Source organism: Magnolia sinica, chromosome 17 (assembly GCF_029962835.1).
Source record: "Magnolia sinica isolate HGM2019 chromosome 17, MsV1, whole genome shotgun sequence".
Classification (NCBI taxonomy): domain Eukaryota; kingdom Viridiplantae; phylum Streptophyta; class Magnoliopsida; order Magnoliales; family Magnoliaceae; genus Magnolia; species Magnolia sinica.
This window is the reverse complement of record NC_080589.1, coordinates 19,609,392-19,681,480: the sequence shown is the minus strand read 5'-3', so window position 1 is coordinate 19,681,480 and position 72,089 is coordinate 19,609,392. Positions and strand designations below refer to the sequence as shown.

The 72,089-nt window shown below is 39.3% G+C and overlaps 1 protein-coding gene and 1 long non-coding RNA gene across 2 annotated transcripts; both read right to left on the bottom strand.

Annotated features, from left to right (window-relative positions):
* Positions 1–13,176: 13,176 nt before the first annotated feature.
* On the bottom strand, positions 13,177–13,807 carry LOC131230943 (uncharacterized). The gene is made up of 2 exons (XR_009164141.1): positions 13,753–13,807; positions 13,177–13,707 (listed from the first exon to the last, which is right to left on the bottom strand). It is a non-coding gene; the product is annotated as an uncharacterized LOC131230943 (long non-coding RNA).
* A 37-nt stretch (positions 13,808–13,844) lies between these two features.
* LOC131230942 (acyl carrier protein 1, chloroplastic-like) lies at positions 13,845–32,399 on the bottom strand. The gene is made up of 4 exons (XM_058226967.1): positions 32,239–32,399; positions 17,033–17,143; positions 15,351–15,473; positions 13,845–14,143 (listed from the first exon to the last, which is right to left on the bottom strand). The coding sequence occupies exons 1-4, from the start codon at positions 32,305–32,307 to the stop codon at positions 14,015–14,017; spliced, it is 432 nt and encodes a 143-aa protein (XP_058082950.1). The 5' UTR covers positions 32,308–32,399; the 3' UTR covers positions 13,845–14,014.
* Positions 32,400–72,089: the final 39,690 nt, after the last annotated feature.

Here is a 72,089-nt window from a genome sequence, read left to right as displayed (position 1 = left end):
TTGATAACGGTTAGTAAACTGATCCACACCCTCGTGAGCCGGGCATGGTGGAATGGGACACTATGTCCGTGCTGTTGGCCTACGCTAGGGTGACGAGCCTCCTCATAGTGATCAGCGAGCAATCCCGCTTCCCAGCACTCCTCACGTGCTTACAAATCGGGGGTGAGGAACCCGATGGGATCAAGGATCGTGGGGCCCTGGCCTCGCGCGTTGAGGGGTCATGGCCTCACAAACGGATGAGGGCATTGATATCATCGGGTGTACTAGTTTTTCCAACCTGCGGGATGAACGGACTTAACTAAAAACTCGGCTAACACGTTCATGATCGCATTGCATTAATTAGGTTAACGACTCGGTAGTTGAGGTCGCATTGAGGGAGTGTTGGTCATGTGCGACGTAAGACAAAATCGCTCGAGGGAGTATTGTTGCGAGGACATGCATCATACCATAATTCATGCATTTGCGTTAAGAAGTTTAGTCAGAGCTGTGTGAATGTATGATTTTCATTAAATTCATCATAAACTTGATATTTGAGGTAACTTACAGCTAATGACTCCCACTGAGTTGATCACTCACTCCTACTCTGGGATAATGTTTTAAAACACCAATCAGACTCTTCAGTAGTTACAGGTGATGCTGAGTTCGATGAGTCGTGCGGTGCAAGCATTGATGAGGAGGATGAGCTGTCCTACTTCCAGCTGATGGGAGGTTCACCATAGATTTGGTAGATGGATTTTGGATCGCTATGTAGTGGACTCAGCGCACTATTCTTTTAGACTCATATTATTTGTACTTTGCCGGGCGACGCCTTATGCGACCCGTTGATATATTGTGTAGACTTGTATACGTTAGCAGCTTTCATTTCAGTAGACTTGTTGTGATTGTGATTCATGATTTCAAACAATTCCATACTGCTCATTAAACTGGTTTAAGCACAAAACAGTAAAAATTGTTATAAGTGACACTTGAGAACTTGGGAGTCGAGTGTATGCACGACCCCCAATTTTCAGGGTGTTACAATTTGTGAGATATAACAGGTGATACCTAAATTTGGATTAAGGGATACTGGTGATGAGCCGATATAAGCTGCAATGAGTCATGTGATCCAGATAAAGACTCGTTATATAATGTCGATATCCTAGTTTCACTAATTTGCTATATGAACTGGAATTAATAATTACTCAACCAATCATACACATAATCACATTGCATTAAAATAAGATGTTGCGATTTGGTGTCAGAGTCGGGTCATGAGGGAGTGTTGGCATTTGTGAAATAGGGGTTAAAGTTACTTGTGATGGAGCGTTGGATTGTGAAGCACATGCATCATTTTATAATTTCATTTGTACATTTAACAAGAGTATTTAGAAAATTATTGTTTACCTGTCATATCATTACATGTACTAATTGGGTCGATAACATATGTAACTTAGAACTAATAGAACCATTAAGTTAGCTACTCACTCCCACATGGGACAGTGTTTTAAAACACCAACTAAACGATATTATCGATGCAAGTACTATCGAGATCTTAGACAAGTAGGCTTAGATAGGCTTGCACCACCACTGTTATGTTTTGGAAGATTGGGCCAAAAAATGAAAACTTTACAATTTTAATCGTTTTCGGTATGTATATTGTGGCTTGTATGATCCTCATTTAGGCAGACACCACTTTCAGAATTGTACATTTTGAATATTAACCATATATTTTCGAATTTAGTTACCTTTCTGCAACTTTTAATACTGTTGATTTTAAAGTTACACTGATTATTGATTATGTGTGAATGTTAACCGAACTGTGTGGGCATGTAGGAACTCGCCCACATGCATTTTCGCTAGGTTCACATTTGAGAACTCGGGATCGGAGTCTCCATACTCTAGTGCCGATTTTCGAGGCGTGACAGGTTGCCCCAGAGGCATCCCTTGATTATTGGCTTTAAGAATTATGTTCATATTCACATGTTCATGACACTTAAAAGTTACCAGCGGTGGTGAATTTCGCATGTATTGGACAAAAATATGTTCAAGATGTCTGAGATCTATCGGTATCGGTAAATTTCGTACATCCTAGATTGGATCCAGGATAGGAATAGGTTGTGTATTTTGACATAAATGAAGTATCTATAGCACTGGTTAGATTGGTGGTATAGGTGCCAGATTTTCAACAGAACTTGTATCGACCTGTTGCCGAGGTGCAACAGATATTCTTTCAACAAACAAAGCCACCAACCGATTCATGCTCTCATTGTGGCCGACCATCCACCTTTTAAAGGACTCGTTTTAAACTGGAGACAATTCTATGACAATCTATCTGGATTTAGAAGAACATGAATCGGACTTTGTGGTTGATTTACTTGGTTGGGAACATGTTGAACTTACAACTCCTCCTCTTGAGTTGGAGACTCGTTGGCTACAAAAGCATTAGCAATGGCTATTGAAGTATTACGACCACCTTGTTGGCTCATGATTCCAAGAAATTATTGCACCGGTAAGTGTACTTGTGTCAAAAGTGATTTTTTTTATTTTTTTTTTGCATAGTCAGTACAAAAGAAAAATCGATGATGGTCAAATATTATATCGAGTCTCATCGGGGCGTGCCAAAAATGTTAGACACAGTTTGTTTTATGTCCCGTGTAGTGTGCACGGGCGTACTAGAATTGATAAAGCGGCTCGATCCAAACCAATCAACTTTGACCCTAAGCGCTAAAAAAAGCAAATACGTCCAATATGAATGTATATGACCAGATGCTGAGAAGATCAATCGCTTACTCAACCCCTTGCAGAATTTTATAACGATCAGACGATAATCAGAGAGTAGGGTTCTTCCTTTAAAGATGGGTTGCCTTCCTCAAGAAAAGACTTTTCATAATATCAATGCAATCAAACAAAAGGAAAAACTCACAATCGGTCATTTAGAGCAATTGTAAGAATGCATCTCTGGAAAAAACCATGCGATATTAAATAAAGAACAAATCCAGTGTACTATGAACATAGGTTCGAATTACAATTAAAGATTATAGCTAAAAATCACCACTACTTGTAGGATAAGTTAAGATAAAAGATAAATTGATAAATTGGTTGTTTTTATTGAATTGTAAATATCTTCTTCAGTTGGATTCCTCTACTATTTATAGTCCTGTTGCAGCTTATTCTTCCAGATCCTACTTCCATTATTGCAAGGATTACAGTGGTTGAAAAGTAATTTTTAAATCGTTCTCTTATTGTGTTTCTTTTTTGTCATTATTACTCTTTTGTTGACAAACTTTGTTCCTCTCCACCATCTTTTATAACTTAAATTGCTCGACGACATTTCTCTCTTCGCTCATTGAACTTTTAATTAACTCGACCACATCACTCCATCAACCATTCGCTAACGTATAAAACTGAATTTACGCCAGCTATGACTTTGCAAAAAGGACCCCAAATATCTTGAAGATCTTTTTATTCACCTTATTTCTTATGCAATACCCAATATCACCCTCCTATTGGCTGAACCCAGGATGGCCAAAAGTAAGGTACAACAGAAATGATGCAAAGCTAAAGTAGGAAATGAACTATAATAGATTCTTTAGCCTCGCAAGTTCACACATGCTTATTTCGTGCATGTATAAAATATCTAAGCAACAAACGTCCCTGCATTAGAGATGGTTTCGCTCAAAGAATTAGGCAATTCCTATGACCCCTGCCAAAGAGATATACCTATATGAGGGCTGTGTGGGGCCACAGAGATGTATGTGACAAATCCATTCAGTCCATCTGTTTTGAAAGATCACAATAGAACATGATTCTAAAAATCAGCAAATCAAGACTCAGGTGGGCCACACCAATGAGATAATGGGAACGAAATGTCCATCGTTGAAACCTTCCTGGAGTTGACCATGATGGTTATATGTCATCCAAACAAATATCGTCCCGATACAAAACTAATCGCTCTCAGGATTTCAAAACTCTCACCCAAGAAAGCCCTAGCTTTCTCTCCCTTCCAAACTGCCATGTTGATTGTAGTCTTACAACAGTTGTCATTGGATTAGGCTGCAGTTTTTAGTTGATTCCAGGTCTTATCAATTTTTTAATAGCTGAGATTCTTGTTTGTTTTATATTAGGTTTTTAATTCACCCTTTTGGGGTTGGGCTAGGACTCGGGCCGAGCCCTGTAAATACAGTTTGGGCTAGGTTCGGACTAAACTATTTAGGCCTATCACAAGCTCGAGCCAAATTTGAACTTGCCTTTCAAAATGTAAGCCGGATTCAACCCTAACCTACCCATTGACACCCTTACACACAATGTTCGAAATATCATTATCGTGTTATGTATCGCACCCTTAGAATGCGGATACATATCAGTTATCAAATGAGATATATCAGTTGTATCACATAATGTATCGCTCTTGTTGGAAACATGAGAAAACATTGAAAAATTGGTAAATTTTTTCAATGAAACTTCAATGATCGTTAAAAAAGACATTAATACACACTTATAAATCAAAAGATTACCAAAAAAAAGAAAGTATAGGTATATTCAAAGTTTATTCATATAATTTATAAATATAAAAAGATGTATGGAAACACAAGTAATATATTCAAAAGCAAAAGAAGAATCACAAAATCTGGTTACATACATGTTTGATTTTATGTTTGGATACAACGAATGTAATTGATTTGTGAAATTTTGATTTTGATTTTGATTTTTTAAAATTTTTCATAACTCGGCCAATGTCCTCCAAATCTCAAAATTGAACCTAAATTTGTAATAATTTGACACTAATTTAACATAATTTATAAGCACGGGCCGAACATGTGAAATATACAACATTACATATATGTTTCGTTATCACACAAGTAGGATACAAGATATATCAACCAATATCGTCGACCCTCAAAACACTACTTACACATTACCCCAGAGAGCATAGGCAATGGGCCACGGTTCCAAGCTTGGGCCCCAGACTTGGGTCGACAATGGTCCCGAGCCTAAAATATAGGCCTAGTGTTCTGGCTAAGCCCGGGCGGGACAAGTGATGAACGACTCAGCTAGCCTATTGGCCTAGTCAAATCATCAAGTGTGTCACTGGTGAACGACCCAGCTAGCCTATTGGCCTGGTCAAATCATCAAGTGGGTCACAGCTGTACAATAAGAATGGAGTGAAATTGACACAAACATCACAGTGGGCCCCACATCGCTCTTTAAAAAAAAAATAAAAATTTATGGACCGTCTTTTTCGGTCGTATTAAATGCTAAAAGAACAGGTCATGTATTGCCAGCTGAAGGCGAAGGCGAATCAGTCTAGATGGAGTGGAACGTGTTGCTACTGGAAGGCGAATATCCCCAGCAAATGCAGCATCACTCCTCTCTTTGGGTAGTGATCCAGTAATGGGGCTCTCATCTGAAAGAACAAGTGCTAAAGGCAGCCATCTACACATATTAGAGATCTGGACCACTCATCAGATAGCAAGCGAGGTTAGCATGCCATCTACAAAAATCATGAAAATACACTCATCAACTGTGACCCAAATGTAGAGTAAATTTGGAACATTGGACCCTTTTTTTTTTTTTTCTGACCACCCATTTTGGTCCATGGGACGTCCAAAATGTACCCTACTTGATGTACGATCAAGATCTCTCACACTAGAGAAATTTAGGAATGTGGACCCCACCTTTTATGCAGCAGGTTTTATGAAGCAATACAGACTTCGTTTGGGAACTTGGACCTGCTCGCACGGACAGCGAATTTGGGGACGAAAATACCCTCCTTTCACGGAAACGGATTGGGTACTCCCCCTGCCACCAGCCAATGGCGGATGGTCGGTGGTCCGTGGGCCCCACCATGATGTATGCTTTTCATCCATGCCGTCCATATATTTTTCCACATCATTTTATGGTATGAGACCAAAAATGAGTTATATGCAAATCTCAAGTGTACCACATTACAGGAAACAGTGTTGAATATGCAAATCTCAAGTGTACCACATTACAGGAAACAGTGTTGAATGAGCGTCGACCATTAAAAACTTTTTGGAGGCCATAAAACTTTTTGGGGGCCCACTGTGATGTTTGTGAGAAATCCTCCACATCTAAGTTCATTCATAGGGTCAGAAAGACCTCGATGAGGAGGAAAAACAAATTTCATAATGATCCAAAACTTCTATAATCCCTAAAAGGGTTTCAATGGTAGACGTTCAATTCCCCATTGCCTTTTACAGTGTGGTCCACTTGATAGTTAGATCTATCTTATTCTTCGTCTCAAGCCTTAATATGAGCTCGCGAAATAGATAGACGGTTTGGATATAACACAGACCTCATGATGGGACTCATGAAAGCAACAAAGCAAAAAAAAAAAAAAAAAGACTTTAAAAATACTGCCGCGACTGTTAGGGAGATTTTTTTATTTTTTTATTTTTATTTTTTTAAAACTTTTTATCCCTTACATTTTTCTCTAGTACATAATTATGTAAATATGTATATATAAGTCTATAAAAATATTTTTCTATCTTTTAATTCATTTCTTTGCCTATTTATTTAACAAGCACATCTCCTAAACTAGAATGATTTACTTAACGTACCACATATGACATTGGCTCCACTCCTTGAACTGCCTCATATTTACTCGGCCGCGTTATGCATTAGCCGAACCGAAGTTGAGTTCGAATCATGACAGGATTTTGTTTCAGCAGTTGTTCGATTTCGGTCACACTGAGCTTGGGTTCGTTCGAACCGAATTAATTCTCGGTTGAATCGAATGAACTCTGAAATTCATCGTTCGTCATTGGAGCTTTTTGTGTACTTTTGGTCGGGAAATTGAGCTGGCATTTCTACCGAAATTGAATCTGTAGTAGGCCTGAATCAAGACCGTACATTTCCACCGAAATTGAGAGGGCCAAACTGGAAATTGAGCGGGACAAACTGGAATTTGAACGGTGTAAACTGAAATTTGAGCGGGACAAACTGGAAATTGAGCGGGCCAAATTGAAAATTGAACGGGACAAACTGAAAATACAGTGGGACAAAGTATAAAATTCATTTCATCATCCACTAAAATTGCAAAGTATACTATACATCCACTCATGCACTTCCAACAAATATGCAGAAAATTTTTAAGTATGTGCATTTCAGTCTGAGTTCTTTCTCTAATCACGATAGCCTTGAAAGGGTTGATCCGAGGGATGGGTTGATAACCCAATATAGTTTTAATCGACCCTTTTGCAGTCAACTTAAGGCCATCGTGATTAGAGAGGGAACTCGGACTGAAATGCACAGACATAAAAATTTTCTGCACTCCAAGATTACGTTAAACCTCAACAATGTATATCCAACGTTTGCCTATCCCACTCAATTTCCAGTTTTCCAGTTTGGCCCGCTCAATTTCCAGTTTCTCCCCGCTCAATTTCCGGTTTGGCCCACTCAATTTTCAGTTTGGCCCGCTTAATTTTCAGTTTTCCAGTTTGGCCCGCTCAATTTCCAGTTTGGCCCGCTAAATTTTCAGTTTGTCCCGCTCAATTTCCAGTTTATCCCGCTCGCTCAATTTTCAGTTTGTCCCACTCAATTTTCAATTTGGCCCGCTCAATTTCCAATTTAACCGCGAAGTGATTGAAATTGACTACGAAGTGAATGAAATGGATTTTCCACCATCGACCCGATGGAATCTTGGAAAATAACTAAGTTGGTTGGCTAAATTAGCTTCTCCTACCCTAAAATCATATGTGGTACGTTGGGTAAATCATTCTAGTTTAGGAGATATGCTTGTTAAATAAATAGGCAAAAAAATGAATTAAAAGATGGAAAAATATTTTTATAGACTTATATATACATATTTACATAATTATATATTAGAGAAAAATGCAAGGGATAAAAAGTTCTCCTTGTAAAAAAAAAAAATTTATTTATTTATTTTTTTTTTTTTTTTTTTTTTATAGCTAGGAGAACTTTTATGGGTCCCATCGTGACGGCAAGGGATAGAAAAATGCTGGGTTCTTTTTTTTTTTTTTGGTGTGTTGCTTTTATGGGTCCCATCATGAGGACTGTGTTATATCCAAACCGTCCATCTATTTGGCGAGCTCATATTAAGGCTTGAGACAAAAAATAAGATAGATCTAACTATCAAGAGGACCACACTGTAAAAGGCAGTGGGGAATTGAACGTCTACCATTGAAACCCTTTTAGGGGTTACAGAAGTTTTGGATCATTATGAAATTTGTTTTTCCTCTTCATCTAGGCCTTTGTGACCTTATGAATAGATTGGATGGAAAATAAATGTTATAGTGGGCCCTACAAAATTTTTAACGGTGAAAATCAATTTTCCCGCTGCTCTTTGTGGTGTGGTCCAGTTGATCTTTGGATATGATTTTTTTTTTTTTTTTTTGGATAATTCTCCGAAATGATCTCGAAATATGGATGAAAGTTGTGGATATAACAAATACATAGCTGTGGGGCCATGTAACTTTGATCTCTTTTGAGCCGTTCGTACAACTCTCGGTTGGAGCGTCAGCGCTCGTCTCCGAAAGGAAGGGAGGGGTATTTTCGTCCTCAAATTCGCTGTCCGTACGAGCAGGTCAAAGTTCCAAAACTAAGTTTGTATTGTTTCGTAAAAACAGCTGGATAAAAGGTGGGGTCTACAGTCGTAAATTTCTCCTCACACTAAGTTATGCTCCTCACATGTTGTATGGCGACCCAACTGGTGTAAAGCCTCTGTGTGGCCCACCGTGATGTTTGTGTTTTATCTATACCGTCCATCCATTTTTTCAGTTTATTTTTGGTTATTAGTCCAAAATTGAAGCATATCAAAAGATCAAGTGCACCACACCACAGGAAACAGTGGGGATAATGACGTCCACATTTGAAACCATCCTATGGCCCACAGTGATTTTTATTTGTCATCCAACACGTTCATAAGGTCACACAGACATGGACGAAGGAAAACCACAAATATCAGCTTGATCCAAAACTTCTGTGGCCCAGTATTCAACAGTAGGCATTCAATCCCCACCGTTTCTTATAATGTCGTCCACTTGAGCTTTGGATATGCTTCAAATTTGGGCTCATGCTCTAAAAATAAGCTGGCAAAATGGATGGATGGATGGGATGGATGCCATACACACATCACGGTGGGCCCCACAAAGTCCTCACAACACTTAACTAGCTGTTGTTGGGGTCTACGTACACATGGAATGTAATTAGCTAAACCAAAACCATCCAATCTGTGGGCCCTAATTTTAGAAGAATCCATTAAAATTTCTAACAAATGATTGGTGGACTTTTAGTTTTATACCGAAGAACACATTCAACGTATCAATTGGACTTGGTTTTCCTTTGATTGATGAAACTCCATTCAAATCTACACACGTCGTGTCACCCGAGCTGAGTCAAGTGAACCGACGATGCTGATTGCCCTGAGACCCGGTCTCTGTGGGGCCCACCATCCTCGAGTGGACCACACCACAGGAAACAGTAGGGATACTGACACCAGCCGTTAAAACCGTCCTATGGCCCACCACAAATATCAGCTTGACCATCATATATGCATGTAGGTAGATAAAATTGTTCTTTGATTTTGTAACGAGTAGATATAAAAATAATTTTATTTTGTACCGATAATGGTCATCCTCGTCGGCTAACTATTTTCTTTATATTATTAAAACTATAATTACTTATTGTTAAAAAAAAATCAGCTATTGTAATTATTAAACAGATACATGCTGCTAATCTTAAGACATGGAAGGGAGGAGCAATGAGAAAGAGTGGAAGATCAGAGAGATAACAAGAAGATAAGATAACGGGGGTGTATTTAAAGCCTAGTCCTCAACTCTTTATGAGGTGTTTGATTTTTCAAATTTCTTGTGAATAGAGGGAAACGCATCATTATTAGGCATGTCATGATTTCTGCTATGAAAATCAATGAGAAAAGGACCGACTTAAATTTGTAGGCCCCAATGTGATGTGACTTATCCATGCCAATCATTTATTTTGCAAGAACACTTATAAGGCATGAGTCAAAAAATTAAGGTAGATCTGACTCGCTGACTCGCAAGTGGACCATACCACACCAAGCAGCGATCCAGAAGAGGTATACTCTTAAAAGTTTTTTTTTTTTTTTTCCTTCTTGGGACCCACATTGACGTTTGTTCATCATCTAACCTATTCATAAGGTCACAATATATATATATATATATATATATATATATATATAAAGGCAAATTTTTTGGGCCAAAAAATGGATAAACACAAATATTAGCTCGATCCAAAACTTTTGGGGCCAAAGAATTTTTCAAGGGTAGATGTTCAGATCCCACTATTTCCTTTGGTGTGGTCCACTTGAGCTTCGGATCTACCTCATTTTTCGGCTCATGCCCTAAAATGAGCTTGCAGACTAGATGGATGGCTTGCATTAATCACATACATCACAGTGGGCCTATAAAAAAAATTGTGTGCTCCGCTTTGGGTTTAGTGACAAAAACGGTGCTGTCGCCAGAGTAAATAATCATTTACCGATTTTCAAGTATTTACACAACCAACTAAAAAAATCAAACACCCACTTATTTATAATAGTAAAAACATAAATGGGCCCTATGAGCCTTATTACATGGATTTGGGCCCAATGAGCCTTATTCATCTATCAACCTTTAGCACTCTCCCTCAAGTTGAAACATTTTAATGAAACCAAGCTTATAAACAAAGAGTTAACATAATCAAACTTAAGAAAGAAACAAGAAATCTTATCTAACAATAATTATTATTTTGATATGATGATGATGACGACGATGCTTTGTAAGTGCTCTGTTGTATATCAAACACCGTTAGTTGTCAAATTTCATTGAGACAAACCACTTTAGGATACGACTTGTTCATATGATGAAAAGTTCATTTTCAAGTGAAGAATGATGGAAAGTTCACCTTCATATGAAGATCAACTTCAAGTTCAAGCTCAAATGCTACTACAAGTTCAAGTATAAGTGCACTATATGGTCAATATCAAGTTCAAGCTTCAAGCGTATCAAGTAGAAGATCTACCGAAGCTACAAAGTTCAATGTTTAATATTCATATATAAATGACCCTAGAAAGACCTTAGGATTAGGTCATTCATATTGCACATTTGGTCTGAGTTATTATACTTCTTATAGGCTTTATTTCTACTAGTCCTAGTCTATGTTCGACTAGTCCAGGCTCTGGCTAGACCAGTCCAAGGTTTCTCTCGACCAGTCCAAGTTTTATTGCAAATTTTCGAAAATTTCTGATAAGTCCTCGACCAATCGTGGAGACTGGCTCGACCAATCGAGAAGGGCTCAACTCGAATTCCAGCAAGGTTTTTTGGACCCACTCGACCAATCGAGGGTCGGTTTTATCCGATCGCACTAGAATTTTTAAAATTTCGTTGAACCTTGAACCAATTGAAGGAACTGTTTTTCAGCCCATAAATAAAGGTTTTTTCTCACCTTTTTTCATTCATTCAAAGCTAAATTAAGCTTCCACTTTAAGAGAAAAGCCCCCATCATTGTCAAGCTATAGTTCGGTAATTGTAGATTCATTTTATAGCTTATTTGATTTATAATTACTTGATCTCTCCTTGCTTTCAATCTAATTTTGTAAAAGGGAGTTCTTCTCCACCCCTTTTGAGATCCAAGGAATTCAATCAAGTAGCCCAGGTTTGAATTCAATTAAAATTCATTTAGAACCTAGAACCCTTTTATATGTATGTTGGACATTAAACATTTACATCTACAAGTGAAGTAATTCTACCGGCTACATCAAGCAGAATCTTCAAGAAAAGTATTTTTGACTAATTGTTTTTTATTTTTGAGATTGCCAGAAAATCTCTATATTGGTTTTGACTGAGATAGCTAGAAAATCTCAGCACAGGGTTTTTCATTGTGATAGCCCATTGAAAACGCAACTGTACAGATTCTAAGGTGAACCTTGAAAAACCTTGTTTCATAGTGAACGCCAATATCACTATAATTTATGGTGTGATCATTGGAAGTGAAGTATGGCTATTTGAGAACAGTTGGTGTACACACTATAATTTATGGTGTTTTGTGGTTGATGTATGTGTTGTATGAGTGGTGAATGATTCTATCTATTTCATGTACATGTGATGGATATTGTAATGGCTAGATTTCGTTAGTTTGTCTCTTGTTTTAGTTTGAATTTTTGATCCTCACCGAGTTCAAGATATTAGCTGGTCCTACCATAAACCTTGGTTTTTGATATAAGGTTTTAAACAAAGTTTGAATCAACTTCTCAATTGCAATGTTATTTGTTGCAGCTATCTTTATTTCTATTCCGTATTTATTTTTTATTTGGCATAGTCCTATTCATGCTGAAAGCTTACCCTTTTTCATGCTTCCCCATAATGATTGTTCAACCCAAAACCACATTATTAATATGTAACTCGAAATCAAACCATCCAAATGGTGGACACCACCAGGGATGGATCATAAACTAACAAAAATAGTTAAATGATATTTTAATTGTCATAATCATGGATGCCTAACGGATATTACTTTATCAATGAAATTTCAATTCCAAGATAACACATTATTTTCCAAACAAGGTGCAATTTTTTTTCATATTAACAGAGTGGTTACTAGATTGAGCTAAAAACTTGTATAGAGACTATTATTTTTTATTCCAGTCTTTTTTCCAACCATAACAATTTTTTATCCATACAGCTTCTTAACGTCTTGGTTGCACTAAATATCATGTCTAATGTGGCACAAAATATCATGATATTTCATGAAATAATGGTGCAATCTAACACATTGACTCAGTAACTATTGTTTTGTGGGCTATTGATGGGAAGTTAAAAATCATCCGGCCTTGATGATTTTCAAGGTAGCCACCATCAGCTTTCAAACTGAAAGTCAAGCCCCTTCTCTCCATAGTACTTATGCAGTGTTTGGGAGTGTTGCTATAACAAGTCAGGCAGCATTGTAGGAAACCTCTAGGAAATTCACATTTAAAATGCAGTGTCGTTGGCACCCACTATGTCAGCTGATATACACCCATCATTGCCCAACTTTTCACTATATAGCCATGATAACTCATGCCAGTTCTAATCCTCTTAAACACGAGATGCAACCCATTTCCATAGTTTGAAAAACTCGGCCTAAAAGGTCTGTCAGATGGTTGAGTAACTCAAATGAGATTTTTGTTTTGTTTCTTAGTTTTTCGATAATATCTAATAATGAAAATATAAAAATATGTTAATATTATTGATTCCTAGGGTCCAAAGAAATCATTACACATCTGAGATCACCAAATGATCAGGAGTTCCTCTATTCAATCCTTTTTTCCTTCTTGTTGCTGGATATCTCGTTTGTACACATATTCTCTTTGTTTCCCGAGCCTCTAGTGAGTTACAAATAGAGTTAGAAAAGATCAAATCTTTGCTGATTCCATCACACGTCTGGATAGGTATCCTACATCTGAACTGAACTCTTTCTGGTTAAAGAATCTCTTTCTAGTTGCGCTGGAACAATTAGGAGATTCTGTGGAAGAAATATGGGGTTCTGCTTCTGGCAGCAACATGCTATTGGGTGGTGGTCCCACTTATGGGGTCCACTCAAGTTTTTTGTGAGGTTTCATTGTGCTTTTTCTGGAGTTTTTTTTAGTCTTTACCATCCTTACCAAGTCGTGACCAGATCGAGTTACTTGAGTCTTCATTTAATATGAAGTTAAATCCACTCAGTCGAGTCAAGACGAGTTTTTAGACCACACTCGCTCCTCCTCACACCCTCCATGTTCACTATAGTGAGTATAACTCTGCAGCTTGGGAAAGGTCCTAACTCTAGATCCAATACCAACTTCAAGAAAGACACAACTACAAGAGAAATTAAAAACAAAACTATGTATATATAAAGCATTCTGGATTCTAGAAATGTAAGGAAACCGTGCATGGGAAAACCTAAGCAGTTTGTCCATTGTAGGATGCAGTAGGTTCAGTATAACAACGCAGAGGATACACCAAAGGAATGGAATAAGCACCAAAAGCCCTCGAAACTTTCCCCCACAGATCTACTTCTTTTAACCATCATTCTTTTCAACAAGCTTCTCGATCAGATCTGCGGCGTCCTGCACTGTTGTGATACTCTGGGCGCTATCTTCTTCTACGCTGATCCCAAATGCCTCCTCAAGTCCCATTACAATCTCCACCTTTTCATGCAACACAGTAGAAAATTAAGAATTCAATGCACATATGCCAACAACATCCATTACCATGCATCAAAAGCTAATAGTACGCATACGCAAGGCATGAAAAGAGAGGGAATAGTTCTTCTATTGAACCATTCAAAATTAATATTTTCACAAAGGAAAGTTGTACCCAAAAAATGGAAGGATAGATCAATCCCCTACCAAGATCAACGGTGCTGGAATTTAGAAATTTACTGCAATTTGTCATTTCGAAACAGAAGGACATGTTTGGTTGCTTCACCAGTTCCTGAGGTGGAGAGGATGTGCTCCGCCAGATTGGGGTTAACATAAGAACCGGTCATGTTTCAGGGCAGAAAAGGCAGCAAAACATAAGCCAACTTAATGCAGATTCCATTTTCCATACTGCCCTACCAACCATTACTCAGTGGAAACACCAACAGCACGATCAGGATGGGTTCTTATCCAATATTTCAAGATATTTTGGCTTTTTACTTCATAGATAATTAATCATTTCAGGAGTGAACATAAGAATAATGACACCTGCTGCCTGGAGCTCTTTTGAATGGCAATGATGAATTTATTAAAGGAAAAAAAAAAAAGGAGCTACAAACATTAAAAATGATGGACCATCTACTCAGAAATTAAAAGAGGAATGGTAGTAAGGAGTACAAATCTAAGTTCTCTCGCATTCTGAAGAACAAGTATATATTTGGTCAGTAATGGCTTTCTTTTAAAGTAAATTCCATGTTTATATCTGAGATCCAGATATTGGCCCATTGGTTCAATACTCAGAAGGAGAAGGCCAAGAAGGAATCATACATTAAAGGTCAAGTCAGATGGCAGTAAAAAAATATAGCGGGAGTATCACAACACTAAAAACTATCAGTATTAACAATAAGGACTTCATTATACTTTTTCTTCATATGGATAAGAGATTACATGTAGCAAAGCCCACATGTTGTACAAGGCAGTCACTCAACAGGCCACTATATTTTTGCTGATTTTTGGGCCAAGGCATCCCACGGCAGGTCTCATGTGAAGGAAAACTGGGATCCCTCACCCATGTGAAACATTAGCATAAGTGGTGGCATGTTGTGGGCTACATTATACACACATGGAACAAGAAAACCTCTTGGAAGCAAGGCAAGGAAAGAGGATTCGCAATCCTGGTAAATAAAAATTGATTAGGGTTAAAGGCCATGAGTACCGTATCAAGTGAATCGGCACCAAGGTGAGAAAACTTGGATTCCCCTGTGACAGCAGAGTCAGCTGGTAGTGCCAACTGTTTCCTCACTATTTCACAAACCTTATCCACAGTCTCTGGCTTGGCCTGTTGAGGAAATTACAAATCCTTTGTCACTCTGGCTACAACATAATGGCAATGTTAATGCTAACTAGCAATTATATATGCATGCAATTTCTGAAAGGAAACATTTTTTGGGTGATCTGGCAGCAGTGGATTCAAGTGCTGAACCTCCTATGGTTGCTAAAGGCAGAGCGCCATCATATTTGCCAAAAGGAAAAACTAGCAGATTTGCTTGCTAAGTATACATACACGTAATTCCCAAGCTTGTCATTTTTTCGGCAAAATATGCCAATGTGTGAGAAATTTATTTTTAATGGACAGGGAGGTGTGCCAGGTCTGATAATTAAATGATGTGCTTGGCTGGTTTTATTTTCAAGGGGCAAGGGGTATGCAAAAAGGGTTACGTAATGGTAACAGTGGACACCATTATGTGTTACGTGGCCAGAACGGCCGTTACAGAAAAATGGTCCGTAAGAAAAGGCCGCAACGGCTGTTACAGCTCATATCATAATGGTAATGGCAGTGGCCGTTATGGTCTATTACCATTAATTGAATACCTTGGCCCACATTACAATTGACAAGGTGGATGAATTGCATGCTCACATTACAAGAACTCTTGAAAATGTGTGTGTGTGTGTGCGTGTGTGTGTGTGTGTGTGTGTGTGTGTGTGAGAGAGAGAGAGAGAGAGAGAGAGAGAGAGAACATTGTTGTACAAGGTGTCCATGCATATGCTTACAAATGTCCTCGTAACACTTGGTGAGAATCAAGTGTGAGGGATACAGATCTCAAACCAAACAAAGAATTACATGTGTGTGTATGCGTGCGCATGTTTGTATAGTAAAAGCATCAATATGAGAGAACAGATGTCCAAAGGTATGTGCCGGGGGGGCAGTGTTGTACAAGGTGTCCATATCATATCATATCATATCATCTCTCTCTCTCTCTCTCTCTCTCTCTCTCTCACACACACACACACACACACACACACACACATACTTACAAATGTCCTTGCAACACTTGGTGGCAATCAAGTGTGAGGGATGCAGATCTCAAATCAAACAAAGAATTACACGTGTGTGTACACGCGCGCATGTTTGTATAGTAAAAGCATCAATATGAGAGAATGGATGTCCAAAGGTATGCGCCCGGGGGGGGGCGGGGGGGCGGGGCCGGCTTACAAATGTCCTTGCAACACTTGGTGGCAATCAAGTGTGAGGGACAGATCTCAAATCAAACAAAGAATTACATGTGCGTGCACGCACGTTTGTATAGTAAAAGCATCAATACGAGAGAACGGATGTCCATGGGCACACATGCATGGGACATGATGAATGGCTGAGTAGCTGGATTCAATCATCCATTTGTGCTATTAAAATTATATCCATGTCCACTGCATGAGTTCTGCCATACTACATGTCATACTGTGTCTATGTTTCTGTTTCCTTTGAAAGGAGCTGCCATAAATTGTGCTCAAGCAAAGCTGTCATAGGTTCTGATTCTTCTGACACTGCTGAATGGCTTAGACCATGCATCGCTAAAGAAAAGTTAAAATGGAAATAGATGCAGAATTAGAGAATCATACAGCACAAGAAACCCGATAGCGAAGTGGAACTGGCTGCAAACGGACTGAAGGAAAGCTCCTCCTCTGAGTGGGAAGTGAGACCAATTTCAGAGTAGACATTACAGGTGTCGCCTGCTCAAAAGTCAGAAGTTTCAATAATTATTTTATTCAGAAAAGATAACGAGTAAAAAAGAAACAGCAAATTTTCAAAGAATGAAAGGGCCATGATATGTTGATGTCAAGCGAGAGAAGGGTGAAAAGGAATGATAGTATTTTATTTCTTTGTTGTGAATGACATCAGCCTTTGATTTTGAAAGTAGAAGAAAACCCCACATTCATACAGAAATCCAAAAGAATTCACCAATTTTTTTAATAACCAAAGCACTTAATCATCATCATTTTAGCCTTTCTCCCAGAACTATGGGTTCGGCTTTTAAACAGCAGTTTTTCTCTATAGTTAAGTATGGACTCAGAACCCAAGATCTCAAATTGTAGATTGGCAAAAATTTTAGGATCAGCTACCCAACAGGCATCAACCTTCATCTCTCACCTGCTCAATGGAACAGTCAAGGCTCACGCTTGCCATTAATGGTCATCTTACAAAAATATAGAAGAAGAAGAAGAAGAGACATACTCAAGGTATTTCGTATCAGTAACGGTGGCCGTGACGCTCACCACCATTACCAATACGGGTATCGGCTGTAACGGCCAATATGGGGGCATCACGACTGTTACGACCACCGTAACGGTTGAAAATTTTCTTTTATCTGAAAAATTCTGAAAAAATATTTAGAAAATCAAGAATAATGTAAATATTCCAAATATGTATTCATTTTTAAAAAAAAAACATGTTTATGGTAGTGTAACGGTCCACTCTTTAGTGGGAGTGTTGCATCGGGCTGTCTAGTGAATTTGTGAACATGATTATATGTATCTAATGTTTACACATCACAATCAAGCATTAAAACTAGAAATAAGAAAATTTGCATAAATACTACTTTTTCAATTTTTTGAAAAAAAAGGGCCATCGGAGATTCTATTGACCCAAATCACTTCAATTTACGATTTTAATATTTAAAACTATAGTAAGAGCAGTCAAAATCTATTGTAAAATGATTTAAGAGAGTTTTTGGAATGAGAAAAGTATAAAAAGGGGAGAAAATAGATTTAAATTTTAAAAAAAAAAAGTGGTCGTTTTTCGACCGTTACAGGGGTAACGATCATTATGCCCCGTAACAGCCTTTACGTCCACCGCAACGGCCAATACAGTTCCAAAAAATCAATTGCCCCATTTCACCCCCGTATCGTGTAATGGTCATGACCGTTACCTATATATATCGGCCTTTATGGGCATATTGTAACGGATACGAGACACCTTGGACATACTATATGATGCCAGGTGCAGCAATCATATATGAGGTCGGCCTATGCGAGATCCATAGATCATTTGGGTACATCCAAGATGCAGGCGCTCAACTGGTTGTACCAATTACACATGGGCCATACCATGAAGATTGATAGCCAAACAAAAAGCCTTGTTTTCCTTGGCCAAACCATTGTATATTTCCTTACAAAAAATTCAATCAAAACAATGGTTCTTATAATGGCAATATAAAGCCCAATATATCAGCATTACAATAATTGCGGGGAACCCCCATAACATTATGGGGTTGAAATAACAAATACATTGCCACTCAAAAAATAATAACGATAATAATATGTTGTAACCACCTTTTTTAATGGTGTTATAATTTATAACCACCTTCATGCACTAATGATAGATATTAGACAGAAATATAATGTTACAGTAGCAGTCATTTTCGTATATCACAAACAAGTATTCCATATCAGTAATGGAGGCCATAATGTTCACCACCGTTACCGATATGGGTATTGGTCAGAACGGCCAATACAGGGATGTAACGACTATTACAACTCCTGTAATGGTTTTTTTTTTTTTTTTTTTATTGCTGAAAAATTCTAAAAATATATCTAGAAAATCTAGAATAATGTAAATATTTCAGATCTATATTCATTTTTTGTTTTGAACATGTTTATGGAAACATAACAGTCCACTCTTTGGTGAGTGCTCTATTGGGTTGTTTGGTGAATTTATGAACATGGTTATGTGTCTCTAATGCTTACACATCACAATCAAGCATTAGAATTAAAAATCGAAAAAAAAAATGCATATATACCACTTTTTTTTTAAATGACCCTCGAAGCTTCTATTCACTCAAATTCATGGTATGCCAAATCGGTTACGTATTGGCCGTATCGGCCGATACGTAACGGTAACGGTGCGAATCGTTACCCGTTTCGGGGCCGAAACGGCCGATTCGATTTTTTGTACCCGTATCAGCCGATACGGGACCGATACGGGCGTAACGGCCCGAAACGGGCCGTTACGGGCCCGAAACTGTAACTTTTTTTTTTTTTTTTAAGCTCTGTTTTTGCTGTTTTTTTGAAACCTCTTGCTTCCAAACTGTTTCTAACTCCTTCTACTACTAATTTTAACCAACCTTAGCTAGGTATTTGATAGAAAAACACATTATATTATAGATTTTTTTGAATCAAAGCTCGGTGGGCCATTTTTCAAAAATTCGTCAAAAATAGGTATTTATACTTTTTTTAATATATTTTGCTGTTTTAATCATGTCATATGATGTGTTAATCATAGTAGAACATGTTAATGTGCATTTTACAGATTTGGGGTGCCATTTAATAATTTTTTAATATTTTTTTCTATTTACGCATGAATTTTGGCCCCTTTTTTTAAAATTCGAAAAATCAGTTTTTAATGGTTGTTTTGCTGTTTTAATCATGCCATTTGATGTATTAATCATAGTAGAACATGTTAATGTGCATTTTACAGATTTGGGGTGCCATTTAATATTTTTTTCTATTTACGCATTTATTTTGGCCCTTTTTTTGAAAATTCGAAAAACCATTTTCAAATGATTCTTTTGCTGTTTTAATGATGTCATATGATGTGTTAATCATAGTAGAACATGTTAATGTGCATTTTACAGATTTGGGGTTCCATTTTATATATTTTTTATATTTTTTTCTATTTACGCATTTATTTTGGCCCTTTTTTTGAAAATTCGAAAAATCATTTTTTAATGATTCTTTTGTTGTTTTAATGATGCCATATGATTTGTTAATCATAGTAGAACATGTTAATATGCATTTTACAGATTTGGGGTGCCATTTTATATTTTTTTATATTTTTTTCTATTTACGCATTTATTTCGACCCTTTTTTTGAAAATTTGAAAAATCATTTTTTAATGATTCTTTTGCTGTTTTAATGATGCCATATGATGTGTTAATCATATTAGAACATCTTAATGTGCATTTTACATATTTGGGGTGCCATTTTATATTTTATTTTTTATTTTTTTCTATTTACGCATTTATTTCGGCCCTTTTTTTGAAAATTCGAAAAATCATTTTTTAATGATTCTCTTGCTGTTTTAATGATGCCATATGATGTGTTAATCATAGTAGAACATGTTAATGTGCATTTTACATATTTGGGGTGCCATTTTATATTTTTTTCTATTTATGCATGAATTTTGGCCCTCAAAAATAATTGCAAACACCTAAATGTAAGATATTTTCATATTACATTCATTCTAATATATCTATCATTGATAGTAGATAGTTAGAAAATTAAATATATGAATTTTGTAGTCAAATTCAGGTTATCTGGTTCATAAATTCATCAGACAGTCCGATACAACTTCTCACTAAAGAGTGGACCGTTACACCACCATAAACATGTTCCAATTTATAAATGAATGCATATTTGGAATGCTTAGAATATTCCGGATTTAATCCATATTTTTTTGGCAAAAAAAAAATTTTGCGCCGTTACGGGCCGTTACGCCCCCGTATCACCGTTACGCCCCCGTATCCGTATCGGTTTTGGAGGTTACCGTTACGCCAACCGATACCGATACGGGACACCTTGCTCAAATTGCTTCAATCTACTATCTTAATCTTAAAAACTATAGTACGAGTGGTCAAAATTTGTTGTAGAATGTAATAAAGTTTTTAGAATGAGAAAAGTGAAGAGAGAGAGAGAGAGAGAGAGAGAGAGAGAGAGAAGAAAAAATGGATTTACATAGAAAAAAGAATTGGCCATTTTTTAACCGTTACAAGGGTAATAGTCGTTATAACCCCTAACGGCCGATACGGTCCCAAAAAAGCAACTGCCACATTTCACCCCCATATCATGTAATGATCATGGCCTTTACCTATACGTATCAACCTTTACGGCCGTATCGTAACGAATACGGAACACATTGATCACAATTGATATCTGGCCAAATGATGGAAGTTATGGCATAAGTTTGTAACCAACTGGCAACTTGACGCAAACCCTCATGCATCGGGACCGGCGATAAGAGCACAAAACTCCCACAGACGAAATGTATTAGAATATTTAAGCGTTGTTTAATAGTCGTTTCTACCTAGGTATTAAATTATTTAATAAGAAAATTAAAAAATAATAATTAAGTTTGATGGTAATTAAATATATTTATGGTACATGACAGAATGGCATGAGCTTGGTCAATCACCATTGTTTCCTATGTTAGGGTCCACCTAATAATTTGATTTACTTCATTTTTGGGATAATATGCTAAAATTATCTAGAAAAATGGATGGACAATGTGGATACAAAATACATACATCAAGGTGGGCCCCACGATAGGGGCCACACTATCTTAGGTGAGTTCAAGGTCTCACCTAATCCGCTCCTAGGGATCAAGGCATCAATGGGTGAAGAATCTCGATGTTTTGAGGAGGTCGGAGGATAGTCGGAGAAGGGAGAGTTGCAATGGCAAAACCAATGCGAGGATCCGGGGAAAGGACAAGAGAGTTTGTAGAGGGAAAAGCAATCGGGGGACACGTGGCCCAAATATGGCAGTGGTGATTTTCTCTCAAAGGCAAGTTTGGTGTCAATTGGCATCCTAGATATTGGTCAAATTGAGAATCTCATTAAAGGCGAAGGATACTCATAGGATTATCATTTATCAATTTTCCAATAAAAGCAAGGTGACGTGTCGAGGTCTTGAAAGGTGGGGACATGTGTTATAATCTTATAAATTCTCTAGGCGACAATTAGGATGCATGAAGGTGCTGCCGAGAATATACCCATGAAGAAAGAGATGCTTATCATGAGATTGTCATTCCATCCAGTGAGATTGACTCTCACAGCAATGAGAAGTGCTTCAAGGACCGGGGTTGGGATACGTGTTCTTCTAAGGTTACTGCTAATCCCCAGGTAATTAGAAGTCTAGGTTTTCTCAGGGCATGTGCGATGATCCGGAGAGGCAAGAAGGAATTGATGTGCACCGGAAAAGTGAATGGAGACGGACAAGGGCTATCGGTGTTAAGGGATGGTGGTAAGTGCAGTATCATTAATGGGACATGTTTGGTTGACATCTTGAGTTTGAAGGACGAATCTCCCAAAGTAAAGAAAATAGAAAGAAAAAAAAAAAAAATTTGCAGTATCTGGAGATGGGGGGTGGAGGGGTGTTTCTTAAGGTTTGAAGAGAGCTCGTCATAGCAACCTATGGTAGAGAGGTGAGTGAGTAGCGGCCAGGTTCAACTCTCAGGTTATCCCAAGGACATTAACTATTCCTCATCATTGTAAATAATGTTATCAAATGGAATAAACAATCTTATGTCACCCAACAGGGCAATGCGCTTATGTTATGGCATAATCGCACATCCCCACAAATGAAAATTTGTGTAGGGAATTTATGTAAACATACTACAAGTGTAGGGAATTTTTTTATAGTTTTATTAGATTATTAGACAATAACAAGTCAACTAACAACTACTCAAAGGGACACATATACTAAAAATATGGGAAAACAAAAACAACACAATTTTTATTAATGCCATTTTAAGAGAGAGTTAAAGACGAGAGAGATTAAGAGACGAGGGTATTAGAGTGAGGGAGAGAGTAATAGAGTTGTGAAAATAAAGGGGTGAGAGCATCTATTTATAAGCAAAAAAGTGAGACGAAGTCTTTAAAACAAAAAACAACAGTGAGATGAAGCAAAATAAAAAGTCCTAATGGTCAGATAACCATGGCTTATGTGGTCGCATACTTCTATGTGCAACTGCATAAGCCCCAATGGCATAATAACCACATGTACCACCATGGCATATGCAGTACATTGGTCCAAATGGCATATGCGATGGCATAATCGCTTATCTTATTTGATCACACATGACAAAATTGGTTGTAAAGGTCCTCTTCTTTGTCATTGGGGGAAAAAGGCATTTAGCTATGTTATTCAGGTCAATCATGTGGCCTGATTCCGCTAGGCTCTAGTGTTGTCATAGCGAGTGGGGAGCGTTTGTGGTATTGAAGGGGACCAATGATTTTCAAAAAATTGTTAATGAACATCTGGAATTCTATGGGAATTCTGCCTATTTTATGACCGTTGGAGAGTTGAGCAAGGAATTAGGTTCATCATTTGAGGGAGTTGGTAATGATCCGACAACTATTTTCAAAAAGCTTGAGGAGAGAGATGGAAGGGAGATTGCAAAAGACTTTGTTCATAGGTAGAGAGTGAGAAAAGGGAATTAGTAAATCTTGCTTCTTCGGTTAACTAACAACAATTTGGGATCGGAGAAGAGAGGTAGAGAGAGAAAGAAAATAGGGGAGGGATGCAAGAAGGTGACACGATGAAGATCATTTCTTAGAATGCATGCGGTTTCAGTTGCAAGGACCATAGGTTGGCAGTGAAGGATTTGTTTTGAAGAAAGAAGGTAGATATTGTCCTATTTTGGGAAACAAAGTTGGAGAAAGTTACACCTAGAATCATAGACGAGTTGTTGGGGAGGCGAATAAAGATTTTGCCTTTATTCCGTCTAGGGGTTCTGCCATGGAGATTATCACTACATGGAATCTAGGCACCAATCTATGTAGAAGCCATCTATAGTTGTGCTTATTCTATGTCACTGATTGGTGTTGCAATGAGTGGGTCATTTGTTTAAATGGTTGATGACTACAATCTATTGTCCAAACGATCCCAGATTGACGGATGGTTTTTGGGTAGAGCTTTCAGATATCTTCAGATCATTTAATTTCTAATGGTGCATCATTGGTGAGGTTTCAATACCATCTATTTCAAGTAAGAGAAGCTCGGAGGGAGCTTTCAAATTATTTTTGGGGTGAGCTCTTAGACATCATCAGATCATTTAATTTCTCGTGGTGCATTTGTGGGGAATTCAATACCATCCATTTCGGGTATGAGAAGCTTGGAGGCAACAGCCAACAGGACTACAACTTCTATGTGTAAGTTTGCAAACTTCATCACTTCCAATAACTTGATTGATCTTCAGCTTTACCTTATCAAACAATTAGGAAAATCTAGTTACATACAAACTAGATAGGTTCCTAATATTGCATGACTAGGAATCCCAGTATCTGGATGTTGTGAGTCGGTTCTCTTACATCCCGCCTCAGATCATACCCCTATCTACTTGGAGTCGGCAGGTACGACTTCTAGTCCAAGACCATTTCAATTTATGAGTTGGTTGCCAAAGTCAAAAAGGTTTCATGAGATGATCGAATAATGGTGAAATGAATGAGACATGGAGGGATGGGTTGGCTTTTATATTTTTGAAAAAATTGTGATTTATCAAGAATAATCTAAGGAATGGAGCAAGGCTACTTTCATCTCTAACGAGTTGAAGAAAGAGGAGCTATTAGGAGGATCGATGTTTTTAGCAGGCAAGAGGAATGTCAACAACTAGATAAAGCCCAAAAGTTCGAGAGGGAGCTCCTAAAATTTGATCATTAAGGACTCCCTTCGGAGAGGAGGCGGTTTGACAGCTAAAATCTAGAGCCATTTGGCTGAAGGAAGGCGATAAGAACATTGCTTTCTTTCATAGGATAGCTAATGAGAGGAGAAAGAGGAATCATATTCATAAATTAAGTCCTAGGATATTCTACTAGAAGACCCAGATCATATTACAACCACTTTGATGGAATTATATAAAAATCCATACAAGAAAGAAGTTTATGGCGAGTTGAAACCTGGACAATCTTTCCTTCTGAAGCCTGTGGGAGGATCAAGCCGCTTGGTTGGAAAGACAGTTCCAAGAGGAGATGAAGAGTAGTGCATGGGACATGAACAAGGACAAGGCTTTGGGCCCCAACGGATTCTCTATCACCTTCTTTTAAGAATGTTAGGAGACCATCAAGGGTAATTTCATGAGTTTCACGAGGGGAGTACTATAGTCGAGCAAAGCTAAGGGACTCAATGCAACTTTCATCATGTTAATCCCAAATATTAACGATGTGGAAGATACTATTAAGGACTTTTGCCCCATTAGCTTAGTGGGGGATGTGTACAAGATCCTAGCCAAAACCCTACCTTGCAGGTTGTGGGAGATGATGCGTTCGATTATTTCTCCATTCACAAGGAGCCTTTGTAAAGAAAAGGCAGATCCTAGATAGTGTTCTCGTCGCTAATGAAGCCATAAATTCCAAGTCCACGAGTGGGGAGGCCGGTTTCCTGTGCAAGATCAATATGGAATAGGCATACGATCATATGGATCAAGACGTCATGCTTTAATCATTGCATCAAATGGGGTTTGTAAGGAGATAGATTAGAAGGATGAAAGACTGCTTCTCAACATCTTTTTTTATCATGTTTCATGGCTCCCTAATCAGGATCTTCCCAAGTTCCAGAGGGTTGAGCCAGCACGACCCATTATCCCCTCTTTTATGATTTAGCAAAGCGTTTTGAGTTTATGGATGTCGAGTCAATTGCATAGGTGCTTCTTAAAGGGTTCGAGTTTGGGGTACAGGGGCTTTCGATTTCCCATATCAATTCATCATCACCACACTAATTTTGTGTGAGGCATCCCTTTTTTAGTCTAGATTGTCAAAGGGGGTGCTCCGATGCTTCAAGGCGGTTTCCAATTTGACGGTGAATTTGAGAAGCGATGCAATTGCAGGGGTGGCAATCCAACAGGAGGAGGCGAATGCCCTTAACTTTATTATGGGATGCAAGGTCGCACATCTCCCAATGAAGTAATTAGGGCTTCCAATTGAGGGCAATCCTAGTAATGCTTTATGGGACCCCACTATTGAGAGAATCGTGAAGAGACTAGCCAACTGGAAGAAGTCCTGTTTATTGCTTGGAAGTAGAATCATACTTATTAAGTCAACCCTCTCTAATAGCGCAGTTTACTACCTTTCTATATTTACAATTATTCTCATGCATCATTAAGAGTATATGGAAAATTTAGAGAGATTTCTTATGGGAAGGGAGAGAGGAGGGACATAAATTTCACCTTGTAAATTGGTAGATTATCCAGAGGCCTATAAAGGATGGGTGTTTGGGCCTAGGGAGGTTAAAGGAAAAGAACTAGTCTCCCCTTGGAACTGGTGGTGGAGGTTTGAAGATGGAGGTATGGAAATCTATCGACTTGATTGGCATGGGAGTTGGGCAAGCTAAATCATCCATTCAAAGTGAAGTGGATCAGCTGGTGTTTGGGCCTAGGGAGGTTAAAGGAAAAGAACTAGTCTCCCCTTGGGACTGGTGGTGGAGGTTCGAAGATGAAGGTATGGAAATCTATCAACTTGATTGGCATGGGAGTTAGGCAAGCTAAATCATCCATTCCAAGTGAAGTGGATCAGCTGATTGAGAAAGGGATAAGGTTTGCACCGGGGGGGATGGGGTGTGGAATGTTAGGTTGAGGAGAAATTTATGTGACATGGAGGTGGCGGACTTTACTGCTTTTCTAGAATCTCTAAGCAACTATCAGGCTAGACCAACAAGAAGAGGATCGTAAGGAGTGGAAACAAGGTATTCCAAAATAGTTATGTAACGGCCCATTGCGTAATGAAACATGTTTTTTCCAAGAGAAAGAAAAAAAAAAGAGGTCGTAACGACCGTTACAGCCTGTATTATAATGGTAATGGCAATGGCCACTGGGACCACAATTACCATTATGGAATACCTTCGGTGGAAATGGTCTTCGGGTCTTCCCTTGTCCTCTAAATCATTGATGCACAAGCATTATTATCTAGGAGTTGTTTGTCACTCGTGTGCCTATATTTGAAAGGTCCTCATTCCCAGCAAACAAAATCCTCACCATAGATAATCTTAAGAAGAGAAATATGGCGATGCCAGATATGTGTGCCATGTGCAAGTACAATGAAGAGTTGAGGGGTCATCTTTTCCTCCATTGTTCGATTACTCAGGTAGTTTGGTCTCACTTTTGGCAACTTTTTAGAATCAAGTGGGTTATGCATGAATCCACATTCGATGTTATTGCAGGTTGGGTGGTAGGCCCATTTTAAAATCGTGGCAAAGTTTTATGGAAGCTGGCCCCTTCTACTATCTTTTGGGGGATTTGGAAAGAAAGGAATGCTAGAATCATCAAAGGCAAAGTGACGTGGAGCGGGTCGCGGACACTTTCATATCCAAGATGGACCAAAGAAGGCCTGATCGGAGGCGGAAGTGATCAGGACCATCAGAACCCTAAAACAGGCATATCTCACAAACCAGAATGAGTTATTCGACGTACCATATATGATTTTGGGGTAGGAGAAGCAACTTTAGTCAACCAACCCCACTAGGCCGGGTTGCCCACGCTGAATTTGCGAGATTCCATCAGATTGACGGTCGAAAATCCTTTTTAATTTCGTTTTTACTATTTATAGCAAGTTTTAGTTCGATCACAACTCTTCATCCTTTGAGTTTCAGGAGTTGTGCCCAACATGAAAAGGGCTTAGAAAATTTATGAGAATAACGTGGTTAGGCCAAATAGGACACTTACTATTTTTGGCCAAAAACCATGAAGTCTAGTAGAAATCATGACCATCTATAAATAGTAAGTTTGTTATTTATAGTAAGTCACGAATTTTAGGAAGTTTGAGTTGGAGTTTGATTCTGAAACTTCTTCCTAAGTTTGGTATCACTATTTAAAGGATTGTAAATTCGTTTTTATCATATATCAATTAATTTTTGAATTTCTTAGGATTTATTTCTATTTTCTTATTTTCCCTCGTGGATTCGAGGAATCTCTGTGAGGACTAATGTTGTCGAATCGCATATACGATCATGTGCGATTGCATATGCCTATGCGCAAATGCGATTGCACAATCACATATGCGACCACATATTTTTTTATTTTTTTTATTTTTTGAAAAGTTAAAATATATATATTTTTTCAAAAAAAAGTTTTATATATATATAAAGAAACTAAGGAGAACTTCTCTAAGTTAATAGATTACTAATTTTACATATTTAAAATACATTTGAGAGAGATAAAATCAATTAAACAATCAATTAAACATCAAACCATCGACATTTAATAATATAGTTAACAAGAAGTAACAACAAAATCAACAAGCTATTTATTTATTATTGTAGAAAATCAACAAGCTATCTTCCTTGAAACTTGAAAGTGCTTGAATCTTGATCTTCCAACTTCCAAGAAAGAGGAAATGTAGGAGAGGAAGAGATTAAGATCACTTGGAAGTAGGAAATACGAGAGAGAGAAAGAGAGAGAGAGAGAATAAGACCATTTGTAATTAAGAGATGTAAGAGAAAGAGAGTAAGAGAGTTTTGGAATTAGCATATTGCAAATGGAGGAGATTTGGAAGCCTTTTTTTTTTAGGTAAAACGTTGTTTTTTTAAATAAAAAATTCAATGTGCCATGGCCAATATACGATCGCATATTTTTGCATATGCCACATATATGATCACATATGACAACACGGATGAGAAGTCTAGTAGGAATCATGACCATCTACAAATAGTAAGTTTACTATTTATATTAAGTCACGAATTTTAGGGAGTTTGAGTTGGAGTTTGATTCTGAAACTTCTTCCTAGGTTTGGTATCATTATTTAAAGGATTTTTTTTTTTTTTTGAGAGGCAACGAAAATTTCATTAAAAGAAAAGGAAGGGTACAGACTGCTGAGATAGCGAAACTGAGAACTTTCAAAAGCGGTATCATTATTTAAAGGATTGCAAATTCGTTTTAATCATATATCAATTAATTTTCAAATTTCTTAAAACTTATTTCTATTTTCTTATTTTCCCTCGTGGATTTGAGGAATCTCTATGAGGAGTCCAGAGAAGCTCCGTGGATTCGGAGTAATTATCCCCTTAGAGGAAGACGGTGATTGACCTCATCACATCCATCCCTACGTCACAAAGCACAGCTCATTTAGATTTCATCTCTCGTTTTGTTGCTTTCCTTGTTGTCGTGTGGGTGGGGCGGCCAAAGTTTGCAAGGATCTCTTTCCAGTAGCTTACAAGCACTTAGGAGACTTGTTTTGGGTTGATTTCTCCTAGGGTTTTCTGAGGATTTGCGGACATTGCACTTGCATTTTTTGTTTTGTTTTGTCATGTCGGGCAGGGTGACAAGAGGGTCACCTAATTGCCCCTCTTTTTGTAAAGCCATTTTCGATTTAATGAATTTGTGTGTGTGTGTGATACTATTATAGTGCCATATAAATATATCTAAGGGTCATTTGAATGAATAAAATTAGTGACTTCATAAGTTTGCCAATTCATGAAGTTTTTTTTTTAAGAGCCAATTTATGAAGTTGGAATTGGAAGTTTATGATTAGGATTTTTTTAATTAAATCCTCAAAATATATGATATTTTGAAAAAAAAATTACAAGAATAATTTTTAGCATAAGTAATATGAATGAGAGGGCAAAAGGTTAATTTGCCCTTCCGCTCCAAAAAAAAATTCCTTTCTCCACCCTTCTATAAAGAAACAATTTTTTTCATCTCACTCTTTCAGTATAAAGAGGTTGACAATTTTTCACAACTGTCTAGTACCCAGCAAATTTTCCTTCTTTTTTGTTCCCTTTTGCTACCAAATGGAATAAAAGAATTTCATTACCTCTTGTTACCATAAGGTCGTGAAAATATTACCAACCTTTAGGTACCACGAAGTTGAGACTCAAAAAACGATTATACTTCTGGTGTGCCAAAAGGATTAGTTTTTTAGGTAGAATACGAACAAATTGGCCTTTTGCACTCCCATCCATATGGTACAAGCACATCCGTAGAAAATATTTTTCAAGGTCCTCTATTAAAAAAACATTCCAAGGACTTCTTATCCAAAGGGCTTTGCTAACATCCCCGACGCTTTAAATGGCACATGGATTGACCCATCGTTGATTTGAACCATTCATTCATTCATACAACTAGTAGTAACAACGATGCAAAAAAATCACGACAATCAAACGACCCTAATCATCCGATCAATAGTATGGAAAATGAACAATCAAGATTGAGCGCAAAAGTAAAATTGGCCTAATCATCATCTTGAAACATCTACTGGATAGATCCTACTTTTTATTGCCTATAATTCCAAAGTAGCAGTTTGGTTTGATGATTCTAACCATGCGATTTATAGCTTATAAACAACAGACGGTTGTAACAAATTGGCCCCATTCAAAGGGTTGGGATCATCCGATCAGCATGATTCTTTCACCATGGCTTGCTCCAAATGGTAGTATTGAATGAACTATCCCAAGCGATGATTAGACGTCCCACATGTAATTCAAAAGGTTTATAAGTGTTGCTAATCTCCCCACCTTTTTGGGAACTTCAGCAAAACCCTTATCTAAAAATCCCTTTGTCACTCAAGGATTTGATGTTTGGTTGCTTTCCTGTCAAATTCATGATTTACCAGCTTCGGTTAAACAGATTTGTTGTTTCACCAGCCTTGTGGAATTTGTTTTGACTTTTGAGGGCATATCAATTCCTCACTTCCATTAAGAATCACTTTGATTGGAAGTCAAACCATGCGATTGATGGTCTTCACAACTAACAGACTAAATCAATTAAAATATAAAAGGTCTGATCATGTATATGAACCATCCATCTTGTGACTGATTGCGCATATTTCCTGACAATTACTTTGATTTGATGATCATAACCACAATATCAAATTGCCAAACACAAAATAACAATGATTCATGTTGAAAATAACGAATCAAATGTTTCGTGTCCATCGTGTTTTTCCCACATTGGAAGAATCACTTTAATTGGACAATCCTAACAATCCAATAAAAAAAAACCAGTGAAACAAGTGGCCCATATGATCATAATCAAGTTTATCAAATAGTTCATCACATGTGGGCCCAACCTTGAATTGCCCATATCTATCAATACTCATTTTGATTGGATAATCCTTAAGCATCTGGTCAATTGTCAATAAAATGTATGGCCAAATCTATATATATATATATATATATATAAAAGGTCTGCTAATTGATCCAGACCAGCCTTGGTTTCAAATTGTTCACAAGAATCACTTTGATCGGATTATCCAAATTTCTGATTAATGGACAATAAAAATGTAGACTTCAGATCAACTATAATGAAAATGGTCTAACGACAAATTGGACCGTCCACCTTGGATTGCACATATTTCTCGAGAATAATTTTGATTGGACAAACATAATCATCTAAAGTAAAATGAACGGTCCATTGATTGTCGTAAAAATAAGCCAAATAATCAATCCGAATCCGCCATCAAGTGAACCCCACCACAGATCGCCGATGATCCAAACAATCAAATCAATGAATAATAACATGAAAGGTCCGAATTGATTGTGAAAACAGTTCCAATAATTAATCTGGACCGTCATTGTGCAGGCCACACCTTGAATTGTCTATTTCTCTCAAGAATTACTTTAGTCTGACAATCTTAACCATCCAAGGTATGGAGACAAACGATTCTGACATCAGACCCCCACTTTTTTATGCATATACCCATTCTCCCTTATTGTTTGTGCCTTTTACCTCTGTTATCTTCCCTTAGCAAAACCAGAAAACACAAAGAAGAACAGAGATGTATGCATTAAAAAACACTGGAAATATCATATCTCCGACAGAAAAACACGATCATTATCAAAACATTCAACGCAGGAAATTTAACCCGAATGCAGCACACAAATATAATCGATCGTGCGCTGCATATGGAATGGACACGTGGCACACTAATCTATGATTCCTACCATTCGCTAGGTGGTCCCCATCGTGGACGGTTCGATTTCCACGGATTGAAGAACCCCACCTGTCGATTGGTTGTCCAACCCCACCAAAAACCCACTCATCCCTACCGTTCGTTCGTAGGTCAGCAATCAGACGGCTTCGATTCTGAATCGAGAGAGAGAGAGAGAGAGAGAGAGAGAGAGAGTATACCTGACGGTTCTGATGGAAGGATCTAGATCGAGAAACAACGGATAGAGAAGACCCTGCAACAGCTGCCATCGATCCGAAGAAAGGAGAGTTGTGGAATTCGGAGAGAAATGCTAGAATAGTTTCAGAGAGAGAGAGAGAGAGACGCGGAGAGGACAAAGAGGACATGCGGGGGAAGCTCCGGGAGAATTTTTATAGGAGAAATGCTCACATCCAAACAGTTGGACGATAAGCTACCGTTCATCCCGTCAATAACTTCTAAGTTATTGTGTAAGTGATGCATCCACTACGTCCAATATCTTGGCCCCACCAAAATAATTAAATTTTCTAATAAAAATTCTCATCCAATCATCGTTTTCCCTATATTTTAGAAAAAAACGTATAAACGCTGATAAATAGAAAAATAAAATGTTAATCACTGATAAATAGAAAAAATATTATTTTGATGGTTGATTAAAAGTATTAGACGGTTTGGATTTTTTATTAAGACAAAAAATTGAAATATATTTTGTGATGGACGGTAACTTATTTTCCAACCGATTGAATGTGAGCGTCTATTGTTTTATATGCAGATATGGAAAATAATATGATACATTCGTCTATATCAACATATGGTAGATCTCTTATATATTCTAAATGCGACCGTAGATCATGCAATCTGGACCGTTCATCTATTGTTTTCTATCATGGATGATCTGTAAATCAAAATTAATTTGAAAAAAAAAAATCAAATTTTCTACTTTCCGAGCTAAGTTTCAACCATTAATCAGTTTACTTATCACCGTCCAGTTGAAGGCTAGAAATCGGATGTTATTGACCCTTCAATGTGTGTGAATTTCTAAGTTGTACGTCATTCATTGTAAGGCCCACTGGATGGATGGTCTTCATTACATATGACATCTTACACATCGACGGTGGATAGTGGATGTATTGTTTCTGTGGATCGAGTGCAATTGTACAAGGTAGTTGTGAGCATCGGTTGTATCGGAAGCACGTGAGTTGGACGCACGGTGAACTGATGGGCGACTGAGATCCCGAAAGCGACCGCACTAACCCCACTAATAGGCGGTCGTGACTACTTCCAACACTACTTAGGAAAATTTTAAGTCAGATCTACTCCGTCCATCAGATGGGCCACTACATTTTCACCATGGATCCTAAAAATAAATCCAATCCAAGAGACATATAGGCCACATCATTTGGGACTGTTTAAAATTATGCCTAAAAGCTCTAAACTCACGTGGTGTGGCCTACATGAGTCGTATCCATTCATCATGGTGTGGCCCGTAAGATGATTTGATTGGATGGAATATACACACTACAGTAGGGCTCACACACAATTTGGACTATCTTAACGGTGGGACTTTGCGGCTCAAATGTTGCCCCTGGTGTAGCCAACCCTAGTTTTCGATCTGCCTGATTTTTCACTAGTAGTCAAAACAGAGAGTGGTTCACCTGATGGACGGTTTGGATCTCATCCATACGAAATTCTCCTTCCACATCAGTGAATAGTCAGGCCGGCACTTGAGTTCCTGTAATCATGCAAGCCTTTCAGATTCTGGAATGTTTGCTTTTAATAACCCAACCGTCCTCTCGCTTCTAGGCAGCTTGGATGTGGTTAAAATTAAAATACATTTCACTGTTACCATGTAATTCAGAGTAATTGTACTACCCAGCTGTGTTTGGCAGCCTGTAGATAGAATTCCCTGTAACTCAAAACATTTTGTTTAATAATTTATAATTTAAATGTATATAAAATCAGTAATATATTCGGGTAAACTTAATTTTTATTAAGTAGATTAAAATGTAATACTCGAATGCTTGTTTGATTTTCACAAAAATGTCTACATTAGTCGCATCATTATTTCTTGTGTGCCCAAGTCCGTGAATCATCTCCTTTTACAGGGAATTCTACTTATATATATATATATATATATATATATATATATATATAATGGGGCCCACCGTGATGGATATGCCGTCCATCCATTTCCCCAACTCATTTTAGGGCCTGTTTGAGAGCATGGATTTGTAACCCCTTAGGGCGTGTTTGGGTAGACGCATTAAGATGGCTTACGATGGATGGGATCACGCGATCACACGTGCCCATCCCACGCGCGCGTTTGCGTCGCGTGGGATCTGGAATTCATCTCTATCCCATGGTCTTTATAACTCGTGTACGGTAGATATCGATGCGATATCCCATCCCACTTCTCTCGTCTCCTTTAGCCCACCAACCAAATCTTGCGGGATTTCGGCCTGCCGTCTGCTACTGGATTATCGCATATACGGAGAGAGGAAACGGCGTCGCCACCAGCAGCATCCCTTCCCTGCTATCAGGTCCGTACTAGTAGAGATGAAATATCTCTAGTATGAGCTTTGGTCAGTAACGACTATCACCGGGTATTTAGCCATGGATGTATGTTGTCGAGCTCCATTCATCATCCCACGGAGAGAAGGTAAGCTCCGGTCTCTAGATGCGGTTTACCGTTCTTGTGTGAGATATGTTTCCCTTACTTTGATTTTCCCACAATCTGTCTCTTAGTTAGGAATTGGCCGTTTCAGGAATTTCTGTTGTTATCTAGACTTTGAGCGGATGTCATCCCGTTTTTAAAACTTGTAATCCTTTTGATGAATCCATGTTTGGAATTAATTTCTTTGTAATTGCAAATAGTCGAGTTATAAAAATCCATTCGACTGTCACATGCATTGCAATGTGAAGGTACGGTTGTTGGATCTGTAACTTCGCATGCATGCACAGTAAACGCCTCGTTTGGCTGAGAGGAGGACTTGGATTCAAAACGGATTTGGGAATGGAATCCATCATAAACGGACTTTACACAAAAACTATAATGTCAGTGGGTATTTCATACCGTATTAGCGGGTGTTAGAGAAGCTCGACTTCTTGCATGACGCATAAATGGTTTAGTTTATACCTCGCAGATGGACATTGTGGTGCTTTAAAATGGATTTTCATGAAGGGCAAAGGATATCCGTTGGAACTTCAGGTTAATATATGTTCCATACATTTTTTTTTCTTTTTTTTCTTTTTTTTTTTTCTTACTATGGTGAAAATGAAATGATAGTTGTTCTCTATTACCAGCACTAGTTATCTATACCAACTAGTTGAATTCGATCTGGAGACGGTTTTTTTATAGATGGCTTAGCATTTCAAATTTGTTTGGAGGTGTCTTACTTCTCATTATTATGATCACCAGTTCTATAGTTAGGATGTGCCTTGTTTATTGAGGTAGCTGAGAGCACTGACTTGTATTGCAGGTTCCCTTGTTTGGGATGAACTTTCTTCATGTTTATTTCTGTTTACTGAGGTTGCATTGTAATAGGGAGTCATTATGAATCGCCAATTAAAGAGAAATTAATACTATACGAAATATTTAATTTGGTAAATGGTTGATCGTTCAACCAGTGGATAAATTTTGAAATATGAAATAACTATTTCAGATTCACAGTTCATTTATCTTTCAATTGATCTGTGGATTGTTTGAACTCGTGTACTAGTAGTGAACATGGCCTGATATGGATGGGTACGGTTTTACTCTTCACTAGTTTCTACCTTTCATTTTAGGAAATCCTTACATATAAATTAATTTGCTTTTATTTTGTATATGAATTTCAGGTGACCAGAATTTTAGAAACATCGTTCACAAGTACACCTGTAATATCTTCGATTGGCCTGTAGTACTCTGTGTATGTTGATTGTTTCTGTCTTCTCCCACTATGGATTGAGTAATACTTGAAAATTCCTAGACAGGGTGTATCATGGCAATTAAATCTGTTGAACGGTTAGTTTTTTCAATGTGGATGGTCATTTCATACTACTCTTAACCATCTACTTGCATCCACATGATGTGTTGAGAAGTGGAGCCACATCTGGGGCCGCGCACGACCAGTCGTGGCCCTTGCTCGACCAGTCATGGAGCCCGCTCGACTGGTCGTGACCAATCGTGGACTGGCACAACTCAAACCCTAGCGAGCATCAGTTTTTGGGTCCGAGGTGCTCGACCGGTCGTACAGTCTGCTCGACCGGTCGTGGTTACGCAGATTCGTTTCCAAATCTGATGCGGACTGCGGATTTCTGTGTCGCCTTTCGCAAGGGTGTGAAAGGGAAGTTGCCAAAACTATAAATTGGGGTCCCTAAGGCTATTTTAGGGTTAAGGTGAATATTGGGAAATATTTCTAAGGTGTGGGCAAGGGATTTTCTATATTCTTCCAAGGGAGAGGTTAGTATATTGCCTTGTAATCTTCGTTCTTCATAGTGGAAGTTTGCATCCATAGTTTTTTACCCTAGTTTGGGGTTTTTCCACGTATATCTTGTCTTGTGGTTTGTTTGAATTGCTTTGATCTGTTTCTAGTTTATATTTCTTCCTATTTATCGTTTGTGGGTGAGACCGGAGATTGGATCTAGGCTCACTACATTGTTGGCGTGCTGCGCAATAACTGGTATCAGAGCTATTGGTTTAGTTCTATTGGGAGCGATGACGGAATAAGGGAAAACTAGAATTGAAAAGTTTGATGGTTCGCAGATGGAGGATTATCTGTATCAGAAGGACCTCTATATTCCTCTAGGAGGAAAATAGAAAAAATCAAAAAAGATGATAGATGATGAATGGTTTTTACTGGATAGGAAGGCTTTAGGAACGATCCGACTCTCTTTGTCTAAGAGCATCACCTTCAATATATCCAAGATGAAAACTACAAAAGAATTAATGGAAGCCCTAGCCACCATGTATAAAAAAATTCTCAGCATCTAACAAGGTTCATCTTATGAAATAGCCATTCAACATGAAGATGTCCAATGGTGGGAGCGTGGCTGAACATTTAAACGAGTTCAATACAGTTACGAGCCAGTTGGAATCCGTTGGCATTATTTTTTAGGATGAAGTTAGGGCGTTATTGATCTTATCCAGTCTGCCAGACAGTTGGGATGGTTTGGTGATTACTGTGAGCAATTCTTTAGGATCGACAAAGCTGAAATTTGATGATGTGACCGGTCTAATTCTTAGCGAAGAATCTAGAAGAAAGGCATCAGGAGTTTAAGGGGATTCGGGGAATGCTCAAAAGGTTGAAGGAATAGGAAGATCGCTGAACAAAGGAGGCAATAAACACGGGCGTTCTAAGTTAAGGAAGAAGTCCAAGAGACCGAAAGACAAAGACGGGTGTTGGCATTGCGGCAAGAAGGGGCACATGAAACGTGATTGTAAGGCGCTTAAGAAACAAGAAGGAAGCTCTCAAGGAGGGAAGGATTCAGTAAATTTATCTGAGGAGAGTGATACAGAGGCGTTGATCTTGTCTGTTAATGCGAGAAATGAGTCTTGGATTATAGACTCGGGTGCTTCGTTTCATGCCACTTCATGTAAAGAAGTTTTACGTGATTATGTGTCAGGTGACTTCGAGAGAGTCTACTTGGGTAATGATGAGCCGTGCAATATTGTTGGAAAGGGAGACGTTCATATAAATCAGAAAAATGGAACGGCGTTGAAATTGAAGGATGTCAGACATGTACCGAATTTGAGAAAGAATCTGATCTCAGTGGGGCAGTTGGCCGATACCGGTTATGTGACGACATTCACCAGTGATTCCTGGAAGATCACAAAAGGTGCCTTGATGATATCTCGAGGCAAAAAAGAAAGTACTTTGTACGTGACTTCAGGATCATATAGTTCACTCGCAGTCGCATCAACTGGAGTGAATGGGCAGTTATGACATCAGAGGTTGGGACATGTGAGTGAGAAAGGGATGAAAGTGATATTGTCAAAAGGGAAGCTACCAGGGCTGAAGTCTATTGACTTGGAATTCTACAAGGACTGTGTGTATGACAAGCAGAAGAGGGTAAGTTTCAAGAAGACGGGACGCACTCCAAAGGTGCATCTGTTGGAGCTTGTACACACTGATGTGTGGAGACCGGCACAGGTATTATCTCTTGGTGGCTCACGTTATTTTGTTTCCTTTATTAATGATGCTAGTAGAAAACTGTGGGTCTATTTCTTAAAACATAAATCTGATGTATTTGATGTATTTAAGAAGTGAAAAGTTATGGTAGAAAAAAAAGACATGTAAAATAGTAAAAGGTCTCAGATCTGATAATAGGGGAAAGTACTGTTATAAGAGATTTGAAGAGTATTGTGCAGAAAATGGAATCAAATATCAGAAAATGATTCCAGGGACACCGCAGCAGAATGGTGTGGCTGAACGCATTAACAGGACTATCCTTGAGCGTGCCAAGAGCATGAGGTCACATGCAGGGTTGTCCAAGACCTTTTAGGTAGATGCTTTGAATACGGCTACATATCTCATCAATAGAAGTCCCTCAGCACCATTGGATGGTGAGCTACTAGAAGAAACGTGGACTGGAAAAGAAGTGAAGCTTTCACATCTCAGAGTGTTTGGTTGCACTTCATATGTTCACATTGATGCAGAACAAAGAAACAAGCTGGATGCGAAGTCCATGAGGTGCACGTTCATAGGCTACGGGCAACATGATTTTGGCTACAGGTTTTGGGATGCAGAAAACAGGAAAATCATCAGAAGCAAGGACGTAGTCTTCAATGAAAAAGTGATGCATAAGGACTGTGCAAGAAAATAAGGCCGAGGAGAAATAATTCGTAGAGTTGGAAGAGTTACTGGACACAGGTGTTACAGCGCCACAGGATGATCATGCACAGGAGCATTATGAGGTAGGCCGCATACACCAGTTGTGAGGATGTCTACTGGGGAGAGGTGACCCACGGTCCGATACTCACCCTCCTTACATTATTTACTGCTGACAGATAATGGTGAGATAGAGTGTTTTGAAGAGGCATTACAGTCAGATACACGGGTTAAGTGGGAGCAGGCCATGGATGTTGATATGGACTCTCTTCAGTCTAATCGTATATGGGAGCTAGTCACTCTACCTAAGGGTAAAAAAGCTCTTCATAACAAGTGAGTTTACAGACTGAAGGAGGAGCACGATGGTTCGAAACGGTACAAGGCTAGATTAGTTGTGAAAGAGTTTCAACAAAAGGCAGGTATCGATTTCACTGAAATATTTTCACCTGTGGTGAAAATGTCTACGATTCGCATGGTCCTGAGTATAGTGGCTACAGAGGACTTACATTTAGAGCAGTTAGATGTTAAGACAACCTTTCTTCATGGAGACCTTGAAGAAGAGATATACATGCATCAGCCGACAAGATACGTGGCACCAGGAAAGGAGAACAAAGTGTGCAGATTGAATAAGAGTTTATATGGCCTGAAGCAGGCCCCGAGGCAGTGGTATAAGAAGTTCGACAGTTTCATGTCAGGAAACAGTTTTAGGAGATGTCATGCTGACTACTGCTGTTAGTTGAAGAAGTTTGATACATCGCACATCATCGTTCTTCTGTATGTTGATGATATGCTTATGGCCGGTTCAAGCATGAAGGACATCTCAATTCTCAAAAGACAACTGTCTAGAGAATTTGTCATGAAGGATTTAGGAGTAGCAAAAAAAATCCTGGGCATGAGGATAAAGCGTGACAGGAAAAATAAGAAACTGGTTTTGTCACAGGCAGAGTACATAGCCAAGGTACTTGATCGATTCAATATGGGAGGTGCTAAGCCGGTTAGCACTCTATTAGCCAACCACTTCAACTATCTAAGGAGCAAGGTGTAAAGACGCAAGAGGAAAGGGACTACATGGCTAAAGTCCCATACGCATCAGCTATTGAGAGTCTCATGTATGCTATGGTGAGCACGAGACCAGACATTGCTCAGCAGTGAGAGTTGTTAGCAGGTTCATGAATAACCCCGGAAAGGAACATTGAGAAACTGTGAAGTAGATCCTTAGATACCTGGTAGGTAAGGATATAGGGCTGTGCTACGGTGGATCGGAAATCAAGCTACAAGGCTACGTAGATTCAGATTTGACAGGAGATATTGATAGTAGAAGAAGCACTACAGGTTATGTTTTTACTTTGGGTAGTGCTGCAGTCAGTTAGGTCTCTCAGTTACAAAATATATTATCTATCAGTACGACGGAAGCAGAATATGTTGCGATTATAGAAGCATGCAAGGAGATGGTATGGATGCAATGTTTTATGGAAGAGTTGGGTAAGAAGCAAGCAGATTGCAAGATGTACAGTGACAATCAGAGTACAATACACTTGGCTAAGAATTCAACATTTCATTTAAGGACCAGGCATATTTCCATCAGATATCACTTCATACGTTCGTTACTGGAAGATGGATCGATTGCTCTAGAGAAGATTCATACAAGTGAGAATCCTGCGAATATGCTGACCAATGTGGTCACACGGGAGAAGCTGAATGTCACGCCCCAAATTTCAAAAACGGGCTTACAAAATTCTCGATCGCTGAATCCGGCGCCAACAACCTCCGTAGTGCCTCACTCTCGGATTCCGGCACTCACATGCCAAATTTCGATCCTGGGATCCTACAAGGAGGATTTTCAGTATGATTTTTTTTTGTAATGGAGCATAACCACAAGCATAACCAAATCACAAAACAACATCACCACATGTCCACTATATAAAAAACTTTAAGTATAAATGCGGAAAGAAAAATACAAGGTATTCAAAAACTCCAAATTGAACTGATGTGCGCTCCTACCTCAGCGCTGTTGCGATCCAATGCCACCTGCACGCAACGGTCATGCATAAGCTTACAAAAGCTTAGAGGGTGGTGTAAGTATGTGTGCAAGGCAAACGCCAAGTGTACAATATCAGAGTAATGCGAAAATATGCGGTAAGTCTATGAATACAACCAGCAGTACCAAGGCTATGCGATGTAATGATGAATGCTATCGGCCATATCAAGGCCATGCGATGCGAGACATGAATGTTATCGGCCATACCGATGCAATGCGAGGCTTACATAGCCGAATGTCATATGCGAGATGCAATCCAAGCAAGCCAGTACTCATCAAGTACACATATCAGTATAGTTCCTCTCTAGATATCACCGAGGTCTAATACACTTCACACTGACTGCCTCCTCCCTAGCTGCACAGCCAAGCAAGTGGAATAGACCTCACTATCCGCCTGACCAGTAGTCTGCCAATACCTACCCGGCTCGTTGACAGCGGACTCATGTACGAGTTGGTCAGACTCAGCCTAGCTTATAGCCCCATCACTCGGGCGAATAAGGCCACACCCCCTTCCAATCGATCACGACACAGTGGGAGACGCGGCCTACTGCTATTCGGCACTCGGGCGCTCGTATATCCACTCGGTATAAACGTTGGAGCAACTTTTGGTACCAAAAAGGTTCTGGGACTTTCACCTAAGGACATCCTAAGTGCCCACAGTGCTAGAACTAAGTATTTTGGTATCCGATACAGCCATCCACGATGTACTTGTGGAGCCATGGCTCTGATGTCGCTAGGGCGTATAATGATCAAGTCACACTTATACCGGATGCATGAGTCACACCGTTAAATCATGCAGCAATCCTGCGCGTACCATGCACTCATGTGGGAGCACTCCGTCTCATAAGGAGTCCCGTAAATGTCTCAGCCCAACGGTTTATGCCATGATCAAACATCCCTCATATCAAGTATACATATTATGCGTATGGGCATGAATCATGGAGCTATACTAAACATGTTATAAAGTGATGAACTACTCTCACAACGAAGATAGGCCTAGACGGCCTACACACAACAAGTATGGGTGTATCAATAGGCCCTAGGGAGAGTCATAATGTGGACATTTAACTAACATTATGCTTACAATGTGGACGTCAAACCAACATTACTCCCAAGGAACGGCCCGCCATAAACATCATTACACAAACCATAGAGAAATCACTCATTGCAATGGACCCTAAGGATATCCCGTTGGGCCTCGACCCATAGGCCTTAGGTACATCAAATGGGTCGCATCATATGGGCCTTATATAAATCAAGTGAGCCACATCAATGGGCCTTATGTACATTGCAATGGGCCATATCCCATGGGCCTTTAAATACATCACAATAGGCCTCGTAACATGGGCCTCATATATATCCAAGTGAGCCTCAACAACGGGCCTCAAATACATCAAGATGAGCCTAATCACATGGGCCTTATGTATATGAGTTGGGCCACACCAATTGGGCCCCATATGTACATCAAATGGGCCACAACCAAAGAAAAGTGGTGATAATGATTTCCACCATTAAAATTCCTAAGGCCCACCATAACATATATTTCCCATCCAACCTGTTCATAAACTATCATAGTGATAGCTGAAGTGGAAGCAAATATCAGCTTATTAGGAAACTACAATGGCCCCTTAGAAATTTTGAACGGCGGACGTCATTGTCCACTACCTTAAATGGTGGGGTCCGCTTGACTTTAGATCTGACTATTTTTAGTCTCAAGCCTGTTAAGACAAGCTTGCCAAATGGTGGATGGTTTGGATGCAACACATGCATCATGGTGGGAGTCCACATAAGGATGGACGGTGTGGAGAGAATACATACATCACTGAGGTCCCCACTGTCCAGTACAGGGGACAGCGTGGACAAAACACATACACCTTGGTGGGTTCCACCGTCCACATAAATCACATACACCATTGTGGGTCCCACGTAGAGCCCACCGTAATGCTTATTTGTCATCCAATCTGTTGACGTGGTCACACAGACCTGGGTGAAGAGTAAAAACAAATTTCATATTGATTCAAAACCTCTGCAACCCAAAAAGGGTTTTAATGACAGACATTCAAACCCCACTGTTTCCTATGATGTGGGCCACCTGAGCTTTAGATGAGGCTAATATTTGGAGGGCGACCCACTGCCCTAAAGGCCTAACAGATGCACGGTGTGGATATACAAAACACACATCATGGTGGGGCCCACGACTGGATCATGGGTTTGTTGTCCGTCCGTCTACACGCAACAGCAGTAGGCGCTGCCTGCTTAATTTTTATTTTATTTTATTTATCCTATTTTTCTATGGTTTTTCACACATGGGGCCCGCATCGGAAGAATCCACCCCTTCCACTGCTTCCCATAGCCCAAGACAAGTCAAACAAGCCCAATATTCAACATAGTTTGGGGTGTGGAAATATCATGTGGATTTTTAACGGTGACAGACACTGTTTTCTATGTTATGGCCCACCAGTAAGTCGGATTGGCCCCATTTTTCAGCTTAATGCCTAAAATGGTCTGGGGAAAGGGATGGACGGTGTGGATTGGGTGCATACATCAAGGTGGAGCCTACGTGGACAGCCCTTCCCAAAACCATTTCTTTCTTTTTTTATCTTTTTGCTACTGACGTTAGTACACCCACTATCAGCTCACTCTTCACTGTGTAGCCCGTCCAGCGTCTAGGGACGCTGGACGGTTGCATATAACACATTTAAGGTGGGCTCCACCCATAGACATGCTACTAGGGTGGGCCTCCAAATGGTTGGATGGTGTGCATAAGGCACCCATCAAGGTGAGGTCCATTTGATGAACGGTTTGGACATCTCATAGCTTATTAAGTGGGCCACACAATCACATCTTCACACACCAAAACAAATGAAAAAGAGAGAGAGAGAGAGAGAGTGGGGCACATGTGATGGAGGGACCCCGGCACTATGGGCCCTCCGTTCCATGCATCCAATCATACATCAAGTGGGTCCCATTACAGTGGGCCCATCAAATTGAAAATCAACGGTGGAGATCCTCTCTCCACCAAAATGTAAGGTCTAAATGACCCTATTCATGCAAGGAGAATAAACATCATGATGGGTCCATGGAGAATGGCCCCATCATGGAATGATCATGAGGATCAAGGTGGGCCATCGACCACACCTAGGGTCCAAAGTGAGATCTATACCATCGATCGGTAGGCCTCACTTGGCCCATCATAAAAACATGAAACTAGCTTATAAAAGCCCACCGTTCGATCTTCTTAGTCCGTTGGAAAGCTAATCTCCTTGTGTCTCACTTTGATGGAGGGTGATGAGGTTTGAATGGTTAGGATGAAGGGTTTGGGATGGGAAAGTGGGCCACACACATGCACTTTTCTCTCATGGAAGAGCTTGGACGTGAGCCTCTTCTCTTGCTTGGGAAAATGTGATGAGAAATGAGAGAGAGAGAGAGAGTTGTAAGGAGAGAGTGAGAGATGGGTAATGGATGTGAGTGATGGGTGAGGTGATGGTGTAATTGACATGAGAGTTGACTTGGTGATTGCTTAACTTATGGAGAAAGAAAGCATGGGTTATATGTACTTGACATGAGGTAATTGATTGATTGATTGATGGGACATGTTGTAGAGATTCTCTTGGGACTACAAACGCGCGGCGTTTTCTTCAAAATAAACGCCGGCTCACATCTCCCTGCTAGGGTATCGAATCAGTGCGCGAGAGGCGGCACCAGAACCACGGGGACGGTGCGGTCGCAATGGTATAAGTCTCGGATTAAGCCGACTCAATTCTATAAGATACGGCTTAGGGTCATGCGCAAACATTGATTATATGTTGTAGGTTGCCGAAATTTGACGGGAAGGATCGCGGCAGTCGACGGAACAGTACGGACTAGGATACTGGTCTTACAGCTCTCCCCACTTAATAAAAATTTTATCATCGAAATTTATACTACCATCGCAACTAACCATAACTCATAAAGGAATAGCAAACATAACATCATATATGATCAAAACACAGCATATTATTATAATCAAACACCTAAGAGATGGGAATAACGCCCATGAATCTCAAGCTCTAACTCCCAAGACCCATCATTTATGAGCAATCTAGCAAGACGGTGTAGGGGCCAAGTCACATGAATCATCGACGACTACTCCTGATGACTGAGGGTCCTGCTGGGTGGCATAAAATCTGCCTTGGGCCTGCTGGGGAGGTGCAAGTCCCCTCTGAGGTCTCTGCTGATGCCGCTGCCGTTGTAGCGGCCTGATCTGTTGCTGTGGGGGAAGCCCTGGAGGCTGGAACTGTGGTCGCTGCTGCTGCTGTGGTGGCTATCTTGGAGGTTGATGCGGTGTCCTCTGTTGTTACCGCTGCGGATGGGGACACTCGTGTACGCGATGTCTTGTCCTACCACACCCAAAGTACCTGTAAACGGTCCCAGAGGTGGTGCTAGGGGTACTGCTGGTGCTCGGAATGTTGGGCGGGTCGTGCATCGCTGCTGTGAATGATGCTGCTGGTGGGAACTACCAGAGGGCACTTTTCTCTTCTAATCTCCCCTCTGGTCATGGGCTCTCTGCAAACTGACCCAATCTGACTCGTAGATCTGGGCCCTCTCTACGATCTACTCAAACGTCGGAAGCATGTGTCCGATCACATGACTCCTGAGGGCAGGATGCAAACCGTTCTCAAAACGGCGGCCCTTCCGCCCCTTATCATCAACAAGGTATGTCACGAATCTCGACAGCGCGATGAAACGTGCCTCATACTGGGACACCGTCATGTCTCCATGGACAGGAGTCTCAAACTCTAGTGCACGCTGCTGTCACACATGCTGGGGAAAAAACTTTCAGTCAAACCGATCTACAAAGTCCTCCCAGGTCTACACAAGATCAGCCGCTACCGATCAGGCGATAGATGTCCACCAATGCTGAGCCTCACCCTGGAGAAGGAATACAGCTAATGAAACTCGTTGCTGGGTCGTACATCTCATGGTGTCAAATATCTTCTCCACCTCGGAGCTCCATATCTCTGCTGCAGTAAGGTCGTACGCTCTTGCTCAGCCTCGGCTGGTGTAATAGTGGGACGCATGTTCTGCCCCTGAAGAATAGCAGTCATCGCCTGTAGCATCTGCTATAGCTAAGTGGCACTCACAGGCACGGTTAGATCCGCACCGGTCTTAAGTAGAGGAGTGGCATCCTCAGGTTGGAAATCAAGAATATCCGGTGGTGGAGCGGGAGTCGCAAGTGGTGGAGCGGGATTCGTTTGGGTCACTCTTCTAGGCATCACGTCCTACAGGAAGGAACAAGGGCCTATCAGCCTTGAGAATTCTCGAAAGCATAAACGTTAAGTGTCTAGATCAAAAAAATCGTCAAGTTATTCAGACTCGGAACCTATTCATTCTAAGTTCATAGTAGATATGTGATGTGATCCTCAGGTATTCCCAAGTTATGCTCTGATACCAACTTCTGTATGCCCCAAACTCGGAAAATGGGCTCATAAAATTTTCGATCGCTGAATTCGGCGCGGACAGCCTCCGTAGTACTCCATTCTCGAATTCCGGTAATCACATGCCAGATTTTGATCCTAGGATCCTACAAGGAGGATTTTCAGTATGATTTTTTTTGTAATGGAGCATAACCACAAGCATAATCAAGTCATAAACAACATCACCACATATCCACTATAGAAAAAACTTTAAGTACAAATGCGGAAAGGGAAATACAAGGTAATCAAAAACTCCAAAATGAACTGATGTGCACTCCTGCCTCAGCGCTGTTGTGATCCAATGCCGCCTGCATGCAATGGTCATACATAAGCTTACAAAAGCTTAGAGGGTGGTGTAAGTGTGTGCGCAAGGCAAGCACCAAGTGTACAATATCAGAGTAATGCGGAAATATGCGGTAAGTCTATGAATACAACCAGCCGTACCAAGGCTATGTGATGCAAGGCATGAATACTATCGGTCATACCAAGGCCATGCGATGTGGGACATGAATACTATCGGCCATACCAATTGAATGCGAGGCCTACATAGCCGAATGTCATATGCGAGATGCAATCCAAGCAAGCCAGTACTCATCAAGTACACATATCAGTACAGTTCCTCTCTAGATATCACTGAGGTCTAATACACTTCACACTGACTGCCTCCTCCCTAGCTGCACAGCCAAGCAAGTGGAATAGACCTCACTATCCGCCTGACCAGTAGTCTGCCAATACCTACCCGGCTCGTCGATAGCGGACTCATTTATGAGCTGGTCAGACTCAACCTAGCTTATAGCCCCATCACTTGGGCGGATAAGGCCACACCCCCTACCAACCGACCACGACACAGTGAGAGATGCGGCCTACTAGTATTCGGCACTCGGCCGCTCGTGTATCCACTCGGTCTAGACATTGGAGCAACTCCTAATACCAAAAAGGTTCAGGGACTTTCACTCAAGGACATCCTAAGTGCCCACAGTACTAGAACCAAGTATTTTCAGTATCCGATACGGCCATCCACGTTGTATCTGTGGAGTCACAGCCCTGATGTCGTTAGGGCGTATAATGATCAAGTCACACTTATGCGGGATGCATGAGTCACATCGTCAAATCATGCAGCAATCCTGCGTGTACCACGCGCTTATGTGGGGGCACTCCGTCTCATAAGGAGTCTCGTAAATGTCTCAACCCAACGATTTATGCTATGATCAAACATCCCTCATATCAAGCATACATATGATGCGTATGGGCATGAATCATGGAGCTATAATAAGCATATTATAAAGTGATGAACTACTCTCACAACGAAGATAGGCCTAGACGGCCTACACACAACAAGTATGGGCCTATCAATGGGCCCTAAGGAGAGTCCTAATGCGGACATTTAACTAACATTATGCTTACAATTTGGACGTCAAACCAACATTGCTCCCAAGGCACGGCCCGCCATAAACATCATTACACAAACCATAGATAAATCACTCATTGCAATGAACCCTGAGGACATCCCGTTGGGCCTCGACCCATAGGCCTGCATCATCTGGGCCTTATATAAATCAAGTGGGCCACATCAATGGGCCTTATGTACATTGCAATGGGCCATATCCCATGGGCCTTTGAATACATCACAATAGGCCTCGTAACATGGGCCTCATATATATCCAAGTGGGCCTCAACAACGGGCCTCAAATACATCAAGATGGGCCTAATCACATGGGCCTTATGTATATGAGATGGGCCACACCAATTGGGCCCCATATGTACATAAATGGGCCACAACCAAATAAAAGTGGTGATAATGATTTCCACCATTAAAATTCCTAAGGCCCACCATAACATATATTTCCCATCCAACCTGTTCATAAACTATCATAGTGATGGCTGAAGTGGAAGCAAATATCAGCTTATTAGGAAACTACAATGGCCCCTTAGAAATTTTGAACGGCGGACGTCATTGTCCACTACCTTAAATGGTGGGGTCCACTTGACTTTAGATCTGACTTATTTTTAGTCTCAAGCCTGTTAAGACAAGCTTGCCAAATGGTGGATGGTTTGGATGCAACACATGAATCATGGTGGGGTCCACATAAGGATGGACGGTCTGGAGAGAATACATACATCACTGGGGTCCCCACTGTCCAGTACAGGGGACAGCGTGGACAAAACACATACACCTTGGTGCGTTCCACCGTCCAGTGTGGATAAATCACATGCACCATTGTGGGTCCCACGTAGAGCCCACCGTAACGCTTATTTGTCATCCAATCTGTTGACGTGGTCACACAGACCCGGATGAAGAGTAAAAACAAATTTCATATTGATTCAAAACCTCATCAACCCAAAAAGGGTTTCAATGACAGACGTTCAAACCCCACTGTTTCCTATGATGTGGGCCACTTGAGCTTTAGATGGGGATGATATTTAGAGGGCGGCCCACTGCCCTAAGGGCCTAACAGATGCACAATGTGGATATACAAAACACACATCATGGTGGGGCCCACGGCTGGACCGTGGGTCTGTTGTCCGTCCGTCTACACGCAACAGCGGCAGGCGTTGCCTGCTTAATTTTTATTTTATTTTATTTGAAATCCTATTTTTCTATGGTTTTTCACACGTGGGGCCCACATCGGAAGAATTCACCCCGTCCACTGCTTCCCATAGCCCAAGACAAGCCAAACAAGCCCAATATTCAATATATTTTGGGGTGTGGAAACATCATGTGGATTTTTTACGGTGAAAGACACTATTTTCTATGTTATGGCCCACTAGAAAGTCGGATTGGCCCCATTTTTCGGCTTAATGCCTAAAATGGTCTGGGGAAAGGGATGGACAGTGTGAATTGGGTGCATACATCAAGGTGGGGCCTACATGGACAACCCTTCTCAAAACCATTTCTTTCTTCTTCTTTTTTTCCTTTTTGCTACTGATGTTAGTACACCCACTGTCAGCTCACTCTTCACTATGTAGCCCGTCCAGCGTCCAGGGACGTTAGATGGTTGCATATAACACATTTAAGGTGGGCCCTACCCATAGACATGTTATTAGGGTGGGCCACCAAATGGTTGGATGGTGTGTATAAGGCACCCATCAAGGTGAGGTCCATTTGATGAACGGTTTGGACATCTCATAGCTTATTAAGTGGGCCACACAATCACATCTTCACACACCAAAACAAATAAAAAAGAGAGGGAGAGAGAGAGAGAGAAAGAGAGTGAGACACGTGTGATGGAGGGACCTCGACACTATGGGCCCTCCGTTCCATGCATCCAACCATACATCAAGTGGGTCCCATTACACGTGGGCCCATCAAATCAAAAATTAATGGTGGAGATCCTCTCCACCAAAATATAAGGTCTAGATGACCCTATTCATGCAAGGAGAATAAACATCATGATGGGGTCCATGGAGAATGGCCCCATCATGGAATGATCAAGAGGATCAAGGTGGGCCATCGACCACACCTAAGGTCCAAAGTGAGATTCATACCATTGATCGGTAGGCCTCACTTGGCCCATCATAAAAACATGAAACTAGCTTATAGAAGCATCCACCGTTCAGTCTTCTTAGTCCGTTGGAAAGCCGATCTCCTTGTGTCTTACTTTGATGGAGGGTGATGAGGTTTGAATGGCTAGGATAAAGGGTTTGGGATGGGAAAGTGGGCCACACACATGCACTTTTCTCTCATGGAAGAGCTTGGATGTGAGCCTCTTCTCTTGCTTGGGAAAATGTGATGAGAAATGAGAGAGAGAGAGAGTTGTAAGGAGAGAGAGTGAGAGTTGGGTGATGGATGTGAGTGATGGGTGAGGTGATGGTGTACTTGACATGAGAATTGACTTGGTGGTTGCTTGACTTGTGGAGAAAGAAAGCATGAGTTATATGTACTTGACATGAGGTGATTGATTGATTGATTGATGGGACATGTTGTAGAGATTTTCTTGGGATTGCAAATGCGTGGCGTTTTCTTCAAAATAAACGCCAGCTCACATCTCCTTACTAGGGTATTGGATCAGTGCGCGAGACGCGGCACCGGAACCGCGGCAACGGTGCGATTGCAATGGTACAAGTCTCGGATTAAGCCGACTCAATTCTACAGGATACAGCTTAGGGTCACGTGCAAACATCGATTATACATCATAGGTTGTTGAAATTCGACGAAAAGAATCGCTGCAGTCAACGAAACAGTACGGACTAGGATACGGGTCTTACACTGAAGCTCTGTTCAGCTTTAATTGGTCTTCAAGCTTGAAGACGAGGAGGTGGTGCACTCCGGATGTAGAAGACTAAGGTTTATGGTGATGGGTCTCCAAGTAGGAGATTGTTGAGAAGTGGAGCCACATCTGGGGTCGCGCACGACCCATCGTGGCCCCTGCTCAACCGGTCGTGGAGTCCGCTCGACCGGTCGGGACCAGTCGTGGACTGACACGACTTGAACTCCAGCGAGCATCAGTTTTTGGGTCCGAGGTGCTCGACCAGTCATGGGCCATGCACGACCGGTCGTGAGGTCCGCTCGACCCGTCGTATAGTCTGCTCAACCGGTTGTGGTTACGTAAATTCATTTCCGAATCTGATGCGTACTGCGGATTTCTGTGTCGCCTTTCATAAGGGTGTGAAAGGGAAGTTGCCAAAACTATAAATTGAGGTCCCTAGGACTATTCTAGGGTTAAGGTGAATATTAGAAAATATTTTTAAGGTGTGGGCAAGGGATTTTCTATGTTCTTCCAAGGGAGAGGTTAGTATATTGCCTTGTAATCTTCGTTCTTCATAGTGGAAGTTTGCATTCGTGGTTTTTTACCCTAGTTTGGGGTTTTTCCATGTATATCTTGTCTTGTGGTTGGTTTGAATTTCTTTGATCTATTTCTAGTTTATATTTCTTCCTGTTATCGTTTGTGGGTGAGATTGGAGATTAGATCTAGGCTCACTGCGTTGTTGGCATGCTGCGCAGCATGATAGAAACTGCTAATTCATTATCTGAGATCTTTGGTGTGTTTTCATCTCAAGTGTATTATATATGTTTTGGCAGCATTGACAGAAAGATCTTTATACAGAATGTGATTATTTTATCAAATTATGAAAGGAGTTTATTTATGTGGTTCTTTGAAATGTTGAAATTTCGAAATAAAAATGTCTTCTGCCTTATAATCTTCTCAACAAAATCTTCATTTTTTTTTCAGTTAATTTTCAAAGATTACTTAATTATTGTTATTGGCATCTAGTTTTGTCCTGGTGTCACACGATCAAACAATATGGTTTAAGGTTCTTACCTAAGGACATCTGATGGAACGTAAAATCGATCCATTGATGTTTCATAAAAGTCTTATCATATTTCTTTTTTTCTTTTTTATATTTGTGGGTGAAGAAGTTGTGATAGCTGATCTCTATTGCCAGTATCAGTTATCTAATTTGATGCATGGATTAGGATCTAGAGACAGTTTTTATGGATGGCTTATACTTTGAAATTGTTTTGGATGTCTCCTAGTTCTCATTACTATGATCACTTGTTGTATATGATTGCCTAGTATGCATGTGGTGCATGTTTCATTACGGATCAGGGGGTTGGAGCTGTGATTATATGGAATATTCAATCTTTGTTCATCTCTATTGATTACTATTTTGATTTCATACCATTTTATATACCTTTCTTCAATCCTTGTTGCTACCACATGTTCCTTTGTTTTTTTTACCGATATAAAAAAATTTTTAAAAAAATATGTTAAATCATTCCTTGTTGGCTGGATATGGACCTTCATGAAGGAGCCTAATAAGAAAACATAATGGAAAAATGAAAATGTCCTTGTGGTGAGGGGCAGAGCTATGACTAGGATTGAAGGTTAGATCATCACGGTTTCCCAAGGTATGGTCCACCTAAGATTTGGATCTGCTTCATTTTTTAACTCATGCCCTAAAATGATCTGAAAAAATAGATAGACAACACAGATATAGAATACATGCATCAAGGTGGGCCCACAATAAGGACCACACCATCTTGGGCAAGGCCACCTAATTTGGCCCCAATGGTATAAACTATCAAGCCACAAGCAACAGGTGACTTGGCCCATCCATCTACAAAATAAAAAATTAAAAATAAAATTTGAAGTTAAAAACACATTGGAACACCACATTATTATACAATTACCATTTCTTACAATGCAATGCCATCCCTCCTGTAAAAAATCATAGTAACTAACACAATCTTTCCTTTCATGTGAAAATCAAACAATCACACATCACTACAACTAGAGAGCACACAAGCACATGCAACTACAAAACTGGTGCAACACCAAATAGAAGAAAATTGTAACAAATGGCTGCAGCATATGCATTTTTAAATAGACTGGCCTTGGACCATTTCCGGCTCGATATACTTGATATGTAATTTTTTAATCTAATTTTAGATCATTTGCTTTTGTTGTAACTATTTTACTGATAGGACCACACACTTCGTACGGAGAAAAGGTACGCTCCCCAAACATATGCAAATGATTTTATTAGATTATATACTTTTCATTGCAATGTGGATGTCACTCTTTCCTTGTAAATACATATGACTTTCAATTTATCACTATTCATTGCGATACTGGACCTCTCTTTGCAGATGGCGAAGGAAAAATACTATGTTGTTGTGGTTGGCCGTCGGCCAGGTATTTATCTTACATGGGATGATGCGCGAGTCGAGGTGGAGGGATACAATGGGGGCCGCCATCGAGCGTTCAAGGATTGGAGAGAGGCTACGGTATGCTGGGACAGTTTTTTTGGTCGGGTGACTGCATCGTCGACACATGGATGTGGAGCTCCCTTAGGAGATGTGGCAACATCAGTGGACGCAGTTGATGTCCATCATTCTGCAACGCTGTCTATCTAACAAATAGCTCGGGCCACTATTTCCAAGCCCACGTCTACTGATGATCTCCTCCCTTCAGCCGCAGAGAGATTATTAGCACTCCTGATTAGAGTAATGGTTGTTTTTTTCGCATTGTATATTATGATTAAATTATAGATATTGTTGGGTATGTTTTACTGACACTGATACTTTGAACCACTTTTTTAATTTGGATGATTTCATGACATAGTATAGTCATGGTAGGTGATGCATTATTAGTTGATATCATAATCATCCATACGGATATGATTCTGTAAACATCCACACGTGTGCACAAATTTCTCGCAACATGTTGTGTATGGCTGAGATCAAGACCAGGTAGCACCAAATCTACTCCCGTGCATTAGGTGGCCCGCACACATCTCGAAAATGACCATACATAGAAACTAAAATGTACGCACAATCATAAGGCGGGTCATGGGTTGCTTTTCCAACTGTCCAAATCATTGTGGACGGTTTGGATGATACAGTACAACATATGGATGGTTCGGATGACACAGGTACATCATTGTGGGTCCGACAGAGCACCGGCCACTACCTACAGACAATTTGGATTGGGTGTGGTAGCCCACGCATTTTGGGCCAGAGCATCCCTTCCCAGCAAACGACTGATTCTCTAGTCCGGTACGGGACCACTCGGACGTCCAAACGCGACGGGTGTGTGATCAGTTGGATTAAAATCCAATCCCATCTCCATCCAAACAGGATCACTCACGTGATCCTAGGATGGCTGTGACAATCCAAACAGGCAAGTGTTTTGGTCTAGGGATATGAAAATCCCATTACCTTAAAACCCATCCCATCCCTCCTAATCCCATGGGATCGGTTCGGCCAAACACGCCCTTAGGATTCGGAACCCCAGGATTAGAAACCCCTTGGATTTACAATCCTCCTGGTGTGTTTAGCATCCTAGAGTGTGAATCAACTTTAATCCAAAAGTACTTATCCCTAGTATATTTACAGGGATTTGAATTTAATTACTAAATCAACTTTAATATCTCTAATTAGTGAGATATGTAATTTTTGATATAATGGTTGTGATAAGCCCGCTGATATATATGCTTTGTCTGAAAATGATGAAATTCCAAGTCTCAGATGGGCCACAAGCACAAGATCATGTCTGAGTGACTAACCAATAATTTTTAATCGTTGATTTACATGGACAATGTTTGGATGGTGTTGGACAATGTTTAGACAATGTTGATTTACATGGACAATGTTTAGACGGTGTTGATCATCATTAGTGGGCCATGTGCCCAATAGAATGATAGTGTATAGTGACACACATGTTACACCTGTAACTATTGAAATGATTTTAGGTGTAATCCAAGCTCTCACCGTGGATTACAAACCCCCACAAAGAGGGGATTGGAAACCCCTTGGATTTGAAACCCCCGGTTACTTTATGCTGCCAAACAACCAAGGGGTTGGAAACCCCCTCCAATCCCCTCCAATCCACGGTGCCAAACGACCCCTTAATGCACAAGTCCAAAAATATGGCAATTCCAATGCATAGGTAGACCACGACACATGAAACAGTGGTTCTAACAAACCTCAACTGTTGAAAGTTGAAGCCATTATAGCTCCCGTAGTGATGTTTACTTGTTATCCAATACATAAGATTATGCGGGCATGGATAAAGGTAAAGCATAAATTTTATCTTCGTTTATGACTTTTGTGGCCCTCAAGAAGTTATCAGCAGTAGACGTTCAAATCTTGTTATTTGTTGTGGTGTGGTTCACTTGAGCTTTGGATCTACTTCGTTTTTGGGCTCATGCCTTAAAATGAGTTATGCAAAATGGATGGCCCGCGTGGATATATATATATATATATATATATATATATATATATATGTGGGCCTCACGATAGGACATAATGGTTTGGGCAATCTTGATGGACTCAGATTAGCGGTTTTTGGACAATGAGAAGAAGGAGATGCAGCAAAGTTGGAGGTGAAGTTCTCGGCAACGTGTTGGTGGGGTATGCCATGATGTTTGTGAGAAATTCACCCCATCCATCCGGCTTGTTAGGTCATGATAGGATTGGAACTCAAAAATGGGGTAGATCTAAAACTCAAGTAGTCCATATGACACAAAAAGGTGGATAGGGAAATGCCTACCGTTTAATCTTTCCTTATGCTCCACCAACAACGGTTCAGATCAAAGGCCCTATAGTGATGGATGATCCATAAATGTGGTGGGTGCGGAACCCGTGTTTTTACAGAGAAGGAAGATGAGATTGAGTTGGTTAGATCCTCCACGGCAGCATTCGATTACGATTTACAATTGTTTTCATCATTCATGCAACACGTGTGCTTGTTTTACATGTGTAACCTATTAAAATTATGACACCAAAATCACTATTGATTCTATTCACCTTTCTGAGCCCATATGACCCATGAGTCACATGTTAACAAGGCCCAAGTGTTAGTAGACCCTTTTAAGGGTATTTTTGATATTTTCCTCTTAAAATAGTAGCTTTTAGGATAAGTCAGGTTAAGGTTGAAAGGGTAACAAATTTTGGTTGTTTTTTAGGTGTTTTTATAGAGCTTTCAAGAGAGAAAGCTAGGGTTTTTTGTTGTAAGTACTCAACATCCCTATAATCTTCTCTAAATAGTAGATTGGCCATCGCTTTTTGGCGTGTTTTTTTCTCACGTGGGTTTTGCATATATAAATCATGTGTCTTTGTATGCGGTTGCTTGGATTTTTCGTTTTCTCTTATTTGTTTCAATTCAAATTAAAGTGCTTCTATAGTGCCGATTCTACAACAAGTGGTATCATAGCTTTAGGTTAGTATGTTAGTTTGGATTTGAGATATTGGATCAAAGGGATCGAATGTGATATTCAAGATAAATAAATTCAATGGTAAAAACAACTTTGAACTATGCAGATTGAATATAAAAGCCATTATAATTCATCAAGGGTTGTAGTATGCACTCATTGGGAAAGCGCACGTCTGGAATCTGTGAAAGAAGAAGATTATGATGAATTGGATCAAAAGACAATTAATACAATGGCCGATAAAGTCCTCTACAACGTCATAGATGATACAACTATTGCAAATTTATGGGCGAAGTTAGAGAGTATTTATATAACCAAATCTTGCACCAAACATCTATTTCTAAAGAGACTGTTTTACACTATGAAAATGGTGGAAATGTTAAATTTATCTAAACATATCAACACGTTCAACAAACTAGTTTACAAGTTAACAAGTGTTGAGGTGAAGATGAATGAGGAAGACAAAGCTCAAATTTTGTTGACATCTCTTCCCAAGTCGTTTAAGTATATGGTTGATACTTTTTGCCATATTAGGGATACTTTGGACATTGAGACCATTATTGTAATCCTTCAGTTGAACAATTGCGATAATAAAGCGGTGATGAAGGTATCATGTGTTCTTAGCTCTGGAATGACCATATGAGCGAGATAAATGAAAAAAATGTGATCTATATTCAATTTAAGGGGCAAAGGAAAGTTGAAGTGTTAGAATTATCATAGAATTGGACATTTAAAAAAGGACCGACAATTTTCCAAAGCCCGGAAGGATGATAAGTCAAATGATTCATCGAATGAAGCAAATTCAGTCGAATCCGGTGAAGGCTCAGATGGTTGTGATGTATCATCAGTGACTAATTCTAAATTTTTTTATCAGGAATAGATTTTGATACGAGGGCATCGTACCATATATGTCATCTTCAGAGTTGGTCTACCACATATAAAGAATATAATGGTGAACGGGTTCTTATGGGCAATGATCATGCATATAAGATTATTGGAAGTGGTATAGTTTACATCAAGATGTTTGATGGGGTGGAGCATGCTATCTCTCAAAGCTCTAGATGCAATTGGTTGCAAGTTTTTCGGTGATGATAGTGTCATTAAGGTTTCAAAAAGAGCTTTTACAGTAATGAAGGCATAGCGGGGTGGTAATCTTTACCCGTAACACTCCAGAATTTTGCCAACTTGGGATTTGGATGTTCTTGGGTGTTACCTTTGATTTTTCGATTCTTATGCATATCTGTGCATGTATTCACATGTATTTGAGAAAAAAATGAGTGATTTTGGGTTCACCAAAACTGCCTGACTGAGTGGAAGTTGTGAGTTTTGGAGAACATAGATGGACCCCGCGGTGCCACCATAAAAATGGAAGTTTTGGGATAATGGGGCATGGTGCCACCATGAAAAATGAGTGTTTTGTGGGGTAACGGTCGACGATGCTCGTAACGCCTCGATTTTTCAAGACCCAAGTATATGACCCGTGTCCAAAAAACCCGAGTGTTAGCTTTAAAGGATGGTAAAATTCGAGTGTACATTTTTTTCCTTCATCAGAGTAAGTAAATGAGCGTAGTGTGGATAAATCGACATAAAGGAAAATTTCATTATCATTCAAATTTACAAGAAGCTGCCCATAATGACATATACAAACCAATGTCTCTGAATTTAACAAGTACAAGATTTATAAAAATTTAATACATAAAGAATAGCGGAAAGTATATAAATATAAGTCGCAAGATCACGCAGCTCCTCCAGGTAAATACAGCCATGCATCCCTGGCAATCGTACCCTGCTCCTCATCAAGTCTGAACATACATATCACTAAAGCCACCTGTACTACTTGTACGGTTTTATATTTGATGGATGAGTGGCCAACTCAGTGTGAATTCCCCTTAAGTTTGCACACCGTCGTATTAGGTAAGAAATAGTATAAAACATCCAGACAACCAAAACAGAGTAAATACAGTCTTATTAGGTGCATGGATGCATGAATGTAATCATCGACCCGGGTAAATCATCCGGACGGTCGGTGCCCTAGGAAAAACATCCAGACAGACAATGGGTCATCACCCAAGGATGTGACTGGTCATCAGCGCAACACCCGACGTAATCGTATGGACATGAGTGATCTAAGTCATCATCATAAATTGATCGGCTAGTCATTAGTGCAACATACAGCGTAATCGTATGGGCATAATGATCCAAGTCGTCGTAGTATGCCATACATGCATGATTAGTCAAGTCATTATTGGTCCCTTTACAACCAGCCAATTTAGATAAGCTCAAAGGTCACTACGGGGAGCACATGGCCCAGCGTAGGCCGACAGCTCGGGCATAGTGTCCCATTACCACCATCCCCGGCTCATGAGGCTACCATCTTAGGATGTTTAATAGAAACCCGTCAACTAGTGACCAATCATATTACAGTATATGGGGCTTACCATCACATGGTTACACAGTATAAAATATCGAACCCATATAGGAAAAATATCAGAACAAAGCCACATAGGGCGATATCAAACAAGCCATGTAGGGCAATTATCAAAATAGGCCTCATAGGGCGAGTGTCAAAACTATGCGATAAAAGACCATCTTTAAAAATCATTTGGACACAATAACCCTGGATGGTAGGCCCACATCAATGATCCATTTAGACCACTACTCAATAACCACTAAGTCGAAGGTCCATTTTAATCACAACCAGTCGGGTTACATCCCAAGTATGGGTGTACATTTATAGGTGGGGGTTTCCCACTAATGTACCAGTTTAAAGTCCATAAGCAATACACAAATAATCCACAAGCATGAACAAATATACAGGATGAACATTAAGCAGGCAATATAGCAATTCAATTTCCACCAGCTAATACATGTGATTATAAGAGAGATATCAATTATAATTTTTAATAAAAACTATAACTTAAGCTAATGAGAAGATGGAAAGCTCAAGGGGAAGAATCATCACCTTATACTTTGAATTGCCTCCTAGTATCGCTAAGTAGTGCTTGCGCCCTTAGGATCAGGTCCTATCATGAATTATGAAATTCTATGGTTAGATCAAGTTATACATACTCCTTATGGTTGAGACTATAACCTAGGGTTTAGATTGCTTATTCTTAGGGTTTTGATGTGAAATCAGGATTTTTACCTTAGAGTTTAGTTTTAAATTTAGACTTTAGGATTTGAACTTTAGTTAGTGTATCAGTTACAATTTAATCTTAATATTTATAAGATAACTATTAGTGTTAGCGTCATAATTTACATATCAATATCGATGGTTCACAAGTTCATGTTCAAATATACCGACATTATCTAATATCTTTATAATGACTAATAATCTCTTAGATAATACAAGTAATAATAATAGGGTATTTTCTAATGATAATACAATAAGGACTAACACTAATAATTACATTAATAAGTATTTGACTAATCCCATAAGGGAAATGATAATATTTCCTAATGATTTTAAATCATAACTATCAATCCCAATCATGATAATGGATACCATGATCTACCATGAATCATGGAATTCTACGGTTAGATTCATACTTTAACCTACCTTTTATGTTTTAAGTATAGGCCTAGGGTTTGAGTAACTTAGGTTTAAAATTCTATCTTAGAGTCTAGGTCTAGGCTAGATTTTGTGTAGTTAATTTTAGTGCTAACTTAATCATTATAGAATATTTATTAACATTAGCGTTATAGTTAATATTAGTTAATAATCATTATGATGACCCCAATTGGCATAATCCCCTACCAATAACAAATATTTAAGAATGGTAAATAAAATACTATTATTTAATAATTGAAACTTGTGTATAATAATTAGTCCTAGCATACATGTTCCACTAATGTCTAGTCATATTTAATATTAACAATCCCAATAAATAAGAGTGGTAACAAGTATATTAATACAATGAGACATGTCTAGTTTAGAAAGAAAGCATTGATTCATCGAGTCGACTCAGTCGATTTGGACTCAGTTGGAAAGGTTACCTGATGACGGTGCCTAGCATTATGCTCGGGATTGGGAGCCCCAATGTAGTTGATCCGCTGACCGAGCAAAGTCCTTGAATGGCATGGGATTCGGTCAGCCCTGACTTAGTGAGTTGACTCGGTTTCAAACCGAGTTGACCCGAACTCCCTCATTGCTCCTTCTCCTATCTTTTCTTCTCCACTCTTTTCCTTCTTCTTTTTTTTTCCTCTTTTCTTCCTTCTTCCCAGCTGTTGGGAACACCCAAAAAAAAAAAACTCGCCAACTCGACCTAACTCGACCGGGACAGCCCCACTCGCCTCTCTCACAAATCTCCTTCTTTTCTGCTTCCAGATAGTCTAGACGTGGCTGGACCCATCACAGGGGTGACCCAACATGACAGACTCGGCCCGCAGTTGGCCCGAGTAGCTTGGTGCAACGGCTAGTGCGGCACTAGCTCGAGTCCGCCTGACTCCTCTCTCTCTCTCTCTAGTTCTTTCTTCTTCTTCTTTGCAACACTCAGCAACGGGTCTGGATGTATAAGACCCGAACTAGGCTCAACCTGGTTGGGTCAGGTTCAGCTCGGACGTGGCTCGGTTTGGAAGTGCGGCATGGTGGTGCGGCACAACAGCTGCACGCCCCCGCCATCTTCTTTCACTTTTCTTCCTTTCTTTTCTTCTTTTCTTTCACCTGCTGCAAGTCCAGCAGAATCACGGGACCTCGGATTCGGCCCGAATCGACTCGGTTTGGTGTGGCTCAAACGAGGAAGAAGGAGACAACTCCAATGGCAGATCGCAAATGGCAGCTTCTCCCTCCAATTAGCTCCTTTTAGATGATTTGTGTGGGTCTTAGAAAATTCCCAGATAAGCCGTTCTAAAGCTTGAAGAAGGTTTAGGTGATGGGTTCAAGGGTGGAAGGTGATGGTCATTTTCTCTCGAACGGCTGCAAGAATAGAGAATGAGCTTCTGTTGCTCAATCCTCCCATGTTTATAACATGACCTAGGCTTCTCCTGGTCCGTCGGATTGACAACAAACGCTCCAGATTGGATCTGGTAGAAACCGTTCTTGCACATGGCTGGTATTGCAAATACCGGTCGTGGTTTTGCTTCCCTGTGGGCGGGAATGCTCTCCTACATGGAGAGCCACTGGATGGCTGAGATTTTCTCTCAGTGAAGGGCTGAGATGAGAGGGGAAACCCCTCACGCGGTTGCCCACATGGCAACAGACAGTTTCTAGTTTCGAATTTTTTTTTGTGTTTTTGGGGTTGTTTTGTGCTAGTTCTCGTGTGCCCACACGTGCATGAAATTTAGTTGTGATAGTTGGGTTTTGGTCAAGCTTGCCCCCTAAATCAGATAGACGGTTTGGATCATTGGGATGGTGACCGATGGTGGGCCACACTTGCATCAAACGGGCGCCCTCCGTTTTTCAAAAATGCCCGTAGGTGGGAGCAGCTGGAGAGAGAAATCTCCATTTTGGGCTAGGCATGGGTCAGAGCTTATCTGACTGTGCAGGCAGTCTGGTGCACCTCGAGTGTACCCCAGTTATGCATAGGCGCATCACTAAGTGGGGTCTGGCATGATGTTTGGGATAAATCCACACCATCCATTTTATTCGGTGGGCCCTGCATTAGCCCCTGACCAAGGGTGGGATAGATCTAAGGTCCAGGTGGGCCATACGAGCTAATTCTTAGCTCCAATGGTGGCTTTCCACTTATCCAACACTCGGATTATCCCAAGATTAAACGGCAACGGTTAAAAGGGTTCAAGGGTCCATTTAAGGCTTTCATTAACCAATACTAATATTAATATGGATTTACATGTAATTAACATAATTAAAACTCATACATAGATACAAATATAATTTCTGATATTAACATGCTACTAATCACATATTTATTAATATATAATCCTTAATATACAATATCGGATTACACATATATATGGATTGAAAATTGTACAATATCTCTTTTAAAATCACCTTGTTAAATAATATACCATCTTATAAAATATCTCATAATTTTTGTACAAAATATTTAATACTAAGTTGATATTTATAATTTAATTTTACATTGTAAAATTACCATCCATCATGCTTAGTTAACATAATATTATTTTCATAATATTTTACGTACATTAAATACATAGGTGCAGGCTATTTTTCAACGGTCAGATTTAAATTAACTAGGATGAACATAAGTGTTTACTTAGGCTTGACTTGTACTTATGCTAAGCTTGGTTATACGGTAACACCCGAGTACTGGAAAGTACGGGGTGTTACAGTGCCATCACGGAACCCACAGTGCTACAATTATCTTCTATTCAACAATGGACAGCAATGTTTAACAATAAATAGCTTTAGTATGCCAACTTCAAAAATTCATATTTTTTCTATAGAAATTTAATCTAAGTTATTCAAAAGCCAAATTGGAGCTTGACGAGCTACTTTTATATAAAAAAAAAGAAAAACAAAAACAAAAACAAAAACCAAAAAAAAAAAAGACAAAACTCAAAATAGGTTGATTTTAGGACATTTTGAAAACTAATTGTTGATTTCAGACATTTGGTGCTTCCAAAATTTTCATAAATTTTTTAGAACTCAAAATGAACTAAAATTTGGTGAAAATAAAGTAGACTTGATAATGAACTATTAAAAAAATTACAAAATTATTCAGTAACTAGAAGTGCTAAAAATGTTACAAGCAATAGATCTATTAAAATAAAACATTTCTACAATTGCAACTTGTCGATGGATTGGACGTATCTTTTCCATCTAAGAGTTTTAGTATTCAGTGTATTCTTAAGAATTGCTTCTAAGTATGCCCGTAATCATCATGTGTAATTAAATTAGAATTTTCTTATACACACACACACACACACACACACACACACACACACTATTTCGAATAATTTACAGTTTAGTCGAATAGGACTTTTGATCAGGGTGATTAGAGTCGAATCATCATTTCCATCAATTGCAAAAAGGGCATGCTGCAAACTTAGTTAATCTAAACCCTAATCGTCGTACACAAAATATCTCGCGACCTAATTTATTCTAAAAATACATTGATTTACTAGACTAGCTATATGCAACTCGTTAGTAGGCCGCCGGACTTAAAAATATAAAAAGACGTTCATCTTGATAGGCTTGACATTCATCACCGGATATTGAGCCGAGATCATGCCTAGAATCATTTAACTTGGGCTCGTAACGTAAGCATATGAGATGTGTGAATGCCCTTAAAAACTATCATGAACTTAAGTTAATTGTGCATGTTTGATCTTCATTAAAGTTGTGGCTCTCGGACCATTATAATATGACCAATTTTAGGGTACCAACCTAAATTAATATCCTACACATATCCATTAGTTGTGACCCTGATCAATGATCGGTAACCATCGAACATACTTTTGATCATAGCCATCAATTGACGCATTCGAATCACTATCAATATGTAAATCATCATTGGGGGAAACTATCATATGATTTAAATCAACTTGTACAACTCCTAGTGGGCCCTAATAGTTATAAATAATCTCTCAAAAGGTTATAATACTGAATACATAGTCATTAGGGCCAATTACACGCAATCCGTTACTACAAATACTAACTTTTAGGGAGCTCTCCCCCTTTATGTGAATTTGCCCTAGCAAGAGAGAAAGAGAGAAAATGGAAAGCAATGGGTAAAGAGTAAGAGCAAGTGAGGGAGATATTGGTGTCATATTCATTAAATCATTTTAATCCAATCCCTGACTGTCACAGAATCCTCCGTCAAATCCCTTTCTGTCGATGATCGAAGGTAAGAAATACATCCTATCTTTCGATTTCAAGCCCATAAATGTTAAATTCTATAAATCTTTTGTAAGCCCTCACAATTTGATGGAGGAATCAATTTTTTCCCAAAATCCTAACCCTACGTGCTCGAAGATTGAGAAATTTTCTCCTAAGGTGGGAACCATTCTTCTCGGATTCCTTTTTATAAACGCTTGATGTTGTTAGATAATGATTTTTTGTTGATTATAAGATATTATATATTATTTGTGCTCGAATTGCTTTATTATTGTAACCCTACATGTTACTTGTTATTTGTAGCCAGTATATTTGATCGGTATGGAATTTCTATAGTTAGAATTCCTTTCATGCCATTTAATAAGTGTTATTAATGCACGTTGGTTCGTATTGATGTACATTAGATTGTATTGATTAGTACATGTATTTTATTGATATTTCATAGTGTGGTATCAATTTATATTATTGATATACGTTGGATTATATTGATATATATTGAATTGTGTTAATTCGCATATGTGTTTTCTTAATATACCTTATTTGTGGCAATAAGTGTTTGTGAATATGTTTATGTATTTAATATTATAAATTGTTGTTGTGGTGGATCGAGCCTTGCAAATCATGTAAGTGGATATCCCTCTTCGGGTTAACTATCCCAGACTTATACAGTCGACCGATGTTAAACATAGATGACTGATAGTAGTTAGAGCTACACGGGATAATTTACACTAAATACTGATTTTGTATAGGTTCCACTGTTGTCAATTGGATCAGTCTAATGTATGACTTGATCATTATTTATGCTTGGTGATTGTATAACATCCAATAGAATCTAGGATACCACTGTTACCCGTAATTTAAGTCCATTTATAACCGTTAGTGCGTTACGATCTTATAAAGATCCATGAGTCGGGCATGGTGGTATGGGATACTGTATCTGAGCTATCGGTCTATGCTAAAGTGACATGCCTGTCACATTGGCAAAAAAATTAAGTGACGAGTCTCCCTATGGTGACCATTGAGCACCGATGAATGCCGCGACTCTATCATGTTGTTAATGGTTTGGGGTGATGTGCCTTCTCTACATTTAGGGCTTAGGTGATGACTTTTGCCTTGATTGTAATGTCCTTGGGCAATGAGTCATATTATCAATCTAATTAAGTTATGAGTTAGGCTTATATGTGACAAACCCAGAACATGATCAAGGGACGCTGGTGAGGGGCCACTACATATCGTCATGAGTTATATGAATCCGTTTAGTGACTTTTGATAAATTAATAGTATTCTAACTTTGCCACCTTACTATTTAAATTGGGAATAATTACTTGGTTAATCATGTATATCATCATGGTAAACATTATTGGGTTGTGCTTTAAGGTAACCATCGTGCATATGTTGACATTCTCGCTAGCAATAGTTTTGATGTGGAAAGTTTACGACTATTGTGTTCCCGGGCATCATCATGGTAAACATTTTTGAGTTGTGTTGTTGACCAACTATTGTGCATATCATCACGTCATCCGTGCATTTAAATAATTAACTTAAAAATTATTTATTTTGTAATGCTTCATTGCACATGCTTGATTGTGTTAATAACATGTGTAACTTATAAAATTATACCACAAAGTTAGTTACTTATTCCCACTTCGGACAGTATTTTAAAACATCAACCAAACGATATCGTCGATACAGGTACTACCGAGATCTTAGACGGGTTGGCTTAGACCGGTTTGCACCACTGTCATGATGTTTTGAAGCGTTGGACAAAAATGGATTACATATATTTTTCTTTCATCTTAAACATATATATTGTAGCTTATGTAGTCCCCATTTGAGCAGCCAACATTTTTGTAACTGTACATTTTAAATTTTAGTCATATATTCATGGGTTTAGTTATATCTGTTTAACTTTTGATGTCGTCGATTTAAAGCTACTCTGATTATTGATCATAGGTAAATATTAATTGTATTGCGTGGGCATATGAGAACTTGCCCTTGTGTATTTTTGGTAGATTCACACCTAGAAACTTGAGATCGGAGTATCCATACTTGGGTACTGATTTTTTAGATGTGTGCTTCATTTTTTTCCTCAAATGTTCTAAAATGAGCTGGAAAAGCATATGAGTGGCTTTAATGTACTACACATACCTCAAAGTGGGCCCATAGTCATGTCACACCTAATAGGCTCTCAATATCCTCGGCTTAAGGGAAGCGGATTGCCCGATATTCATGTGACTAGGGTTGTGTGGGGCCCAAATTAAAAGATGTCCTTGACAACTTTACTCCATCCATTTGTTTTGCAAGACCACATTAAAGCAGGATTTTAAAACTAAGGAAGATCCAAAACTCGCGTAGGCCATACTACAAGTAATGGTGGGGATTGAACACCTGGGTGTGACAAAAGTTTTGTATCAAGATGATATTTGTGCCTATAGTTTATTTGAGTGGTAATAACCATATGAACAATTTAGATGACATATAAACATTATGATGAGATCCGGGAAGGTTTCAATAGAGTATTTTTCTTAATTTGCACTATTTTATTTGGTGTGGCCCACTTGAGTTTTGGATTTGCCCAATTTTTAGAATCATGTCCCCATTGTAGTCTTTTAAAATAGATAGATGGAGTAGATTTTCCACAGACATCTCTAAAGACCTGAAACAACCCCAGATATATCTATGTGCCCAGGTCACAGGCAACTCATTAGGGGTTTTATTTATAACAATAGTTCTAAGGTATAAAAAAATTAAGGTTTTAACCTCGCTTTTCTAAACTTTATTTTTTTTAGTCATAGGGCACACATTTAAGATTTTTTTTTTTTGCCAAACAAGAATGCCCTTATGCAAACATGGTTGCTTGCATCGAAAGTTGATTTTATTATTATTTTTTTAAAGGGAGTGTAGGTCCCATTAAATTCGAATTGGTCCCACTTCTTGGAAGATCTGATTTGTTCATTTTATTTGGGTAGTCATGAAACTTTAGACGGAGTTTTTTCATTTTATATTAAAGCTCTCTGTGGTCTAAAATATCATTAACCTTTTCAATTATTTTGAACTATTTTTTCCTATGTGGTTCATCTGTGTTGATTTTTGCCATCAAACTTGGGCCATTGACTTGAAATTTAAACCCATATCATCTGGACAAGGTAGATTTGCCTCATGACATGCTAGTAGACCCCACATAAGTTGTCCCAAAGGAACTTACACGTGGGGCCCTATCACAGGAGGGCATTTGTCCTTTTTCTTTCTCTTTTGTTCTTTTCCAGGAGGGGACCACCATACTCTGAGACTCGCACAACCGTTAGAAGGTTTGCTCGGAGAACCACCACACTCTCCGCGTGACTCTTCGGTAACGCTCCGGCATACTCACCATACTTTTTGGTGGAAAATTAGTATTCTTCGAAGATTTTTGGACTTGTTTTGACTCTTAGAAGTAGCCTTAACTCTCCGATGTACGAGCCATGTCATTCAAAGGTAGGTTTATGTAAGAATACCCATTTTTGGGTTTTCTTTTTTCTTTTTTGGGTGGGGTATGGATGGTAATAGTTCATGAATGGAGGAGAATTTAGTGGTCACAATCTTATGGTTGTTATTTGTTTTTTTTTTTTTTTTAGTATCAATGATGGGAGTTTATGAAAGAGAGGAGAGTGTGAGGGGTCCCCTTCCATGGAAGGTTGATATCATTTTCAATGTCAAAGGAGCCCAAGTAGTATGGATTGCTGATGAGACACTTGGAGATCGTCGATAGGGGCTCTATGGGATGTTAATTATGAAGGGATCTCACTTGCATCACCGATAGGGGTTTGTGGATAGTCGATGTCGTTGGGATCTCACTTGTATTGTCGACGACATTGGGATCTCACTTGGATCGTCCATTGAGGTTATATAGATTGTTGATGCCATTGAGATCTTACTTGGATCGTCGATATGGGTCTATGGATCGCCAATGGCATTAGGATCTCATTTGAATCATTGAAATGGAGTCTGTGAATCGCCAATGTCAAAAGGATCTCACTTGGATCGTCGATAGACATTAGGATCTCACTTAGATCATTGATGGGGTTTGCAGATCACGGGATGTACATTGCTCTCTCTCTCTCTCTCTCTCCCTCTCTCCCTCTCTCTCTCCTTGTTCCCTTAACTTAAGCTGATACTTTATTTTTCATGTATTACTTCCTTTTTTTAACCGAGAGAACCTGGTCTATGCTTGGACTATGTCAATGTAAAGGTCTCCCCGAAGTGCTTAGCATTATTCATAACTTTTGTGAATGATAATTTCAGGAAGTGTCAGGTCAGGAGAGATATATTTAAAAAGACATGCTTCAGATATCTCTTTGATTTTGATTAAACAAATTTGATGGGTCATGGACCATTGATCCATTGCCTGATGTATAGGCACCTTGGTGAAGTTCAGTTTAACTTTGATGGCTCCATCCTTAGATTCAAGGAGTTGGACTTCGCCTTGATTATGAGGATGAAGTGGGCACCACTCAGCACATCAAAGTAGACTGATGTGGAGACATTAAGGGGAAAGACTATTGGGAAGCGGTATTTCAAGGATCGGTCTCTAACTGTAAATAATGATTTGCTTCAAGCATTTCTGAATTTCTTTCAAATTAGGAGATCAAATGTATGTAAGAGTGTTGTGATTTTTTTTTGTAATGTTGTTAATTTAATTATTCTTTTTATTGTGTTGTAATGGATGAAGATGGATTTTGGATTTGAAAAAGTTGATGAATATTGTAATTGATGAATGTTGCAGTGAATGAATATTGTGATGAATAAAGATGGATTTGGATTTTGGATTAAAGAAGTGGATGGTGTTTATGACACCTCAAAACTTGACACCCGAGTATGTACACTCAGATCTTGTATCATAGGGTGTTAACACTGTGATGGTTGTGTGCATTGGCACTGACATTAACAATGCCCCAGTTTTTGTTGCTTGAATACAATGCTTTATCTACACAAACCCGAGTGTTGCCAAGGAATTTTGCACGTGAGGGTACTTCCCATCGTGTACTTAGTCAATTAACATTCATTTCATAAACAAAATCAGTCAGAGTAGCATATATTAATTTAGTGGATAACCATTGACAAGTAAGGATAATCAACCCATAAAGTTAGTAAGACGAATCTCAAAATAAAGTGTACATATCTATATGCATGCCTATAGGGACCACCACAAGCCATAATATAAACCCAACTTATTAAGGGAAGGCTATAAAAAAATCCAATGGCTTGAGCACCTGCAACCCAGCTAGACTAGCCTCGATCCACTCCAAACACTCAATGCTCCATCGAGCTTTACTTAGGCCTCCTAAGCTCCCAAATGCCACCTACATGCAACCACTATTTATTTTTCAAAATCAAGACATGAGTGGCCAATTTAGTGAGAAATTCCTCTAATATTATGCAACAACATATCGATGAAGTATAATTTAATAGAAAAAGCATGTGAAACAACCACTATTTACATTGCATCTTATTTAAATTCATGAATGCATAAAAATGCTCATCACACCGGGGATGCACATCCAGCTGGACCAAATGTAAAAGACTAGGTCTTTCAAATAGTTGACCCATCTCACAATAATTAAAAAGGATGTTTGAACAATCGTCTGAGAGTCAAAGAAAATACCTTAAGAAATGGTACGTGCTACCACAACATTTATATTAGCCACCCAATAACGCCATAAAAGGGTCACTCGAATAATGGTTTGGGAGCTAGTGAAAATACCCTAAGAAACGGTACGTGCTACCACAACATCCGGATTAGCCACCCGATAGTGTCCGCGTGGCATGAATGCATGATTAATCCAATCTTTATTAATTCAATTCGCAAACAACCATTTAACAAACCTATGCAACTAGTGACCAACCTTAATCCCACAAGTAGGCCTTACCGGTGCAAATTTTTAAATCCAATAAACGAGTTCCTTCCAATAGAAGCCAACAAGGCACAAACAAGATTACACCCAAACAAAGCCGGTAAGGTAGCCAACAAAGGCACATTAATTCACAAAGATGGTATGCCTACAACCCAATTCTATTTAATCAATTTCAAGGTGGTCATTACTTCAAGGTACAAGATAAGCTAAGAAGGCACACCAAGGCATGTCATAATCAATATCCATGGGAATTTCACAAGATGTGGGTCATATTCATATGACTATACATTTAAGGATTGTGCACATGTGAATCAACCTAGGCAATGGGCTAAACATGTTACGTGTTTTTATGCCCATGGCTAAGCATGTTACATTAGAGTAATTAATTGGCAAATCCATCACTATCAACTTATATTCTAACATAATTAAACTTTCAACAAAGGTTTAAGGGTTTACATATCTCGATTTGAATAAGCCCCAACTTGATTCAACGAGCGAAGCCCGAGCTCGACGCATATCGAAGCTCACTCGAATCCACACTTGAATACAGCTCTCGGACGATAATGGGCCACCATTAATTACTTGTGGGGACCACCAATCCTAAAATGGACAAACCCTGTAATGTTCCAAAATTTTACTATTTTTGAATTTTAAAAATTCTTATATATATTTTTTGCTATAAATATCTTATGTTGTCACTTACTGACCATTAACACCCGATGTTAGCCTATATGCGGGTGGTACCCATAAAAAATCATACAAATCTGATTAATCAACCATAGGGAGCGAATGAATACGCCTGATCATTTAAACCTTGAGTCTAGCCTTGTGATTTGTTCATTTAAGATCCAAATCTAGTTAACATATCACTGTCTAATCAAGATAACTGCAATTAAATAAAGACCACCCAAAAGTCGAGACAACTAAGAGTCAAATCTTAATTAACAAACCAAATTGACCAAATTATTCCTTTAACCTAAGAAGCAACCATTTAAGGTGATTAGGATCATATTACCATTTTCAGTAATAGTGAATAGGTCATATTATGAACTAAGCTAATTCAAACCTTAATAATCCGACACAAGAAATATCGCTGCTCAATTCATTCAAAAAATGCCTCAATTTTTCAAACAAGCTCTAAATCATTCGTTAGTGGGCTACTAAACCTGAGACTATAGAAAGACGTTTGTCTTATCGTCCATCACGGGACATCGAGTTGAGATCATATCTCGAATCACCCAAGTTAGACTCACAAGGCCAGTGCATGAGATGTGTGAATATTCTTGAAGTTAATCAAGAACTTAAGTTAGTTATATGTATGCGGCCTTTGTCAAAGTTGTAGCTTTTGAACCGTTATATTGTGACTAAAATTAGGGCAATAATCTAAGTTAATATTCATCTGTATAGTCGTGGCTTCGATCGACCATCGGTGACCGTCGAACTGACTTATAATCATACCCATCAATTGACACATCCAAATGACAGGCCAATCATATCCATGAGTAGATCATCACTAGAGTCAATTATCATGCGGTATACATCGACCCCTACACCCTATATTGAACCTTAAAGGTTAGAAACACCCTCCCATAGGGCTAGTATAATGAAAATCCTGGCCTCAGGACCATTTACACTATTTCTAGTGCTGTAAATAAGGCATTTGGGGGCAACCCTTGCTCCTATCCAATTTTTACCCTATAGAAACAGAGAGAGAGTGAGAGAACGAGAGAAAGAACAAGTGAAGGGAAGATTGGTGTATCCTTCATCGAATCCTTCAATCAAAGCCAAAGCCTCGATCGTTCTTCTCCGGCGAATCCACTCCACTCACGATTGAGAGGTAAGAAATGAAAATTACTTCCTAACTTAGATTTTTTAGGATGAATTGCATGAATCTCGTCTAATCTCTTTGAATTTGGTGTAGGAATCATTTTTCCCCCAAAACCTAAACCCTGGGAGCTCCAAAATCAAAAATTCTTTCTTACCATTATTCTTAGGTTGCCAGTTATTGACCTTTGAGAGTCTCGGTTAATGATTTATTTTTATAGATGGCATAATGTATGCTAACATGTTCATATTTCAATTTTGATTGCAACATTTTTCATTACTTATTTATTGATGCTCATATGTTCAATGAAATGCCTAAGTGATTGTGTTGTTTTATTGATGCTCACATGTTCGATGAAATGTCTAAGTGATGATATTGTGTTATTGATACTCACATGTTCGATGAAATGCTTAAGTGATTGTGTTATTATATCTAGGTTTTATATAAAATCATGTTATGATTGCTTAATGAATTGTTAGTCATTAGTGATGTTTAGAATTGCTTATAATATTGGGTTAGTTGGTAATTCGCCCAAACCAATGGGTGGCCCAAATTAGGTCGGGCACCCTAAGCGTGCTTGATCGACCCGGGTTGAACATGGATGATCAATAGTAGCTAG

What these genes read in the sequence shown, in the direction of transcription:
- LOC131230942 (XM_058226967.1), bottom strand. Translation starts at nt 32,307, where the DNA reads ATGGCAGCTGTTGCAGGGTCTTCTCTATCCGTTGTTTCTCGATCTAGA. An exon ending in CCTTCCATCAGAACCGTCAG is followed by an intron (nt 17,144 to 32,238) that starts GTATACTCTCTC and finishes ACTTTTGAGCAG; the next exon opens with GCGACACCTGTAATGTCTAC. An exon ending in GTGCCGATTCACTTGATACG is followed by an intron (nt 14,144 to 15,350) that starts GTACTCATGGCC and finishes TTGCATGAAAAG; the next exon opens with GTGGAGATTGTAATGGGACT.